This window comes from Adiantum capillus-veneris, chromosome 3, assembly GCF_014529385.1.
Source record: "Adiantum capillus-veneris isolate H3 chromosome 3, ASM1452938v2, whole genome shotgun sequence".
NCBI classification, from domain to species: Eukaryota; Viridiplantae; Streptophyta; class Polypodiopsida; order Polypodiales; family Pteridaceae; genus Adiantum; species Adiantum capillus-veneris.
In genome coordinates this window covers 84,651,112-84,723,200 of record NC_140933.1, presented here as the reverse complement: position 1 = coordinate 84,723,200, position 72,089 = coordinate 84,651,112, and the positions used below count along the sequence as shown (strand labels likewise).

Here is a 72,089-nt window from a genome sequence, read left to right as displayed (position 1 = left end):
GATCAGGTCTATGACATTGTTGGCTTCTCAACAATAGACTCCAAGCCTAGGGTTATCCGTGGGTATGCGTTTCAAAGGTTTGGTATCTATCAAGTCATATCCTTCTAATTCGAGTACATGAGGTTCTTCTTTCACAGCCTTATTAGGAATTAAGGTATCAACCTCCAATCCCCATTTGTCTACTAAATCAGGATCCTGTATCTTGAGGTATTGCACTCTGTTATGGTCCATATAGAAGTTGTCATGTTTGTTGGCTCTAATCTCTTCTTCAAACTTGACAATATGGTCATTAATCTTTACTACAATCACCTCCTTAGGATCCAGATAAATTTGGGCTTCATACTTGTTGGTTTTGAGGAAGGTCAAGATATGCTTGAACTTGAGAGAGGTCCCACCTCCTAATTGAGTTGAAAAGGAAGAAATTTTGGAGCTTGAGTCGGTATAAGTGTCGGGCACTTCTTTTGTAATAGTTTCTAGTGGTCTCCATTGGTTTACACTCTTCTCTGTGGGACGCTTTGAGTTCATATATGGACTCACACAACTTAATTGAACAAATACTTCAAACTTGGAAAGTTGTCCTTGGCTTTAGAGACAGTGCTTCACTCCTTGTCTCGCCTTTTTCTCTCAAATTTGTAATTCCCTGCATACAAGCACTTCAAACCGTATGTGATTCCACAATTGTCAATCTAAATTCACAAAATATCTAAAAATCCCTTTTAAGCACTGGACACATCCAATTTTTCCCAGCTATATGAGAATTTTCTTTGGCTATCTTAGGCGCGCCTAAGATGGCTGCACCTTTTAGTGAGGGTAATTTCAATTTTTATCACATAGATGGAGTCCCCATAGCTTGACAAATATTTTCAGGTGTCAAAACAACAAACTTTTCTTTTTGGTGAGAAATCTTTGGTGTGCTTAAGATAAATATTCACTTTTTCAACTTGTTTTTATCCAATGTGACTTGGATTGGCCTCTACTCATGATTTCAAGCTTGTACAATGAGTTTCACAAAGTTTGAACAATTTACAAGTGTTTTGTTACCCTTTTTGATCTCGTGGTCTGGTTTTCCAGTTTTCTTGGTGTTTTTACCTTTGGATAGCTTCAAATTTGATATAACTCGCTTATGAGCTATATTATGGTTTAAATAAACCCTGTAGGTTGAAAACTTGACAAAATATCCCTTCTGGATAGCTTTCTATCTTCGGTGCACCTAATGAAAAATCTAAGCACATCAAGCTCTACAAGCCTTCCTGAAGTATTAGTCGACCTGTGCTCGCCAAAGCTCGGAAAAATATGAGAATGTGAGCAGAGGGATGCGGCAATATTAGCAAGAGGACATGACCTTCTCTAATAAGAAGTATTGGAATTATGGTTACAGGGACACACACACAAATTGGAGAAGTCAACATTACCAGGAGTACATGACCTGCTCCGATACCAATTATTGGAATTATGGTTACAGGGACACACACGTAGCTTAGTGCACAAATAGAAAAATAAGATAGCCATAGAGTGATGGGCGTATATAAAATGCACTCGGGGAAATACTCCTAGTAAGGGAAAAAGTGAGCTGACAGTCCTTAGTGTATTCGCACACATTGCTACCACATATATGTTAACAAACGATGATTTAATTGCATTTTTAGCAGGTCAATTTTAAAAATAAAAAGTTAACTTGGAATAGTTATTAAGAAAATTGAAGTAGATGAAGCATGTGAAATGCTTCTCAATAGTGTATATACACAAAAAAGCTTCTTTGACCAAGTAATCATCATCTTAAAAAAGTACTTGACATGGATGTAACAAAAAATGAAGCAACCTTATGAAAACGAGAGAAGGAGCTCAAATAACAAGTACAACCATAAGTGGTACACAAATATGAACAAGTATTCTATAGATTTGTTCACCAAGACATGGGGCTGTATGTTTGATTTGCAAGAAAAGTGGACATGATGCCAGCAATTATGGGAATCGAGGCAAGATGTTAGCCCTCACGGACACCCTACCACCTTTGACAGACGCATATTATCTTTTTGATTGAGTCATGGACCGGGCTTGTTGGTCCAATAGGTGTGTAGGTGATCGCTAATGAAACGTGCACCACTTATCTTATTTTTACAGTAGTTTTGCAACGACCGGCCACTGTGGGCGCCCATGTGTGAATGGGCCAAACTCTTATAAAAGGTCCATTTGACCTAAAAATCTTCATTCTCTGAGGTGTAAGCTAAGAAGTGCTCTTGCTCCACCTCTTTCTCCTTCTCCTTCGTGTATGTGTGTGTATGCTAGAGAGAGAGAGAGAGAGAGAGAGAGAGCATTGCGGTGACATCGGCGGCGACAAGGCGGTAGAGCGCGGCATCGGTGGCAGTTTCTTCTTCTCGCAGCATAGGATCCTTCACGACGGATGCATTGAGAGGTGAGTGACACACCATTGTTCTTTGAGCTTGCTAGGATTCTCTAGTTGTGTGTTTGCAGCCTTTTGAGGCTTGCACACAGTGCACAGGCAAGTTCCCAGCCTTCGACACGTACGACAAAGTGTACATTTTTGGTGCCGCTGCTAGGGATAGCCTTGCATTAAGCTTGAGGAGCACTCAGTGCTACCTCTGGAAGCTTTTCTTCCATTTGTTTTCTGTTTTTTGCTGAGTTCTGTGAGAACTGTTAAGTGACTGTAAAGGGCAGATTAGCAGGTTTTTGCCAGATTTTGTTAGTAACTTTAAGCTCTATTATTGCTGCATTGTACTGGTTTTTGTTAGTTTTGCAAGATCTGTATTGTGTAGGTGTTAGTAGAGTTGTTAGTGAGTGTAGATAGTGAGAAGTAGAGTAGACAGTGAGTAGTAGAGTTGACTGAGTGTGAGTGTGCAATTCTGTGTTAGACAATTAATTAGCTGTTAATTAGTTGCAAGGAGGTTAGATAGAGCTCCTGGGAGCTGCTGTGAGCGCGTGGGAGCTCACCGTTCCACGCAATCACATTATCCTCAGAAAAAGTTTTTTTGAAAAGATAATAATAAAAATTATATTATATATATATATAACGCTCAAGATATTTGGGACTAAAAGGAAATTTAGAAATTAAATTTAAAAAAATATTATTCTAAAAGGAAGGGATCGGGATCTTTCCCCAAGCCCAAGCCCAATCCTTAGTCCTCAGTCTTATGATATACTACTCACACTATCTTATATATAAATACTAGGATCTCAAGTGAAGGGAGGGTATGTGGGACAAGTTCCTCAAGTCCTCCAGCATCCCCTTCACACTTACCCTTTGGACTTACTAATTCTAGCCCTCTCCCCACCTAGGAAAAGACTAGTTTTAGGATTCTGAGAGCTGTACGTAACCAAATCGGGGGTTGTAAAGCACGGCGCGTCCCCCTAGCCAAGACACTCGTTTTGAGCTATCACACGCCATATTATGTGGCTTGGTTAAAAAAAGAGACCAAAAATACCCCAAAAAAAGTTGTAAACACCTAAAAAACTTAGTGAGCGGCCTTCACGGGCACTCACCAATACCTCTAGAGTGTTGAGGTCACATGCACCTCCGCTCTAGTCATGTGCTAGAGGAGAAGCACATTGAGAGTATCTCCGTTTACGTGGGCACTCATATTCCTCTACCTTAGGCTCTAGGCCCTCAGCGGGAACCCACGGTAGTACCACTCACGACCCACATATTGCGTCTAGTGACTCTTCCTCTGACTACGACGTCATGGAGGGTTACCCGATGCCTAATCCTGATATCTCAAGCCAAGACATACATGCCATGGGTCCACGGTCTGGGCCGAGTGTGCTTAGCCGCTTTAAGGAAACCTTTAGTAGAGCCACTCGCTCTCCAAACATGGGACTAATGATGTAAATGAGGGGGGTGGGGAAATAAATTTGCCACCCATGACCAACGTAGACCCCATGCTCCTGGAGAGTGTGCACAGAAATACTCCCTTCACTGCACCCCTTGACTCTTCAGAGCTATTCCCCTCTAAGGTTATATTACCTGATGGTAGAAGCCTTGCCGAAGTGCAAGAGGTTGACCAATGAGAGATCGACATCTACCCACAACCGGCATCTTCACCATTAGATCAACCTCATTTCTTGACCTAAAGCAAAAAAGATAGAGCGGCCACTTAGGCTCTATCATCAGCACTTTCATTTCACTGCAAAGCGACCTCCCAGATACACGATTTTGAATAATGCCGTGGCTTCCACATTCACTCAGGCATCAAAGAAAGAGGGAATGAATGAAGTAAACCATGCCCAATATGTTTACACAACTCTCACCTTTGTGAAAAATCCAGAGAATGTCACTTTCTTGGGAACTCCATAAGTACTAACATGGATATCCTATCATGCTATTGGCTAGGTAGAGCACCTACCACCTACCCCGGGGCAAAATTTATGGCTACTAAACAAGAATGATGATGAGGAAGAAGTACAGACCAGGGCCCCACCAATGGCCACAAGACTGACGACAAGATTAGTCAATTTCCCAAGCCAAGAAACCACCACTGCAACAAAGGCCGCTGAAAGCGACAAAGAGGAAGAAGAAAAGGAGGAGGAGGACACTCCTCTTGGAAAGAAGAAGAGAGAAAAATGAAAAGCTAAAGTAGAGGATGAAGAGCCCAAAAAGCGGCCAAGGCCTATAGCACCAGTAGAGAAACAAGCCCAAAAAGCAGCACGAGTAGAAGAGAGACAACAGCTTTTGAGCTTGAGAGAGGACTTAAAGGGAACTTTGAGGAGAAAGGGAAACTATCCCCCAAGAGGCTCAAAGTTTGAACAAAAAACCCCATGTACAATATGAAAGATGATCCTATGGTAGGTTTAGAATATCCAAATCAATAAGAAGAACATCAACTAGAGCAAGCCAAGGCATAAGAAAAAGAGAATACACCGCCTAGAGAGAACTCACCAATAGAACAAGAAAACATTGATGAAGGGGTTCCACACTTCGCTCCTCCAAGAGAGTAACCACAACCAGAGGAAGGTACTCTACATGTTGGAAATATAGTAGAAATATAGTAGAAACACGGACTAAACCGCCCTAGGAGTCAAATCAGCCAAATGAACCACTCACAATCGAGGATCCTGACAAATCAGTGGATCAACCTGAAGCGAGCCACTCAAGAAACCTAGAAAGTCTGGAGAACATAAATGAATATGCTCAGTATGCGCATGATGTGGTGGACAAAGAGAGACAAGATCTATGCTCGCCACCAACAAATCCACAATTTGAATCAATAATTGCGACACTCAAATAACAGGCTTGACATGGCAAACACTTGTAATGAGGCATACAAAGAAGCCATGGAATTTAAATAAAAGGAACAGGCCAAATTAATTGTAAATTTTGTAGCAGACTTGGAAGCTTTATAAACAAAGAATCAACAGCAAGAGAAACAGTTTAACAAAGCAAACACCTCTTTACAAGAGCCAACTTCCACAATACAATGGCTATAGATCCAGCTAAATATTGCAAATACTCAATTGGCACAGTCAAAAGCTCATTGCCAAGAGAAAAACACATTGCTGAATCAGCTCAAGGACAACCCCACGGTGGCCACACTACAGGGAACAAATGAGGCATATAAAGCACTAGAACAAAAAAATTAAGACCTCGAAATGGAGCTAAAGCTAGAGCAAATGCAAAGAAGGGAACTCTCCCTCAATTTTATGCAGCGGGAGTAGGGATAGCAAAAAGAAATTGAGCAACTCAAATATGAATTGAGCAAAGCACAAGAGGCTGCCATAAGGCATATGTAACAGGAGAAGAACAAGTTAAGTCCACAATGGGAGATAAAGATGCCCTATAGTTCATGGATTTTGAAGCAGATACCACTCAAGAGGGAAATCTCCCGGAGCTAGAGATTCCTCATGAAGAAACTAGACCCTCATCTCGACCAAAAAGCCTAACTGTCAAGGAGGAAGCAGCATTAAAGAAGCAAGTGGAAGAAGAAACAGAGACCATTTGGAAAGAATCAATATAGTGGGAAGAGCGGATCTTGTACTCGATCAATGTCAACCTTCTCACACCAGCCAACATCAAAATGAAGCATGGCATCAGCAGGCTCTCCCCTTCCCACTCATAAAGTTTGAAGTGCTCCAAATAAAGGACAGATTTCTCAATGACTTCAGGCCAACCCAACAATGCCACATCCAAAATGGTGGGAGATCTGGCTAAACCGGCACCCCAAGTATCTCATCTTGTATACAAATGCGCCATCAAATATCAAACAAGATCCTATGAAGGGCTTGGTACCGAGAGTCAAAAGTTGGTATCAACATTCCATCATCCAACAAAAGAGACCCACCTAGCTCAACTACCCCAGGTTCCCACCACCACAGAATAACCCACCCACAGAGACGTATATGGTGGATACACTATTCTCAACCATTCAGCTATTCAGAGACTTGACATGCATCATGCTGCTTAAGATTTCTAAAATGCTCTTAACCTACTTGTAGACTTTCACCGCAGAGAAAACAGATGCAACATGGATGTCATTCCTCAAAGGTAACAAGGGATTGTGCTATGGTCTATCTAGCTAACTTTTAGAGGAAGTGCTCCATGGATTCTATGCTCGCGTGATGTTTCTACCATCCTATTACATGAAAACTTTTGAAGAGGTGGTCTATACGGGCTTCTTCACTTACAGATCCAAAATTTTTGGCCCTGTCATCACCAACCTGAGATCAAGGTTTGTTATCTACTCAGCAGTCGAGCAAAGGAACAAAATCACAATGCAGCTCATGTCGATAGAGGATAAAGAACTCCTTCTCAAGGGCCAACAAGGTCTTGAGCAGCATGCAAAAAGGACTAAAGCGAGGAAGCTCGAACACTGCTTAGCACCCTAAGTAGCTGTGTCACGGACAAGTGTCACGGACAACACAAGCAAGGGGGGGGAAAGGGGGGGGGGATGTTAGTTGCTCAGCTAACAAAGCAACAAAAAGAGCATCAAAGGGACACCACTCTCATTTTTTACCCCATTTGATTGTATTAAACCCCATTGTATTAATGAGAAACCCCACAAAATCCAAATCCATTGTATTATTATTGATTGCCATTGAGTCTAAAGGGGTGGAGAGCTTCCAAGTTTGTAGCTTTATGCAGTTCTATTAAGCCCAAATAGTTAGGAATCCATTCTTTGAACATTGGCTAAGGTATAAAAGCCAATTTTTTGTAACTATTGACCAAAGTTTTGTGGATAATGAAGTGAGAGTATGTTGTAGAAACGTACTATGAGTCTATTGCTGCTTCAGCTTTTTGTGTCTCTCTCGTACGATGTTGCATTGCTATTCCGAGCATACCAACGTGTTCGCGGGTGAAAGCTCTTTCATTTAACATAAGTTTCTCATGATAAAGGTGTGTTTTTAGTTGTGACCATCTAAGAGTTTTTCTCACTCCCTATGCACAATACACGCACCAAAACTGGTTTTTGACCTTAGGATTGGATACAGTACTTGTAGAGGAAGCCGTAGAGTGCTTCGGATGCCAAAATTGTCTGACCTAAAATAGGATTTTTATTTTTTTCATGATTTTGTTCGAGTGTCAAAAATGACATTTGAGTACATGAGAGTGTTAAGGATGCTCTACTCATGCTAGGCAATAAGTTTCTTTGCATTTGGAGTCTCATAGCTATACAAAATTTTCCGGATAAGGTTGTGGTAAGAAAAGAAGCTTTTGATGTCTGACACACATTTGCGAGCGCGTTAGGTAGAGACCACTTAGACTTGGGTTTTTTGAGAGATTAGCTATCTCTTGTAGCCTCCATGCACTAGTCGCATCAACTACATCCCACGGATTGACAATTTTTATGTATGTGGTTCTCGCTTTGCTAGCATCGATATGATGAGGCTTGGCAGTCGTCCGACATCTCTCTACTGGGTTAGTGGTTGCGGAAGCTTACTCCCTAATCATCTATGATTAGTGTTAGGCTATGGAGAGTGAAGCCTTAGCTTAACCATGGTGTTAGGGTTAGGGTTAGAGAGATGGTGATTAGGATTAGGTTATGCCAAATTCAAGAGCATAGACAGAGAGTATAGACACAATTGATAAGAGTCAAAGTGCAATTGTTTGATTATAAAACAGTCTCTATATAGGCTTGGTGCTTTACAATCATTGGCTAGATGGGCTTCATCCTCTTGATATTGGATCATGTCATCATCTATCCTTTCCTAGATGGCTAGAGGGCTTTCCCATAGTGGTGCCACAAGTTGGGCTTACCCTAACATACGCCCCCTTAACCCAAACTTGGGGTTTACAAAACTTTCTTGTGCTCATGTGTAGATGGGCATCATCTCAGTGAGTGTCAAATGTAGCACCCAAAACGCAAAGGTGTCCTCCCCAAAGACTTGTCGACTATGCAAAAGACCAAAATCACAACATCCTCCTCATAGAATTGTCAATTGGGTGTAGGATCAAAGTGTGCATCTCCCCTAGATATTTGTAGGCAACTAGTTGTTGGTAGGTAAAAATACAAATGTGGTGCTTTCAAATGGTTTTTTGTATTTGCCTCCAATGTCAGAGGGTCAAATGTGTTGTTGATGCCATCTTCAAATCTGCAAAGTTGTTTGTCAAAGTTGTCATCAAATTTTGCTTTGTCTTCATCTTGTTGTTGTTGTTGTTGTTGTTTGTCGTCTTTATCTTCATGTCGTTGTCGTCTTCTATCTTAATTGGTCCATTGTGTTGAGGATTCATCCATCTTGGTCAACAGTGTAATACACACATACATATCCTTTTGTGTGCTTGTGTGTGTGTTCGTGTTTGTGGGCGGTCTTATCACGAAGGACTCCTTCGGGTAGTGTCTAAACCCGTGTAAAGTGCTTCTGGACACAAATGTTACATACATATGAAAGTGTGCTTTTTGGATTTTAAACATATCTACAAATTGTTGCAAGTATGATTCTTTGTCCAAAGCCAAAAAATAAATTCCCAAATGTGAGCTTTACAAGTGATGTGGATCTTGCTTCTGCCCTGTGGGAAAATACCCTTAACTAAATGAGCATTGTGGGGATGGCCTCTATGGCTTGGAGGCTTTGGATTGTAAAAGCTTTTAGAGTTCTCATTTGTAGAAAGAGGGTATTGCAAGGCCGAGTAGGCTGGGTAGACTTCAAGTAGATTGGGTAGCTCATTGGCAGGCGGGGACAATGCCTCTGGCAGTGGCGATCGGTCGATCAGTAGAGACAAAAAAACAAACGACAGTCGTTCCATTTTAGGCAGTAAAGAGCCACCGATCAAGATTGGGTTGCTTTGGTGCAGTTGGCTACGGCCATTTGCAGACTCAAAAGATTTGTACATCATGCTTGAACGCATTTCTCACATCCATCCAAGCTGCACATATACCAAAATTAGGATAGGAGGGATAGAACCCCAAAATTAGGAAGGTTATAAAGGCTATTGTGCAGAGCAAACACACACACACACCCAATTTTGGGAAAATGATTAGTGGCTTTAAATAAAACCAAAATGAGTGATTAAGGGCTTATTAAAGGCTATTGTGCAGAGCAAAATCACACACACACACACCCAATTTTGGGAAAATGATTAGCGGCTTTAAATAAAACCAAAATGAGTGATTCTAGGCTTATTAAAAAGCTGCTATAGAGGGCTATACAAACACACAACTTGCAAGTTTAAATTGGCCAATTAATTTGGCATGCAAGGCTCAATTAAATTTATGGAACATTTGATAAATTTCTCTAGGCAACAACTTCGCACACGCATAAGTTGCACAAGCAAATAGAAATGCAACTAGAGTAATGCTAATGCAAAAATGGGATGAAAAATGAGCACAAAGAAGCACAATAACTGAATATGCACACACACGCAATTATTAGGGTGTTGCTGATTAAAAAAGCTCACTAATCAAGAAGGGTAGTGGCTCATTGGTATTGCCAAGAACGTGCCCAAACTTAATTCGTGATGCTAGTGATTAGGGAGGGGATTAGGCTGACATGATGGTGCATGTTCTTGTTTCAAAGGGCATGTGGAATGTTGTGCAAAACATTGATGTACGTCTACCTTTTGTGGATACAAGTTCCATTGAGGATGTTGCAGGTTCTAGTAGATCTATTGTTGCTAGAGTTGTTTTGCATACAATTGAGCAATCTCATTGGGATATTAGAGTTGCACAAGCTTATGGATTGATTGCATTATCTATGAAGCACACTATTGCTCCGCACTTTCGCTCATCAAAATCAACAAAACAAGAACTCTCATGCGGTCCAAATTTTTGTTCCATTCCAGGCCCCATATCCATGATCATCATTGCATTATGCATTGATTGCATTATCTATGAAGCACACTACCAGTCCTCACTTTCACTCAGCAAAATCAACAAAACAAGATCTCTCATGCGGTCCAGATTTTTGTTCCATTTTTAGGCCCCATATCCATTATCATTGTATCGTGACTTATTCACCTCTCTCAAGGTTGTATCTCATGGGGATATGGTAACTTGTGACAACAATGCTTCTTTTCAAATCAAGGGAGTTGAGAAGATTGTGCTAGTTGAGAAAAATGGCAGCTCTTTCACGCTTATTGATGCACTGTATGTATCAGCTATCAAAAAGAATCTTTTGTCTACATCTACACTTGCAGGACTTGGGCTTGTTATTAAATTTGTGGATGATAGATGTACAAATCATGACCTCAGTTTTGGTAATGAAATTGTTATATTTGGCATTTTGTGTCAAGGGTTGTATAGGCTCACTTTGTATGACAAAGTGTGGGTGGAATTTGCAAATACAATTGTGGATTCAAAGGCTATTTTAGATGCAAAACTTTTGCATGCCCATTTTGGGCATCTAAATTTTGCCAGTTTGATGCATTTGAAAAATCTAATATGGTTTCTTTTTTGCCGCCTCTTGAAGCACCTTCTAAGCATGTTTGTAAAGGTTGTATTTTGGGTAAGATGTAGCATTCAAAGTTTCTAAAGCATGGCTCAATAAGGGCTACATGGAGGCTACAAAATTTGCATAGTGATGTTTCTCAACCTATGCAAACTCCATCCTTGGGGTAATTACTTCGTGACTTTTATTGATGATTACTCCATGCATGCATGGGTGTATCCTTTTAAAGTTAAGATGGAAGTGTTCATGTGATTCCATCTAGTTTTGGTTATGGTTGAATTTCTCTAAATGTACTATGGGCACCCCCCATTCAGATCAATGGGGAGCATAAATGGTTAAAGATTTTATTACATTTTTGGTTAGTCATGGGATAAAATGCCAATATATAGTGCCTATATGCCTTAGTAAAATGGTGTTGTTGAAAGAAAAAATAGGTCCTTATAGAGATAGCACGATGTATAGTCAAGAGTCAAGCTTTACCACATTCATTTTGGCTTGAGGTTGGCATGTGTGCTACATATGTACACACATGCCTTATAGTCTAAGACTCCTTATGAAGCATGGCATGATAAGAAACCATATATTGATCACATGCACATCTTTGGTTGCCTAGAATATGCTTTGGTACCACAAAAAGAGTGCAAAAATTTGATGATAAGGTTGTCAAATGCATTTTTGTTGGTTGTAGTCTTGGAAGCAAGGGTTACAAGTTGTGCCATTGACAAACAGTGTATCTTGGTTTCATGAGATGTTGTAATTGTGGAGAAACCCTTGTTATCATGTACCAAAGACAATAATGTAAGCTCACATAACATTTATGACACTCTATTATCTCTTTTTAATAATGGAATCTTGAATGTAAGTTCCATTGAGGCAAATGTATAGTCTATGGGGTTTTCAAAAATGTCACAAATCGGCCTATTACTCATGCAAATCCACATGATGTACTTGATGTGGAAAGGGATGAGAATGAAGAGTCTAGGGGTATGCCTAAATGGCTGGTGCATAGTTTGTGTGAAGTACGATGGATGCAACTATATCTAGTCTTACTTGTTGAGGTTCTTGCCATGCATCAAATTGTTATGCTTTGGTTCAAAGGTGATGTATATCTCATCATGATTTTGTATGTTGATGATTTCCTAATTACTAGTGTAAATTAGAAAAAAAATTGTTGGATTCAAGGCTAAATTGAATGCTACTTTCAAGATGAAAGACTCGGGTCCGGCTTTTGCTTCATTACTTGGGAATACAATTTAAGCAATGTGATGGAGGTATTGCTTTGTGTCAAGCAAGATACATAGATACATCACTATGTAAAGATACGTCACTATGTAAATTTGGACTTGAGGACTTCAAACCTATTGCTACTCTAATAAAAACACACTTGATATTGAGTCTTTATGATGATGGAGATTATGAAAATGTGACTCTCTCTAAGGCTACTATTGGATGCCTTATTTATGTATGCAATACTAGACAAGATATTCAGTTTACAGTCTCACATGTCATTAGACTCATGCATAGCCTAGGGTCTAAGCATTGGCAAGCTGTCAAAAAAATCTTTTGATACTTGAGTGGCACTTCACATCTTGGGTTGTTTTATCCCAACGGGGGACATTGCCACCAAATTTGCATGCTTTTTTGGACTCAAATTGGGATGGTTGTTATGACACAAGAGGGTCCCACATAGGATAACCTTGCATATCTAGTCACAAAGGCATCACCTCTTCATGAGAAGTTCGAAGCTTTCTACAAAGCTTTGGGCTTGCTTCCCTTTGTGGATTGATCACATCCTTATGGCATGGCACTTTCCTATACACTATGTGCCAACTCTCATTCATCAAGTCACTCTCGAGGGGGATTTGATACCATATATGTGGTAGTGATGTGTGTGAACACAGTTAGGACTGATGGGGCAATTTTTCCTCACGAGGATTTTTCTTCCCCCATGCATTGTATATACACACATCATTGTAGGGTATTTTATCTTTCTACTTGTGCACTAAGCAACATACTCTTTGTTGTGTGCCTTGAGACTCTTCATCTTCTCCAAAATGTGTGTGTGTCCTTGCAACCCTAATTTCAACATTGTTTTGGACTCTCAATTTGTACAATTGAATACTGAGTTGACTTTTGATTTTTTAGCTTGTTAGCCATTTAGTGCTCCTTGCCCTCCATCACATTGCCCTTATCGCCATTGAACATATGGTACACTGCATTCCAATTTGCTTGCACTTCATCTGCCATGAACCCAAAGAAGTTTACATGTTCACACCCATGTTTGGCCAATGTGTCATTGAGGAATTCCCAAAAGAGGCACTATGAGTCCATGTCCTCTTCCTGCATTTTGCCTATGGATATAGTGATCATGTCTTGCATGCTATCCCACAAAGGAATGAAAATCAAATTCTTGCGGAATAATGCGATATGTAACACATAGTATGTGAAAACAAACACACCTTGGATCATATACATGACATGCCATTGTTACCCAATCTGTGACCCATTTAGTGTGATCAAACTGCACCCAAGCGCTATGCAGATCTCCTGTTCCATTTCGCCTCATGCGATTCACTAGGTCGATGTCAGATGATGGCCATTGTTGACATTTTGAAAACAAAGCACTTCTCACCTTCCTTACCCTACCTCAAAAATTGTCTACCTTGGAAGAAGTAATAATTGCAATCTCATTTCAACTTGAGAAGTGCGTCGATACCAAATGGTTCTTTGGTTGGCCCACTTCGCATCAAAGAAATAGATGGTCAAAACCTAATAGATAAATCTAATGAAGGGAGCATTACAAACATATTAATTTTGCAAAATATGAATTATATTTTGAAAAAAAAAACTACTATACTATATGAAAAGGGGTTGTTATTAGTTATCTTGCAACAAGGGACCCATCTCCTCTACCAAGGCATATAGTTGTTGCTCATTGATTTTTTGTCATACACCATTGGCTTGAAGAATAGTCCCGGACACGATTTCCTTTGCCACACATAATTGGACTTTCTTAGCGCCTGCTTGATGATCAACAACAAGGACTTCTCACCATTTCTTTGGTTTTCTCCTTGAGAGATTTTGATGTGCCATCAGGAACATCGTGGAAGTGTGTTCCTCGATGAATTAATAACCTATTGCATCTCACAAAACATTCACAAGTCCAATGCATAGTGCAACATTGGAACAAAAGTGACATATTGCTTTGCTTGATGAAGGGGCATACACCTCGTCGGGTGTTGATGCCCTCAACAAACTACTGTAAAAGTTTGTTGATGCCCTCAACAAACTACTGTAAAAGTGTGCACAACTAAAATACACATAGTTTACAAGTTTGGGACATACCGTATTGATGCACTTCAAAGATCCAATGCATTGGCTTTGTCGTGCAACTCCGGAGAAGACTATGTTGGAGGTTTGTGGCTTTGTCCAAAAATGAGGGTCGTATTGATGTTCCATGGAGTCCATTGCATGCACTTTTTCCTTAGTCGATGTAAACTCAAAAATGATGTCACCGTTGTAACATTTGGGAATCAATGTAAACTTCACAATAAGATCAATGTCAGATATGATCTTTGTTAAGATGTTCTTCTTTGATGTGGACCTTAAAATATCCATCAAACTATTTCCATCTACTGCGAGTGGTGAAGCTTGTAAATAATCTTGGTCTGACATGTGTTTCCCATCGAGGGTGCTCAAATCAATAAATTTTGTTGTGCTTGGTTCAAATGCTAATAGGCTCTTTGGAGATGATGTCGATGATGGCATTACGGCGTTAACTTTGTAAACAATAGGCACGCACTCCTGCAAAACGTATACGCCATCTCCATCATGATTGATCGTACGTTCCAAAGACACATATATTTGCTCTCTGCTCTGTCAATAAAAGCATCTAAAGAAATAAATTTGTAAGGAGAAGCTTGATCAAACAAAAATTTCAAGTACAATAACTTTTTCATTTAAAAATGGAAAATATTGAACGAAAGCAGAGAAGTTGAGAGTACAAACCATAAGAGAGATAATGTTTAGCAAGAACTTGCTTGAGAGATAAAAAGTACTATAGCATAAGATCCTCTTTAATTAAAAAATATTAAGCTTACATAGCAAGTAAAAATAAGTACATGTTAAGATTAATCAAATATATTTATTCTTTAAAAATTATTTTTTTATAAGTTTAATATTTTAAACTTTTTAAAAAAAAATCAACTCTCTCCCCTCTCAACACGTTTCAAGGTCTCCATTTCATTTCAATATTCTCTCTCTCTCTCTCTCTCTCTCTCTCTCTCTCTCTCTCTACATCACAATCCCTCCTTCCCTTCACAACCTTCTCTCTCTACACCCCCTCTCTATCTCTCCATCCCTCCTCGCCTCTCCTTTCTCTCTCTCTACCCCAGTGCTATCTTGAGGCTATCTTTATCTCTTCCTACCTTTCCATCTCCATCTCCATCTCTCTCTCCCTCCCTTCCCTCTCCCTCTTCTCTCCACCCTCTCTACAAACTCCTATCTCCATCTCTCTCTCTCTCTCTCTCTCTCTCTCTCTCTCTCTCTCTCTCTCTCTCTCTCCAACCCCTCCTCTCTCTCTTACCCCTCCACCCCCCTCTCTCCCTTCACCTCTACCTTTCTCTCTTCTTCCTCTCTCCACACCCTCTATATATCTCTCTCTCCCCACCCCTTTTAGTTCTCTCTCCCTCCTATGTGTTGACATAGCTTTAGACATGAAGCCTCGACTTCCCAATCAAGGAAGTAACAGAGGCTTGTTGTCCCTTGAAAGTTGTGTTAGTCGTTACAACATCTCCCATCTCGAAATCTTGAATGCCCAACTTGGTGGCCAACTCCATTGATATGAAGTTGTGAGTAGAGCCAGGTTCAAACAAGATGAAGGGATCATGCTCCCTTACTTTTCCCCAAGCATAGGAGAGAGGTGATCCTTTGCAATGAGCATCCTCTTTTGGAGCTTCGATAGTGGAAGCTCTAGGAGTCTCATTGTGAGCATTTCTTTTGGGGCAAGAACGATAACCATGTCCTTGCTCCCCACACTTAAAATATTTTTTATCCTTGCGAAAAGTTTCAAGCTCTTCAGGAGAGAGTTTATTTTTACCTTTGTAAATTCCTTTGTCCTTGGACCGATTGTTGTTGTTGTTCTTGGAATGGCCTTGGGAAGAATTTTGGGCATTAATTTTTCCCTTTGCATCACTTTTGTCTTTATTTTCCATGGGCTTGACATTCCGTCTAGCCCCTTGTTGGAAACTGATGCACGAAACAACCATGGTATGGTGGATTACTTCACTGATAGAACTAGGTCATTGAGACTTGACATACTCAGCCATCTCCTGCACAGAATTGTTGCTTTTGCTCGGCAAGGTCTATCTTTTGAAAGACAGTAGCCTTGAGATGTAAATTCCAAAACTTGTGCACATATTTGTGAATAGACTCATGAGAGAGAAGCCTCAAAATCGGCCATTCAGTGAGCACTTTGTCCTTTGCATCGCTTGCAAGGAATTGCTTCATGATGGAAACTCGTAGAGTTTTCCATGTCTTTGGTGCTTCGTTGTTGCCACGAAGGCTAGCCCACCATTGAAGAGCCGATGTTTGGAAGTGCATAGCTACATGGCGTAGCTTGGAGGACTCCGTGAAGCCCTCATCTCCAAAGGCCGCATCAAATTGTTGGATGAAGTCCAATACTTTGTCGGTAGCACCAAAGGTGCCATCATAGGTGAGAAAAGAGATACTCTTTCCTCCCTCTTTGAACTTCTTTAGCTTTTGTGACCTTCGCCATGCAGGGTAAGATTTGCAATGTCCTCCCCTCTTGTATTCTCTAGGAGAATAGCCATAGCTTTCATCGGTAGAGGAGGAAGGTGAAGAAGAAGGAGAAGAGGGTGACCTCTTTCTTGCCCTTTTCTTCCTTTGTTTCCTCTCTTCCGTTTTGGAGTGATGAGGAGAAGAACTATGGGTTAACCGTTTCCTCTTGAGAGAAGTTGGCGATCGTTTAGTCCGCCTTCTTCGTGGAGCCACATCTTCGGAGGAATTTAGGGATTCATTAGTTTCTTGATCTTTGGATTCCTCCTCTCGTATGGGAAAGAGTCTTCTTTTGGGGGTCTCATCAAGAGGCCTCTCGTATGGGAAAGAGTCTTCTTTTGGGGGTCTCATCAAGAGGCCTCCTAAGCTCTCTCTTCTCTTGGAGAGAAAAGGAAATCCCATAAGCACAAAGTTTTTGAGTAACTTCAGCTTGCAAAGCGGGGTTACCCATAGCTTGTTGCAACTTAGAAACAAGATAATTAACAAACATGGGGGCATCATCATTAGCACCTTCATGTGCAAAATCAAAGTTGTCAATGTTCATTCTACTCTCTTGGTTATTGTCAGTCATGTTAATTTAACTTATGTGTTTACTTAGTGTATGCTTTGGCAATTCAAAACCTTAGTTGCTACTCCTCTTAGCCTTTGAAAATAGGCACTTAAGTATCTACACCCACGGTTCGAATTGGTTAATTATAGAGAGTAGTGGAGTGGGTCTAACATAGCAAAGTTGCCGAAGGATAGCTCCTTTGGGACTTATTATGGCTCAATAATGGTAAATCCATAGGCAAGTCTAAGAAGACTCCATTATTAAGACCAAAGCTCCCGAGGTGTGCACCATATCCCACATAGTGGACTTTACAAAACAAATAATAGATCCCATTCCCACTTATCCTAATACAATTAACAAAATCAACCATTAATAGACTACTTAAGGACCTCTCTTTTTAAGCAAGAAAAGAGAAACCAAATGCTCTGATACCAATGTAATGGAAATGGCCTATGAACTTTGAGAATAGCGGAATTAAGAGAATTAGAGTGAGCATTTTTGTGAGATTACTTTGAGAATATGGAGGGTGAACTTAATTGATGGTAGCAACATAAACATAGTACGTAATTAACTTGGCATGAACAATACTTTTGCAAGAGAGAGAGTATTAGAGAACATGACAATAGATGAGTACCGGATTTACTTGGAGTTGGTCCCCCCTCCAAAAGGAGTTTGTATTATAGATTCTCCCATCAAGAGAGATTTTGTTACAATACAATCTTTGTGTTCCTTGTGACCTTGGTGATGCTATGAAGATGGAAAGCTTAATGCATCATGAGCTTAACATAAACTTTGCAAAAAGCATTAACTATCCCAAGCCTCGGTCCCAAGGCCTCAAACACCTTCGAAGGTGGAGAGAGCTAGCAGGGAATGAGGGCAAGGAAGAGGAAGAAGATACATTCCATAGGAGAAAAAAATAGTTCCTCACTTATCATCACTCTTCTTGCTTAGCATAGCATAATAACATAGTAATGAAGATGAAGAAGATGTCAAGCTTAAGTATTGAAGCATGGCTCTTGGTTGGATTTGCATTCCATAGTCACGAGTGTTGGTGTAGACTCTCCACTTCTCAACAAACTTGGAGAAGGAGATGAAGCTCTTGCATTTTGCACTCCACACAATGAGAGAATGTGTGTGTGTGTGTGTGTGTGTGTGTGTGTGTGTGTGTGTGTGTGGGAGAGTATACACCCCCTTTCATGCTGGTCCACACCTCTCTCTCTCTCTCTCTCTCTCTCTCTCTCTCTCGTATTATTTTATTATTTCCTTTAGACATGTGTCCTCTTTTTCCTCTTTGAGAGAAAGAACTTAATTATTTATTTTTATGCATCTAAATTCTCATTGGACCCCTTTAAAACCTATGCAATAGCATTCAAACATATCATGAAGGCCACATGTGGAGGATCATTTGAACATGTGTCTTTTATGCTTATTAAGTCATTTGGTTGAATAGAATACTTCAAGGACTTATTAAATCAAGCATGGCATGTTCATGTCTCTTGAGAGTTATGTTTGGATTGCATACTTCAAGAACTTTAATCATTTAAGCATGTGAGAAACACCTCAAGCTTTTGGGTAAAGTTCCCACTAAAACTTAGCAAGCCAACAAGCACCTCATGCTTGGGTAGGATTCCCACCTCAAGGTCAAGCCTAAGGTCAAAGGACTTTTGAACACTAACTTTTGGAGGTCCTTAATGAAGCTAACCCTACGGTCTTTAAGCTCCATTAGGTAGCATTGCTCTTTGACAGACCATCTCTCATTTGGACCCCTTTACCATTGGCCCCATGTCTATATTCTAACCCTTGCTCTCGTTTATTATCCCACATTAAATGATCAGTTCAATAAGAGAAAATCATTTGGGTTGGTTAGATATTAGATTTTATGACATTTAAATAGAGTTCTCTTTGAAAATCGAGTAAAAACTCAAAAAATCTCACCAAAACTGCATGAAAACAAATACTCAAGTGTTTTAATAAATAGATCCACAAATGGTATACATACATTGCTAAAAGCCTGGTAAACTGGTTCAGTCTTGAACAAGTGGCTCTATGGACAACTGCACCTATCCAAAAATACATGTAAACCTGTGAATTTGCGACTTCCGAGCTATAGGAGCTCAAGCTGTAAATGCATACATAGCATGACCGCACAAAACCGTGTTGAAACCACTCGCTAGAATGCCCCACACTTTTGCTGCATAGTCTGCCACCTGTGAGGAACATACAAACCATGAGCAAAGCACCTGAAAACTGGCACACGACCTCATTGATCAAAAACCAAACACATAACACAATTGTCCAAGGGCGGAGCTCGCTCAAGGAAAAACCGCTCCAAAATGGTCCGTCGGAGCCGTATGTGTCGGTATGTGTGGTCGAAGCTAGAAAATGGAGAAGCATCGAAGCTGAAACGCCGTCGAAAGGGCGGGGGGGGGGGGGGGGGGGGGGGGGGGGGGGGGGGGGTCGCCACTGCTGCCCAAGAGCCACTCTGGATGGAGGCTAGAGGAGAGCCGAAGCTGCCCTCGCTTGATCTATCTCCTGCTAAGTCAAAATCAAGAAGTCGGCCGGGGGGGGGGGGGGGTTCTAATGCAAAACCGTCAGAGCAAAAACCGCTCCGAAATGTGCGTGGGAGGATAGACGATGGTGAGGCTACACCCGAGGAGAGCCAAACATTCTCGCTAAGTCAAAGCAGAGAAAAAATGATTGATGCAGCCTTCCATCGTTGGACCAAAGTGCTCGCTGATGTCATAGTTGTCAATGCCGAACCGATGCGAAGTCGAGAAGAATGCCAAAAATCAAAAATCCGGTAGTTGATGTTGTAGAAGAAGAAGAAGAAGAAGAGAGCTTTAACATCATAGAGAACGTGCTTGCCAATGCCAGGACCAGATTGAGAGTCGATCCGCTCTCTCTCTCTCTCACCTCTATGTATGCCGAGGTCGCCAAAAGCCGATGTCAAAGTCGAGAGCGATCAACGTCGATTCCCAAGGGAAGTGTGTGCATGTGTGTGTGTGTGTGTGTGTGTGTGTGTGTCGTGCACAAATGTGATCTCCTTGCTTGTAGATCTCCCACTCTCAATGCCAAGAGGAGGCACACACTATCTCTCTCTCACCTCTCTATATGCCAAGATCGCCGAAAGTCGATGTCGAAGTCGAGAGCGATCAATGTCAATGCCAAAGGAAAGTGTGTGTGTGAGTGTGTGTGTGTGCGTGTACACAAACGTGTTCTCCTTGCTTGGAGATTTCCAGATACACTCTTTCAATCTCACTAGTGTGTGTATGATCACACACACATTCACAACCTTCCTTATGAGATTCATCCAGATCCAACCCGCTGGTTGATTTGTTGAAGCCTTTTTACTTTGCTTTCCTACAAGGTTCAACTGCAAAAAGGAAAAGGGCTTCCAACCTGTATGCAAAGAACCCCTTTTGCTTTCCATTTCTTGAATTTCAAAGTTTACCTTCAATCCTTAAGCCGCTGCTTTTTAAGGCACACACCTTTTTCTTTCAAGCTTCATTTGCCTTCATTTATGCAAGGACCACATAGTTCTCATTTCCCAATTCTTTCTTGAACTCAAGAGAAGATACACAGGCCGGGAGCTCCAAGCTCTGAAATCTCTTGTGCCAAGCTTCAATCTGCCTTCAATCCGTGATTGCTCAAGCTTCCATGGCCGAGCTATGTTACCTTTGCGTCTCGTCGGGAGGCCATCGCACACGCATAGATTATCACGGCTCTGATATCAATTGAAAGTGTGTTATGTGTGGATGTGTGCGTGCGCAATGTGGTGCAAGAGAGGGAAAAGGAGAAGACGCGTGATGTGTGGGTGGAGTAGACCTCCAAGTAATGTGTGAGGAGCTTCTTATTCAATATATATCTACATGAATAAGGAAGTACAAGGCAGTAGTGGACAGCCAGCTGCCCAAGTGCGTTGTGTGTGGATGCATGTGTGAGCAGTGTGGTGCGAAAGAGGGAAAAGGAGAAGATGTGTGATGTGTGGGTGGAGTAGATCTCCAAGTAATGTGTGAGGAGCTCCTTATTCAGTGTATATCTACATGAATAAGGAAGTGCAAGGCACTGGATGGCCGCCCGCCCGCCGACCACAGATAAGCTACTTCCGGATGTGGGTAAAGGCATTCACCTTTAACCCCAACAACATGAGGCAGCATTATTAAGGTTTGCGACTTGCTAAATTTATTGCAATTAGGACTACAACTTATACATATACATGCACCTGCATGGAAGTAGGTGAACTACTCTTGAAAGAGGATTTCTAGCTTCCAAATTTCTATTGTGTCGAGGTTCTCCAAGGAAAGAGCATACTTGAGGTGGGTAGGAAATTTTGATAAGAAAAAGTCAAAGAGTCCTTCCCTATAAGCCATTGCATGTCACCGACCATGGCGACAAAGAGTAGTATCACAATGAATGTGTAAAGGTTTGTTGTCTATATTGTTACTATACTTAGCTGTACGTAAGTACTGAGTGGAGCAAAGTCTAAATGGTCTACATAACTTTCTATAGATTGTATTTTAAACCTTTAGAGATGTTGCTGAACATTTTATGGTCTTTTTTTAAGCATTGCTCTATTCTTTAAGAGGTGAAAGCAAGATTAGACACTCAATATAACTATGTCTATTTGCAAGGCAAGTTCTAGAGGTGTGGATGTAGGTCACTATCTTATGCATTCCCAAATATTTTTTGCAATTTTAGTAGTTTTTGCGATGGTCAAAAGGATACTACATGTAGGTTTAGCATGTGTAGATTTTTTATTCGCAATTGCGATCAGTTGATATTATAATCCATTGGTGGTGGTAGCTTTCTTGTACAACTTTTTTCTATGTAAGCTTATTTAGTTATACGCTTGATTCTGCCTTGAGCTGCATGGGCAATTGTCATTGAACATATGAGACAGGTGCGAGTAAGTAGGATATTGGAAAGGTTAAAAAGATCAAGGTGCATGAGGACACATGGAAGACAGTGAGAAAATTTTGGATAAAATATGTGGATGTGCTACAAAGCATTGCCACTCGATACAAAGGCCGGTCTATGATCTATGTGTGAGTGACAACACTCGATACCACACCCACATATTTTATTCAAAATTTTCTCTCTGTCTTCCATGTGTCCTCATGCACGTTCATCTTTTTATCCTTTCCAGTATCCTGCTGACTCACACCTATCACTTGTCCCATGACAATTTTCCACTTGCCTTGGATGAAATTAGATAATCAACAACCACCGAAATGCAGCTCAGAACAGACTCGAGCTTATGACTAACTAAGCATTACATAGAAAAAAGTTGTACAAGGAAAATGTCACCACCAATGGACCACAATATCAATTGATCGCAATTATGAACAAGAATTGTACACATGCTAAACCTATATGAAGTATCCTTTTGAGTATCTCCAAAAACTAGAATTGCAAAAATTATTTGGGGCTACATAAGATATTCACCTACATCCATGCCTCTAGAACCTACCTTGCAAATGGACATAGTTGTAACTCACATCAGCTACACAACTCTCAATACAAAAAGGTGAGCACCAATGCTTTGTTTGTTTCAATTACAAGAAAATATTGGCTCTCTAAGCTCGCTTGCACCTCCTAAAGAATAGAGTTGTGCTTGAAAAAAGACTATAAAATGTTATGTAAGTTCCGTAGACCATTTAGACTTTGTTCCACCCAGTATGTACAACTTAGTAACAATATAGACAACCTGCCTTTAAAAATTGCATACATTGGTGCTAGCCTTTATAGCCAATGTCGGTGACATGCAATGGCCTGTAGGGAAGGACTCTCTTGCTTTTCCTTCTCGAACTTGCCTACCTATCTAAAGTATGCTCTTTCCTTAGACAACCTCCACAACAGAAATTTGAAAGCTAGAAATCTTATTTCAAGAGCATTTCACCTATGTCCATGTAGGTGTATGTGTATGTATATGTTGTAGTCCTAATCTCAATTACTTTAGCAAATCGCAAACCTTAGCAATGCTGCCTCATATGTTTGTCACTACTCATTTGGCTCTACTTGAAGCAACACGAAGGTTTACCTTGTTGCCCATTGTAGTCTCCTTCCATTGCTATCTGCCTTCCTCAGGACAGCTTGTTGTTGGCATCAGTATAAATGGAAACCTCTCTCTCTCTCTCTCTCTCTCTCTCTCTCTCTCTCTCTCTCCAAGACTTCTTTTTCACAATCTATGAAAAATCATAGTGGATCTAGACTCCATAATCCCCTTATTTATCTATTGATTTTTCTCCTCTCCCTCTGTCCAGACACCGCTTGAGTTCATGCCTTCAATTGATACTTTCTTCCTTAGGTTAAGATGCTAACCGTTAACGTATCGTCTTTGTAAATAGAGAGAGAGAGAGATTATTAACCTCTTCTAGGGGGGTTGAGGTTGGCTTACGAGATAGAATGATGTACACATGTGTCCTTCGGATATCTAGTTAAAAAGGAACGGAAGTGTTGAATAAACTTACAACACGATGAAGTCTTACGATGGTTGACTCAAAACTCGTAGAGAAGAGCGAGCAATGCACGTGTGCGTACACACTATCATTGTCTTTCAACACTCACTTCTTGTAAAAACGTTCATCCTTAAACTTGGCTTTGGACTAGCATTATATGGGATTTCCTTTCCCACGTTATTTGCTTGAAAATTATGATCAAAACCTTATTAAGCCTAAAAGTTCCTTATATGGGTATAACTCCATATTAACTACCCTCTAGGCTAAGTTGGCTTTTCAAGTTTTCGGATGAAATTTATTGAATGATTTACTTAGCCTGCAAATTTGCAAAACATTTGGTATTCTCTAGTATAAAAAAATCCTTAAATCTAGTTGAATTCCTTAGCCTCAACTTGGTGGTGACATTAGCTTGTCAATGGCTCTCACTATATAAAAACTATGCCTCATACTTCTGTGGGAACCTCCCTATGCCTATGATCCCTTTGACTTCCCTCACCTTCGGGATGAATGTGGATCTGGTGGAAACCACCCACGCCTTGGCTTGGGAGTTGGATTTTTGAGAGGTTGGAATAGGCGGGTACCTACTACTATGGTGTATCTCTTAACTATAGTTGTGTGCACCTCTTGACCATTGCCTTAGTGACTTCAATCATAGCACATCCCATGTCAATTCTCTTTCCTCTTTGTGGCTATGAGGCGATGCAACTCATAGGTAAACTTTGATCCTACACCCCTTTCTTTGAGTCCTCTCTTTCTATGATTAATGTTCATAATCCTTACGGGGTGTTGGGTTGTCAAGGCACCATAATGCTAGGCACTGGTCTTTTGCAATAGCTCTCTGTTGGAAAAATTTTGGAGCGTGTACCTGCCTACTCTTTTAAGAGTTAATTTTAATGTTTTTCTTTTAAATTTGGTATTGATTGGTTCGTTGTGGTCTTCTGATCTTATAGTACCTTTGTCTATAGATATTTTCCTATTGACGTTTCCCCAAGTTTTGATACAAAGGCCGGTCTGTGATGTATAAGGGGCAACTCTCGGTATCACAACCCCATATAATATCTAAAATTTCCTCTTTGCCTTCTATGTATCCTCATACACCGTTATCTTTTTATCCGTTTCAACATCTTATAGACTCACACCTATGACTTCTCCCATGAAAATTGCCCACTTGCCTTGGATGAAAGCAGATAATCGACAACTTGTAATGGAGCTCAACGCAAACTTAAGCCTATCACTAAATAAGCATTACATACCAAAAAATTGTACAAGAAAACTACCACCACCAATGGACCACGATATCAATTGATTGCAATTGCAACCAAGAATACACATGTTAAACCTACATGTAGTATTCTTTCGATGATCGCCAAAAACTAAAAATACAAAGGTCTTTAAGACTGCATAAGAGAGTTACCTACATCCATGCCTCTAGATCATACCTTGCAAATAGACATAGTTGTAACTTACATCAACTACACAGCTCTCAATACAAAAAGGTGAGCACCAATGCTTTATTTATTTTAATTACAAGAAAGAAAACGTTCTCTCTAAGCTTCTTAAATAATAAAGCAACGCTTGAAAAAAGACTCAAATTATCTGCATTCATCTCTAAAATTTTAAAGGGCAACTTTAGGTAGTTCCGCAAACCATTCACCCACTACATACAACTTAAGTACACTGACAATAAAGACAACAAATCTTTAAAAATTGCATACATTCATAAGAGCCCTCATGAAGCAAATGACTACCTACCTCCCTGGGAGAACCTCAAGGAAACACAACATAGGATAATACAAAGAGTGTGATAGGGCTTGCCCTACAATGACTTCGTGAAACTAACACCCTCAACCTGTATAGCCCATAAGTTCTCTTTCAAATGGCACAAGAATTTATTCATTATTGCCAATGCTATGCAATCCTTGCCAAGTCCACTGAAGGCTTCCAAAAGGAGACACTAAGAACTGACACCTTCAAACACACGACAATTTGACCCCATAATATTAAGACATAATAGTATTCAGCCATGATCATCCAGTATACACATGAACCAACACCGTCACTGTGAGGACTATTGGTATACCTCTAGTACAGAAACATGAACTAGTAAAGCAGCAAAGCAGACAATTTTATTTTATTAAGGACGCAATTGATTGCTTCGAAGCACTATCCATGTCATAACTCTAGATATATAAATTCACAAAATGCCCCAAAAAAATCTATTAAACCTAAATTACAGGCCATCCCCACAACAACATAGCCAACATAATATTGACTAAGTACGACACAGCTACCTATCAATGCAGTGCTTTGAAATCAATAGAAGACGCGTGCTTATTAGAGATACAGATATGACCCGTGAGTCCATCTAACTCTTAATCTTCACTTCAAACTCTTTTGAAAAGTGCTCTAAGCATGGGGGAATCTGGGATTGAAAAGAGAGAGAACAATTAAGGTTACAAAAGCACCAGATATGAGTCTCTGGACACAAAAAACTTCCTGCCCACACTCAACAAGCAGCAAGTCGATTAAAACACCTCCAAGAAACTTTCCAATTACATGACTTTGCCCTTTGGGGGCGATTTCCAATAAAACCTCTGACTTTGCACCTCCGAAGGCCTCTGCGGTACTTCGAGATCTTATCACTTCAGAGCATCTACTGGGATAATACAGTTGTCTCATAAACCTTTCTCCAGAAATATCCCAGAGATGCCCAAAACCCTCTATGCATTCTGTGTCTGAGGTAGGTAGTATGGGGCAGTAGGTTGTGCAGCCGGAGGAGCACCTGCTGGGGCAGATGACGCTGATGCAGAAGATGTTGATGTAGATGGCTGTGCTGCTGCTGGGGGTGGTGGATGATACTGTTGAAAGCCTTGCTGAGAAGGCTGAGAATATGGTGGTGGAGGCCAATACTGTTGCTGGGGATATGGCGCCATTGGCATTTGCTGCATGTATTGAGGGTGTCCGTACGCAGGATGCGGGACACCAGGAGGACCGTACTGTGGCCGCTGAGTGGATTGTGGCTCACCTTGACTTGACGGATTACCAGAATCTGGAGCCAGCCCCACAGCTCCCATTCTTTGCGGATCCATTGAGGGGTAAAAAGGACGCTCTGTTGGTGGTAAAGGAGCAGGAATATTGAAATAATTCAAAGATGTCTGCTCTGGGTTGGTTTGCCCTTGTTGATTCTGGTGAGAAATAACAGATCGTGGAAGCATACCCGAATGCGTCACAAGCCCAAGGTTCTGCTTTGCAGCATCATCAAGACCTTGTCCCTCTAAATCGGATCTTGGCATTTGAGGTCTACCCCACATCAACTTCAGCCTCAAGCCCTTGATGACAAGCTTGTTTGCAAGATTTTCAGCTGCTTTCTCAGCCCCATCCCTGCTTGTGTATGAAACGAAAGCACAGGCTCTTTGAGCTACCAACCTGATAGATTCAATCTCTCCGTAAGCATAGAAAAAATCTTTAAGATCATCTTCTGTCACCCTTTGGTCAAGGCCACCCACATAAAGGGTCCTAATGCTCTCGTCTTCTGGAGGTATAAGAGACGGCATCTCCCCAGCTTTTCTTAACAGCTTAGAAGCAACTGGATCATTCACTCTGCATCCACAACAAACTTGCGCTTAATTTATTGCCACGACGTTTTACACAATTTAATGACCCCAAACACAATCTCTCCCTTCCAAGGCACACACAATAGACCAGACACTTACCCATAATATCGATCTTTAATGTTCTGCTGAGACAACTCTCCAGTAATAGGCATCTCATGTCTGTAAGGGCACTCTGCACCTCGAGTACACTCCCCACGCACATAAAAACTACACACGTGTGCACGGTTTCTCTTATAATAAGGAGTAGTTCTCTGAAGCTTAAGAATAGTATCATTTGGACGAGCTTTTCCATAAGACGACTCGTAGTCAAGCCCAGCCCTTGCCTGCAGAACATTGAAAAAACTCCCACAATCAGACAAACAGCAAGACTTAAGAGCCAACAGACAGTGTCACAAACAACGTTGTCTAGACGGTGAGTATACTCTTGCAGTGTTAATAATGGTGCCAGCCAGAAAGCAATATGTCAATGACGAAATAGAAAACCTTGTGCAGACAGTGTGTATACTTCTGCACAGTGTTTACCATGGTGCCAGATAAGCAAACGAGAAAGTAATATGCCAATAATGACATAAGAAAACATTTTTCTCCCACACTGTGCTTTTTTACATGGTTAAAGAAATGCAGACCACAATGAACCTTTCTTTTAACTGACTGTTGTAATATTTTTTGAGTATGCAACCAACGGCCCATGGAGACATCACCATCAATCACTGCTGCAATACATAATGGTATATATACCTCATGAATCCAGGGAAAAGCACAGATTCTCCCATCAAGGACAGTGCCCGCTGTAGATTAGTTTTAGTTGTCCACACAACAATGTAATCATAAGTGTCAAAACTAGCAGCAGAAGATGCACCGGATGGCTGAAAACAGCAGCAACAGGTGTGTGTATGCCTCTCCTCTATGAGAGGCAGCGGATCCATCTCACGGTAAAAGAACCTCCCGAAAACAGTATGAACAGCCAGTATCCCTATAAACAACAAGGTCCACGCCTTGAAGGGGTTGCTTAGAACCTTTAAGGGAGGAAGAAGAGAGAAAACGTAGTGTCTAAGAAAACGTAGTATGAACCCAGCAAGTGTGGCTGGTCATCTATAAGCAAGCCAAGACTTCTATTGTAGACAACGACCTCTATTGGCAGAGTCCTATGATGAGCGCGCGGCGGTGTGTGCAAGTGATAGAGCACGCGAAGATGTGCAGGCCTTGAGGCTTGAAGCAGAGGCACTGTGCTGCAGAAGGGAAGCGCTAGCAGAATGAAGAGGGAGAGAGAGAGAGAGAGAGCTCAAGTTTTTGGGGAAAATTCAATAAGTGAGTTTTGGGTTTTCTCACTTTTATTATAAGTGACCTTTAAAAAATATGTCCAGGTTCAATATGAACCTGGACAAAGTATAAAAATGTACAAAAAAGGGTTATTTAGGCCTTTAACCCAACAACCTCCCACGCCTTTAAGTTAACCAACTCCCACCAGCTGTATGCAATGCTCATGTTGAGCCTTAGCAAGACTCTTGGTGAGAACATCTGCAGGGTTATCCTGTGTATAGATCTTAGTCAAGCTGACTAGACCATCCTCCAATACCTGTCGTATGAAGTGGTACCGCACATCTGTGTTTGGTACGCGCATGAAACATGGCATTTTTGGCTAAATAGACAACAGTCTGGCTATCACAACCCAACACGGGTGTATGAGCAGGCATGCCAAGTTCTTTTGCAAGTCTGCCCAACCAAATGGCCTCTTTTGAAGCCTCTGTGGCTGAAATATATTCAGCCTTAGTAGTACTCAATGCCACAATTTTCTGTAACCTAGAACACCAAGAGACTGCACCACCAGCAATGGCAAATACATATCCACTGGTAGATTTCCTGGTATCCGTGTCACCTGCCATGTCTGCATCACAATATCCATGCAACTTCAAGTCACTTTTGCCATAACAGATACACTTTGATTGTGTACCTTTCAAATATCTCAGAATGCATTTGACAGCTTCCCAATGCACTTTGCCAGGATTCGATATGTATCGACTAACAACTCCCACTGCATAAGCAATGTCGGGACGAGTGGCAACCATAGCATACATAAGAGAACCACAAGCTGATGCATAAGGGATTCCCTTCATTGCTTTCAATGCCACCTCATCCTTTGGGCAATCTGCTTTGCTAAGCTTAGTGTACGGAGGTAAAGGTACTCCAAGAGGCTTAGCATCAGCCATATTAAACCTGTCAAGTACTTTTGCAATGTACCTTTCTTGAGATAAAAACAGCAATTTCAGCTTTCTATCTCTTTTAATACGCATGCCCAAAATATGCTCTGCATCACCCAAATCCTTCATAGCAAATATTGAATTTAGCTTACGTTTCAGAGCATCAAGACTAGTCTTATGTTTCCCGGCAAGTAGCATGTCATCAACATAGAGAACAAGTATGATGGGACTACCATCTTCATCCCTTTTCGTATACAACAATGATCTGCATGGCTGCGTTTAAAGCCTTGAGACAGCATAAAAGTGTCAAACTTCTTATACCACTGCCATGATGATTGTCTCAAACCATACAGAGCCCTTTTCAGTTTGCATACAAGTTCCTCACGTGTAAGAACTACAAAACCTTCAGGTTGTTTCATGTATATGTCCTCTTCAATGTCACCATGCAAAAACGATGTCTTTACATCCATTTGATTCAATTCCAAATCAAGCACCGCAACGAGAGCAAAAAGGACACCTAAAGTTGTAAGCTTTACAACGGGAGAAAAGATTTCTTGAAAATCAATTCCTTCTTTCTGTGCATATCCTTTTGCAACCAATCTTGCATTGTACTTGTGTTTTTCATCCACAATCTTAATCTTGTATACTCATTTGTTAGGAAGAGCCTTTCTCCCTTTAGGCAATGGCACAAGATCCCAAGTATCATTTGCATACAAGGATTTCATTTCCTCTTGCATTGCAAGCTCCCACTTACTGCTTGACTCACATGTCTTTGCCTCTTTATACATAAGAGGCTCTCCCTCATCTGTCAACATAATGTAATACAAAGAGGGATCATATCTACTCACAGTCCGTCTTGGACGAGTAGACCGCCTCACCCAATGATCCACATTATCCGGTAATGGGTCTAAATTAGGTGGCATAATAAAATCATCAACAATGGGCTGCTGTACATCATTTTCAGCATTGTTTCGTGGCTGCAAATGCCCTTCAGGAGCCTCAATTTGTTGCCCAACATCATCTGGCTCAAACACCACTGGATCATCTACATTTTCAGCCATATGTGGTGCATCCTGAGGGTCAAAAATAGGCCTAACAGGTGGCTGGTCATGCTGAAATTTGACCCTTTTATGGTCATGCTTTGAGGCACAATTGTTTTGAAGCAGCCTTGCCTCATTAAAAACAAAATCCCGGCTGCGTACAACCCTTTTGAGCTGAGGTAACCAAATCCTGTAACCCATTTCGCCTTCTTCACCATATCCCATGAAAAGGCCTTTAATGGATTTGGCATCTAGTTTACTTCTCAACTCGGGTCTGACATGCACAAAAGCCTCACAACCAAAAATGCGTAAGTGATCATCTGAAGCAGGCTTGCCAGACCAAACCTCTTCAGAGATGTCACCTTTCAAAGACATGTGAGGGGATCGATTGCATATATGCACTGCAATTTTCAATGCTTCTCCCCAAAATCCATGAGAGAAATTAGCTGTGGACAGCATGCATCTCACCCTCTCACAAAGTGTCCTATTGAATCTTTCAGCCACACCATTAGAAGAGGGGCTGTATGGCACAGTAAGCTCCCTCTTAATGCCCAAATTTTCACAAAATTTGTTAAATTCAGCACTTGTGAACTCCCCCCCATTGTCCGTACGCAAGCATTTTAGCTTTCTACTTGTTTGGGTGGTCACAAATGCATGAAATCTCTTAAACGCAACGAAGGCTTCATCCTTAGATTTAAGCAAATAGACCCAAATTTTTCTAGAATGATCATCAACAAGGAGACAAAATAGCATGCACCTCCCATAGACTTAGTAGGCATGCTACATACATCAGAATGTACAAGATCAAGCACACAAGATTTACGAGAGACACCAGAGTAATAAGAAAGCTTTACTTGCTTGCCATATTGACATTCATTACAGAAGTCAAGCTTTGTGCCTTTAACATCAAGCTTGTTCAAAGTACAAAGTTTAGAAAGACCCTTTTGGCTCATATGGCCAAGCCTTTTGTACCACAACTCCATGTGAGAGTTAATTTCAGCCAATGCAATAAACTTGCCCAGCACGGCCTTTCCATGCATGCAATAAAGTGTCCCTTTCTTTGTGCCCTTTACAATCAGCCTTGAGCCTTTAGTCATTTTCCATGATCCTCTCTCAAACAAGATGCTGTAACCATGCATATCCATCTGACCAACAGAAAGCAGACTCTTCTTGATTCCCAGCACATATCTAACATCATGCAAGACAAGCTCATTTGTGCCATCTATGGAGAGATGCACAGTGCCAATACCCTTAATGGAACATGCATGATTGTTTCCAAGGTATACATGGCCACGCTTGTCTACATCAAAAGTAGAGAAACACTTCTTGATAGGAGTCACATGAAATGAAGCACTGTAATCAACAATCCAAGTCTGGGATAATGTATCATTGACAGTCAACAAAGCATCAATAAGATCACTCTTGGTGATCTACATGTCCCGTGAATGAACATTAAGAGAGGCATCAATGTCATAAGCATCATCATCTGACAAAGTGGCACACAAGATGTCCTCTACATCTGACAGCTCCTCAATCACAACACTAGAAGCCAAATTGGCCTTCTCTTTGTCCTTTGAGCTATCCTGTGCATCTGTCTTGACTTCCTTCTTCTCTTTCTTTTAGTCTCCGCCATTCTTTTTCCGTTCTAACTCGGCTTTGTAGTACCTGCAATCGGGTTTCTTGTGACCTTTCCTGCCACACTGATAGCAAGTCACATCACCCTTGCCTTTGCTGCCATTTCCCCTTTCCTTACTCTTACTCTTACTCCTTTGTGCATAGGCATTCTTCTTTTCTGTCCTGCCTCTAACCATGTTGGCAGAGCTGCCTCCCTCTCCACTTGCTTTCCTCCTGATTTCCTCATTCAAGATAGAACCCCTAACACCATCAAAGTTCAAATTGAGGTTATTGGACAATGAAACCACCAATGTTTCCCATGACTCAGGTAAGGTCATAAGCAAGAAGATAGCTTTCAACTTATCATCAAAAGGAGGCAAGCCAGAATCCTGTAACTGCGACAAAGTACCTGCAACGAACAACGACAAGTGCTCTGCAACGCTCTTGGACTCATCTAGTTGCATGCCAACAACTTTTCGCATCAAATGCACTTGGTTGACAGGCGTTGTATTCTCATACATTCCCTTTAACTTCTTCCACACATCAAAAGCACTTGTGAGACCTTTCACATCAATGACTGTCTCATCGGTCATAGTCATTTTAATGTATGTAACAACCTTCCTATTCAGGCTAACCCATGCTTCATCCGTCATATTCTGTGGCTTTACCTGTTCAAGTGCCCCTTCACAATCCTTAAAAAATAGGATTCCTTGGATCCTGTCTTTCCAAAGATCAAAACCTGTTCCATCGAACCTCCTAATCTCGAAGAGATGCTTCACATCCGAAGAAGATGAGGCCATAGTTGCACGAATAAGAGGGCTAATACGCTGAATTTTTGGGCAAAATGCACAAAAACCGGAGTATAGCCTCACTGAGGAGTGCACTACATCTCCAAATGGTCACAGGAGCAATTTGGGGCAAAATAGGTCGATTTAGGCACAAAAAACAATTTCTGAAATTTATGCGCAGGAAATTTCAGCGAGCGAATTTATGCTCAAAAACAACAATTTTAGTTATTTTTAACCTCACAGAACATACATAAGGCTAATGCACAGCCTTTAGAAGCATGTAAGAGCAAAAGCCCCAATTTGTAGCATCAAATTGTATGAAATTGAGCCACAAATGGTCATACATAGCAAAACTTTGTCAAATGTGCGTAGATTGCTTCAATTTGCACTTCCCCCAATGTAGTCGCATCATAAAAACAGTTACAAAAACCTGCGTAAATCTTAAATTTGCTGAAAACGCCTATTTTAGGACCTGTTTTTCGGCAATTTCAATGTTTTCGGATAGCGGGGACTTAGCAAAAGTGTTCCCACACCTTAATACATCATTTGCAAAACCTGTATTTTGCTGTCATAACTTGTAATTTGCTAGTTTTGACCTAATTTCAGCCTGTTTTAGGTCAATTTGACTTGCCAGGAGCTCTCTAGTGTCCGGGGACGAGTCCTTTGGCGATGAAATTGCAAAATCTCGCATAAAAGTTGAACTCCTTGGCTGAAAATCAGCGTTTGCACGTTTGGGAGTAAACCCTAATTGGGCTCTGATACCAGTTGATGAGCGCGCGGCGGTGTGTGCAAGTGATAGAGCACGCGAAGATGTGCAAGCCTTGAGGCTTGAAGCAGAGACATTGTGATGCAGAAGGGAAGCACTAACAGAACGAAGAGTGAGAGAGAGAGCTCACGTTTTTGAGGAAAACTCAATAAGTGAGTTTTGGGTTTTCCCACTTTTATTATAAGTGACCTTTAAAAAATGTGTCCAGGTTCATTGAACCTGAACAAAGTATAAAAATGTACAAAAAGGGGTTATTTAGGCCTTTAACCCAACATCCTAGTGTTAGCCCGTGAGGCCAGGCATGTGCAAGGACACCTCGAGGAGGTGAGGCTGGGTGGTATGGGACATTTGGTCTAGCAAGTGTATGTCTCCACCATCGGACGCTGCCTGACTAAGGGGGTGTTGCTCAATGGTGGCTATGGTCAGGTGTTTCATCCAACATGTGTCCATAGGTGGTCCACGTATCTAGGAGATCCATTGAGTATGGTCTCAACACACATTCATAATGTGTGCTGATGCTGGTTTTTTATCTGAATTTTATAGAAAATAGAAAATTCATTAAAAACAGCAACTCTGAAAAATTAGAGTTCTCAGCTGGAAATTCAACCATCAGATTATGATTTCACAGCAATTTTGATCTGATCTCATGGATAATTAATAATTATTCATCAAAGCATTTTATAATTACATGCTATGGCCATTACACATACTTTTGTTTATTCTTTATATTTTGATCACCTACCATAGTAGTGGTATAACTTTTGTTGGCAATCGATAAGAGAATCAGCCAGAGAGACTTTGGGGTAGCAGGAGAGAGAGCCCACTTGCTACTCTATGCAATGAGAGTGAAGGAGAAGAGGAGAGTGGCGCAGAAGAAGCACACGCAGAGAAAAAATACGTGAGAGAAAGAGAGAACTCGTAGAAGTTTGGGCAAAGTCACAATAGTCATTTTGGGCTTGACCTTTGAGTATATGAGTAAGTGACTAGGGGGCCATTCACACTTGGGCCCCCTCACTTATAAGTCTTTTAACTTATAAGTTAATAAGTACAAGGCACTTAGGCCTTTATTCCCTAACAACCTCCCACCTAAAGGCAATGTACCTTGGGAGATCAAAGAATCAGCTAACTATGATACATCAGTTGATCATGCACTTACTCATCCAACACCCATCATCTGACGGCAATATGCAAACCGCTCTGCTGGAAGACTCTTGGTCAAAAGATCTGCAGGATTGTCATCTGTGTGCACCTTGTCAAGTGTAATGCTCTTGTCATCAAGCACACTCCTGATAAAATGATACTTCACCTCTATGTGCTTTGTCTTGGCATGAAAAACAGGATTCCTTGCAAGCATAATAGCACTCTGACTATCACAGTGTAGCACAGGAACCGGTGACTTAATGCCAAGCTCTTCTACCAAACGCATGAGCCACAAAGCTTCTTTGCATGCCTCAGTGGCAGCCACATACTCAGCCTCAGTGGTAGACAAAGCAACACATTTTTGCAGTCTAGAAATCCAAGAAACTGCACCTCCTGTGAATGTAAACACATATCCAGAGGTAGACTTCCTGCAATCTGGATGTCCAGCAAAATCTGCATCTGTAAAGCCATGCACAGATGTCTCACTCTTCCCAAAACAAATGCACAAGTCTTTAGTGCCTTTCAAGTATCTCAAGATACACTTCACTGCTTCCCAATGCTTTTTGCCAGGATTGCTCATGTACCTGCTTACCACTCCCACCGCAAATGCAATGTCCGGACTGTAGCAACCATAGCATACATCAAACTGCCAACGGCTGATGCATAAGGAATCTTGGCCATTTCAGCCCGCATATCATCTGTGTTTGGGCAGTCATGTGCAGTCAGTTTTACATATGGAGGCAGCGGAGTACCAAGTGCCTTTCCCCCATCCATATGAAAACGATGTAGCACCTTATTAACATAATCTCGTTGAGATAGATACAGACGCCTGTTGGGTCTATCTCGAGAGATACGCATGCCCAAAATATGATTAGCATCACCAAGATCCTTCATGTCAAAGCGATTCTTTAAGCTTTGCTGTAATGCATCCAACTCCGTGACATTTTTACCCGCAATAAACATGTCATCAACATACAAAATCAGCAATAGAAGAGATCCATCACTTGCCGTTTTGATATACAAACAGTGATCAGAATTACTTCTTTTGTATCCTTGAGACCTCATGAATGTATCAAACTTGTGATACCATGCACGGGGAGACTGTTTCAAACCATACAAGCTCTTCAAGAGTCTACATACTTTCTTCTCTTGCCCCTTTGACACAAAACCTTCTGGCTGCATCATATAGATCATCTCAAGCAAATCGCCATGCAAAAACGCTGTTTTGACATCCATTTGCTTTAACTCCATATCTTCAGAAGCAACCAGGCCTAAAACAAGACGTAATGTGGCAAGCTTTACAACAGGAGAAAAAATCTCATCAAAATCAACACCATGCTTTTGCTTGTACCCTTTAGCAACCAAACGTGCCTTGTACTTAGAAGAAGCATCAGATGTGACCTTGGTCTTGTAAACCCATTTACATGGCAGAGCCTTATGCCCTTTAGGCAAATCAACCAAGTCCCATGTATGGTTTTTCTCCAAAGACTGCATTTCCGAAACCATTGCTTTGAACCATTTCTTACTGTCTTCCCGTTGCATAGCCTCTTTATAGCAAGACGGCTCACCACAATCAGTAAGCATGACATAGTCCAAAGACGGTTCATATCTATCGGGGGGCCTTGTCACCCGAGTAGACCTACGCACCCAATGATCCATAACAGGTGGATTTTCAGCCTGTAAACCATCAAAAACAGCAGGCTGTTCAGTCGGTTGCATCGCAACAACGGGCGGTCTAGGAGCATCAACCTGTTCCCCTACCGGTGGTGCATCAATGGCAACTTGTTGGGGCTGATTTTCAGCAGCTAATGGCTGATTTTCAGCATCATTTTCAGCATGTAAAGGCTGCTGAACATTGGGCCTTCTTGGCTGTCCATATGTAACATCTTCACGAAAAACAACCCGGCGCACTTCCTCGACCTTTGTGGGCTGTTTGTGCATGCAATTCTCATTGAAGATGACATCATTGCTGCGTATGATTTTCCGTAATGCGGGATCCCATAATCTATACCCCATTTCACCATCCTCACCATATCCTAGGAAAATGCATTTATGAGACTTTGGTTCTAGTTTGGTGCGCAGTTCACTCCGGATGTGAACATAGGCCTCACAACCAAACACTCTTAAATGTGCATATGAGGGTGGCTTGCCAGACCACACCTCCTCAGGCACCTTTCCACCCAAAGCCTTGCTAGGTGAGCGATTAATCAAGTGAATAGCTGTTTGCACAGCTTCTGCCCAAAAACCATGAGGTAATGCAGCATGTGACAGCATACTCCGAACTTTCTCTTGGATAGTCCGGTTCAACCTCTCTGCAACTCCATTCTGAGAGGGATTAAAAGGAGCCGTGAGCTCTCTTTTAATACCTTTAGTAGCACAAAAGTCAATAAATGCTTTTGATACATACTCCCCCCCATTGTCTGAGCGCAAAGACCTAAGCTTCTTGTCAGTTTGATTCTCAACAAACGCAAGAAACTTCTTGAAAGTATCCAAAACATCGCTTTTAGCACGTATTGGATACACCCACACCTTACGTGTAGCATCATCGATAAACGAGACAAAATATTTCTTTCCCCCTAAGGACAACTGTGGCATTTCACATACATCGGAATGCACTAAGTCCAACCTGTCAGACTTCAAAGAAAGAGACCTTTTGTGCGGTGTTTGACTGTGCTTACCATAAATACAGTGCTCACAATGAGAAAAATCAGCATACCTCAAACACGGCAAATAACCACAACAAGACAGAGTTTCCATTCCTCTTTTACTCATGTGTCCCAACCGGCCATGCCACAAAGAAACACTTGGCTGCTCGGTTACGGCGACAACATGGTCACGCACACTAGATACATGCAAAGGATACAAAGTGTCTGATTTACAACCCTTGGCTACAATCCGGGCCCCTTTACAAATTTTCCACTTGCTATCACCAAAAGTGGTGTGATAGCCTGCATCATCTAGCTGCCCTGTACTAATCAAACTCTTCTTGAGTTGTGGCACATGGCGCACTTTGTGCAAAACAAAAGTCATACCATCAGCAAAGGAAAACTGGACACTGCCAATACCTGCAATGTCACATGCATAGTTGTCTCCCAAATAAACAGTGCCCTGCACCTCACCTGAGTACTGTGTAAACCAATCCCTATGAGGTGTTACATGAAAGGAGGCACCTGAATCAAGAATCCAAGTATGCATGTCCACATCAGAACCCATAGCAAGGGTATGTGCATCCACAGAAGAGGCATTGAGTACATCAGTGCTGCTGTCACTGTCACAACTACTAGCAACATTGATTTCCTCAATCAACACAGTGCTCTTCTTGGCATGTCCCTTGTCCTTTGCATCAGTTTCAGCACCCTTGTTCTTCTCTTTCTTCCACTCATAGCATTCCCGTTTATAATGCCCTTTCTTTCCACAATGATGACACACAACATCTTTCCTACGAGATTTGCTGCGTGCCCTGTCCTTACTGTCAGATTTCTCCCTCTGTTGAGACCTGCCTCTCAAGTGCAATGCATTAGAAGACCCACCTGTGGTGTTCTTCCTGTTCATCTCTTCCATCAAGAGAGAACTCTCTACATCTGCATACTTAAGTGACGCACTTGAGTTACTAAGAGCTGTCCGGAATACATCCCAACTCTCGGGCAATGTGCATAGCAGAAAAGTAGCTTTGAACTCCTCATCAATCGTGAATTTCAGCTCTGTCAGTTGGCTGAAAATAGAATTGAATTCATTGAGGTGCACTGACATGTGCGTGCCCTCCTTCATGCGGAGATCCATAAGCTTCTTAAGCCAATACACTTTACTGGCAGCACTCTGCTGTGCATACAACTCGTCTAAACGCTTCCACATGCCCCATGCTGTCTGCTCATTCTCTACATTGAAGAGTAAATTGTCAGACACCGAAAGCATGATCGTGGAGCGAGCCAACTCGTCCACTTCTTCCCATTCTTCAACCTCCATATCATCCGGTTTCACACCCTGTAACTTAATAGGTTTCGCCTGTTTCTTCTGCAACATCACATTATAACATTGCTTCTTCCATATAGCAAAGTTATGGGCCCCTTCAAGCTTGCGAATGTGCAACAAATTGCCACTTTCACTGCTAGAAGCCATTCTGAGTGATTGCAAGCACTGAAACCCTGTTTTGCCGACCTAAACACGCCCAAATGTGCGCAATCGGGCAAAAACAGCTTGCTGTTACAGAAAAACAGCGAGCAAATTTCACGCGAAATCACCCCAAAAACGGCGTACATTCACTGCCAAACCCTTACCAAAGGTTTCCACAAGGTGTATACATCATTTGCTTGCTGAAATTCCCTGTTTTAGGGCAAAAAACAGACCTGTAAACACCTGTTTTGCTGAATTTTCAGAACCTCGTTGGTGGAAACACCTGTAAGATTGACCTGTGAGACTTGCCCTAATGAAATTGCATCAAATTGACCCCGAAATTGGTCAATTTCAGCAGAAATAGGCTGCTGTTCGCCAGTTTTTGAAACCCTAATTTTGGGGAAACTGTCACCGGAGGTCGATTCTACACGGTGAGAGGATCCCTTCGCGACAGAGTTGATCGAAAACGGTTGAATATCCTTCCCGCAGCGAGCAAGAACAGAATTCTGATCTGTGTTGCGAAAATGGCTCTCTTGGAAACCCTAAAGCTCTGATACCATGTGTGGGGTAGCAGGAGAGAGAGCCCACTTGCTACTCTATGCAATGAGAGTGAAGGAGAAGAGGAGAGTGGCGCAGAAGAAGCACACGCAGAGAAAAAATACGTGAGAGAGAGAGAGAACTCGTAGAAGTTTGGGAAAAGTCACAATAGTCATTTTGGGCTTGACCTTTGAGCATATGAGTAAGTGACTAGGGGGCCATTCACACTTGGGCCCCCTCACTTATAAGTCTTTTAACTTATAAGTTAATAAGTACAAGGCACTTAGGTCTTTATTCCCTAACAGAGACTACCATGGCATGGTGTGTGTGTGTGTGCGTGTGCACGCACGTTCGTGTTATTCTTTGTACACAATGTGCGTACATGCGTGTGCGCACGCGTGTGTGTGTGTGGGAGGTGTGTCTGTGTGTGTGTGTGTGTGAGAGAGAGAGAGAGAGAGAGAGAGAGAGAGTATTGATGCGATTTGCTACTTGCGCTTGCAACCCTAGCACGACGACCTCTATACGCAGTCCTGCTGCACGTTCAATTGCTTCGCGCACTGTCGTGCAAACCCTAGCGCAAGCAGACCTTGTGTAAGGTGCAACGGAAGTGAATGTTGAACTTTGCTCAAGATAAGTGCTCCGAACTGTGCTCAAGGGTTCCTTTTACTTACGGAAGGGAGAGCCTTCCGTTCCTTTAGTGAGAGAGTGCAATGGACACAAACAAAGTGGTGAACACTGAGAATGAAGATGCTGAGACTGAGAGATAGAGAGAGAAGAATACGACACTAGGATGGTGTCAAACCCTCCTCCGAAGGCCCCACTCTCTATGGCGAGAGCAGTCTACTATTGATTGCACAAATCTCTACAATGCTTGGACTTGTCGACGATGTCGACAACGATGAGGACGACGATGAGACGGGCTGAAATATGAAAATGCTAAGGGCTGAAATCTACAAATCTTTATTTGTTGAATTCTGACTCTATGTTGATGACGATGTCAATGACAACGATGCGATGACGACGCGCTGAAAACACAGATGCTGAAATCTGTGTTTTCCGGGCTGATCTGAGCATGCGGCAAAGATTTGCTGCGGGAAGGTGACATCTGCGAGGTTTGGGGGTCGTACTGCGGGATCTGACTACTGAAAACTGAAAACGCTAGTGCTTATGAGTGTCTTGTCGCGAAGAATCTGCAAAACGCTGGGAGGTTCTGCAAATCCAAAAACGCTAGGCTGATTTGGAGTTCTGCTGTGGAATTCTCCTAATGCTAGTGAGTCTGTGGTGTCTTGTTGTGGATCTGTTGTGCCTTGCTGTGGATCTACTGATCTGCAAAGCAAAAACGCAAGGGGCTGATCTTGTCCAAAAACGCTAGGCCTTGCCAGAGCAAAAACGCTAGGTTTGCTGATGGAGTGAGTCTTGCTGAGAAGTTGCCTGTTGACCAAAAGTGCTCCTGCTGCCTCTTCTGCAAGAAAGTGCTAACGCTAGATTTCTATATACAAACTTAGCAAATTTGCCCTACCCAGTTTCCAACAAAAGTCGCTTAAAAATAATAAGTGAAAAATGTCAAAAATAGGGAAAATAGGTCTATGCACTATAAAAATGCTACTGATGGTTTCTGAGTGAAATCTGATGGTCATGTTGTGTGCAACCAGAGGATATGCATCTATTCTAAGTGTCTGGACATGCACGGCCTACGAACACTCACAAAAGTGCCAGATCACTTCCTATTCTAAACTGACTTGACTGAACTGAACCCTGGTCATGTTGTAGCTTGTCCATGGACACATAGGGTTAGATGTGTCACGTGACATCCCCTCCTTTTCAAAGTGAGGTACTGGTACCGAACTATATGGCGTCGAGAAAGATCGCCAACAACATCCGGAATCCTGGAAAGGACTCTTCGCCGGCCCACTCTGATATGCGGGTCGTGCGATACTTCAACTTCATAAAGGTCTGCAAATTCTTCTTCTTTAGGCCGCACCGAAAGCGACACAAAGTCTTTTGTGGCTCCTTCAATGCTTGAACTTCGTCGAGAGTCATGCGTCTACCTTCTTTAAGAATCTCCGCGGATGAAAATTCATGAAACCACTTCCAACACAAAAACATGAACATACCCATTCCATGTAAAGTGATTGAAAAATACTATTCTTTCGAAAAAACTGTGCATGCAATGTAGATGAACAAAGTGACGGAGTGCCAAACCGGTCATCAAACACACGCAAACAATGGGGTCGAATCTTGACTTTCTAATCTAAATCAATCAATTGTGGCAAAACACAATGGAAATGTCTATGCTGCATGCTTATCATCATGCAAATCCTGTGTGTCATGCTTTGGAGAAGACGAGACTGAGAGAGTCTCCTTCGCCTGTTCCTTTTCAAACTGCGCCTGCACAATAGAAAAAAGTCTCAACAACTCTTTCATGTGTTGGGCGCTCTCTGCTTCACACGCTAACCGTCTTTCTTCGCACTTGCGATCCAATTCGGCTAGGCTTTCTTTGTACTTTTTGTCTGCTTGCTCGCACTCACGCGCTATGGCTGTCATTCTTTCTTCGTATTTACGCTCTATGGCTGCCATACTGTCGTCGCTTTCTAGCTCCCTGTCCATCATCATCTTGCGAAAGCCTCCATAGGATCTGGTGCAATCTTTGGCGTAGACAGAGAAGGGTCGGAAAAACCTTCTGGTGAGAAAAACTCTTTTTCGCCACTCCCATGCTCACCACCTCCAAGCGAAGTATCCATTCCGCTTCGAGCGATGACCATCCACTGAAGTCTTGGGTTCTTAAGTTCACGAGGAACTTGGGTTCTTGTGGGTCTTGGGTTCTTGGGTTCTTGGGGATCTTGAGTTCTTGAGGTTCTTCTTTCGCTTACAATCTGTGTTAGAGAAGGATCTTCTCTTCACCAGAGTTCTGTTCTTTTCCGCGGGCGCTTGGCGGCCTTGCGCTCACACCAAGGTTGCTTTTTCCCACCTCACGTCGATTGGCCGGCCGCTAAGTGCACGGTCCGCTCTCAATGAGTGAAAAGAGACACAAGGAGAGGCTGGACAAGCCCTTCTTTCTAGGGTTTCCTGTCACTCTTCAAAAACACGATTAGAAATCAACACGTCCAAGAGATCTTGGGTTACGTGCGACCGCAACAAGCAAAAAAAAATTATGTGGTTCTTGTGGTTCTTTCCTTGAGTGATACAGAACACTACCAAAGCTCTAATACCAATCTAAGGTGCAGCGGAAGTGAATGTTGAACTTTGCTCAAGATGAGTGCTCCGAACTGTGCTCAAGGGTTCCTTTTACTTACGGAAGAGAGAGCCTTCCGTTCCTTTAGTGAGAGAGTGCAATGGACACAAACAAAGTGGTGAACACTGTGAATGAAGGTGCTGAGACTGAGAGATAGAGAGAGAAGAATACGACACCATGATGTTGTCAAACCCTCCTCCGAAGGCCCCACTCTCTATGGCGAGAGCGGTCTACTATTGATTGCACAAATCTCTACAATGCTTGGACTTCCCAACGATGTTGACGACGATGAGGACGACGACGAGACGGGCTGAAATCTGAAAATGCTAAGGGCTGAAATCTGCAAATCTTTATCTGCTGAATTCTGACTCTATGTTGATGACGATGTAGATGACGACAACGCGCTGAAAACCCAGATGCTGAAATCTGTGTTTTCCGGGCTGAAACTGCAAACTGTGGCTGATCTGACCGTGCGGCGAAGATCTCTGCGAGAAGGTGAGATCTACGAGGTTTGGGGGTCGTACTGCGGGATCTGACTGCTGAAAACTGAAAACGCTAGTGCTTATGAGTGTCTTGTCGCGAAGAATCTGCAAAACGCTAGGAGGTTCTGCAAATCCAAAAACGCTAGGCTGATTTGGAGTTCTGCTGTGGAATTGTGCCAACGCTAGTGAGTCTGTGGTGTCTTGTTGTGGATCTGTTGTGCCTTGCTATGGATCTGTTGATCTGCAAAGCAAAAACGCCAGGGACTGATCTTGTCCAAAAAATGCCAAGCCTTGCCAGAGCAAAAACGCTAGATTTGTTGATGGAGTGAGTCTTACTGAGAAGTTGCCTGTTGATCCAAAAAGTGCTAGCGCTAGGTTTCTATATACAAACTTAGCAAATTTGCCCTACCCAGTTTCCAACAAAAGTCACTTAAAAATAATAAGTGAAGAATGTCAAAAATAGGGAAAATAGGTCTAGGAAGTGTAAAAATGCTACTGATGGTTTCTGAGTGGAATCTGATGGTCATGTTGCGTGCAACCAAAGGATATGCATCTATTATAAGTGTCTGGACATGCACGGCCTGCGAACAGACTCACAAAAGTGCCAGATCACTTCCTATTCTAGACTGACCTGACTGAACAGAACCCTTGTTATGTTGTAGCTTGTCCACGGACACATAGGGTTGGATGTGTCACATGACACCTTGATATGAGCATGTGTATTTGCAGCCTCTGCGCGCCCTCAGCTTTGGGAGACCTACACAAACTGCCTGCCTTGAGTCCCTGATAAGCTCTCAGCGCAACAGTCTTCCTCTGCACAGTCAGCCTTTGTTCTCTGTACAGCTCGCATTCTGTTTTTGTTCGTCTGTTCAGGTTTGGTCTTCACGTGTGGGACAGAGAGTAATTGTTAATCTCTCCAACTTGGACGCAAATTATTTTCAATAAGCAGGCTTGTGTACAGAAGAGGTTTTTTTGATACAGTGTTGTGGATAGTGTACAAAAATCTGTTTCTCTGGCTTTGAGTAGTAAGCAGTACATAAACGCTAAGTTCTCAGCATATGTCCGATTTTGGTGAGCCCTTTATTAGCTCATACAAACCCACAAAACAGATGGCGCCTGAGACTTCCGAAATGGGTGAAATCCGAGCCTGTTTGAGGATTTTGAAGGTGCACGGAATGCTTGGGACGGGCAGGAACCCGCTACTGAAGTGCTCATTCCTGTTCAAGCATTGATGGACCCAGTGGTGCAATATGCTTTAAATGCAGTTATTATGTTCTTCCCATGCAGGATGTCCACTACGCAAGACGTGGATCAATCGGTAGACTTCCTCCTTAAACGCCTGGCGGTTCGAGGCGTTTACTTTGGTGCCAGAGGATTCTATGAAGTTTTGCTAGTTGACACTGATGCTCGTAATATGTTGCTTGAGTTGTCTCCTTTGTTTTTTGGTACTCAGATGACGCATGTATTGTCGTGGACACTTACCACAGACTATCAAAGCTTAATCCGTCATAAGTGTCCGGTATGGGTGGAAATCTTTGATTTTCCGCATACTTGGCGCCACTTTCTTCCTATGCTCGCCTCTCATTTGGGAAAAGTAATTTATCCTCCCAAGCTTGATGCCAATACAAATCGCTTCTATGTGCTCTAGGACACGGATGTTCCCACCCTTGACGGTATTACTATCAATTCGAGGGACCCACTCATTGGGAAACGCCCTTTCAAGCTCATATGGCGAAAATTTGCAAATTCATGCTTTCAATGTGGCAAATTTGGACTTATGCAACCTGAATGTACTGAGCCTATTTTGCAACCCCCTCCTTCAGTTGTCCCTCAGCTTGCGGTTTCTAATGAGAGAGAAGTCTCTAATCCCAGATTTGCTACTATTACGGCTTCTGTGTTGCTTGATACCTTACCTGTGGATAAAGGCAAAGTTAAACCTGTTGCTTCCCCAAATCCTCTGGGTAAAGGAAAGTCTGTATCTACTCTTCTCGCAATTATGTACCTCTTGAAGTAAAACCTGCGGGGCAAAAACCGCTTCCTTGTAATGACAATCGCACTCTTGCGGATAAATGGAATAAAGTGGTGCACTCTTACAGGGATGCAGTGGTTCATGGGACTTCTCAAGTACCTGCAATCTTTGTTGCCTCTAGGACAGGCATGCCAAATACTGTGGTTGAGTCACGAGCTACTGATGTTGATGTGCTTATGGGCACGTCAACTTAGCTCCTTCCTTACTTTGCCTCTGTACATATCTCTTGAATACATAGTTGTGTGAAATGCATTTCATATAATGTGCGTGGGTTATGCAACCCTGATAAGTGGAGATTAACCTGGCCATGTAAGGAAGACATTGTGGTTTTGCAAGAACATAATCAGCATGAATATGTTGGACAATGCTCGTAATTTGCGGAATATTGGATAGCTTATGCTGGTTTGTTTGGATTTTCGGGTGTTCTGATTATGGTTAGGCATGAGTTACACCCAGTTCTTGCGCATAATGATCCGGCGGGTCGTTGGATTGTGGTCCAATGCACGATCAATGGCCAGATCTATGAATTTGATGGTGTTTATGTGTATACGACTTCGAGACAACTAGTTGTTTTGTGGCGCGAGTTATCTTCTTATCCATGGCTTTCGAATGCGCTGCTTTGTGGTGATTTTAACAATGCACCGGCTTTATCTGACAATACCACAGGACATTCATACATGCTAAGCACAGAGTTGCAGGCTTGGACAGACCTCGTTGCATGTAAACGGATGTCGGACTTATGGACCCTCTTGCATCCTAATGTTTCAGGGTATACATTTCAACACAATGCCTTTTCTGCATATCATGCAAGATTAGATCGGTGGTATGTCTTCGGCATACAACAATTTGAGGAGTTTGTATGCGAAATGAGCATAGACCATTCTTTGCTTTCATCCGATCATGCTCCCGTCATGATGCTACTGCGCTTTGGCCAACTACATTATGATCAACCTCTTTCTAAGAAACGTATGTTGCACATCAACAATGCATATCTTTCGCACAAAGCATTTCGTGAGATGATCTACGATGTCATTCCCCCTTTGGTTGCCCAAATGTATCTTGATCCTGATGTTGCTTGGTCCGCTTCGTTATGCGTGTGCAGAGTGTTATTCAGGAGTATAGCAAGCAATACATGTTTCAATTACGTGGTGTTGAGGATGCCAGCATGTGCATCAACATCTCCAACTCTTACACATTTGTTATCAGAAAGTGAATCCACGGCCCTTTGTCGAGCCCGGGTGTGTCTGCAGCATAATGACAAACAAAAATTAGATAAATGGCAGACTCGTGCTCGACATCGAGCATTTGTGGACAAGGGATGTGCCTCAAAACAGTTTTTTAAGCACTTGCATCATTCAAGGGCTTCTCAAACTATTAAGTGGGTTATGTTCCAACCAGGAGCCTTGACAGCCTCAAAACGTGAGCTTGCGGATGCCATGGTGTCTCATTTTAGGACTGTTTTTGCCGCTCCCCCCGCGGAATTCGCTGAAGTTATTCATGCACGCCATCTTTTGTTATCTACAGTGCATTCAATTGTCTTGCCGCAAGATGCTTTGGCCATGGAGGTGGATTTTCCAGAAAATGATTACACTCGGCATTGCTTGCTCTCGGAAGATGGCATTCACGTGGTTGGAATGGACTCACTGTGCAATTTTTTCTCTTTCTGGGAGCCTCTGAAAGAACCTTTACTTTATATGATGAACACAGCATGGGCGAATCAAGATTTGCCAATGTCTTGGAAAGAGGGTTTGTTGAAATTGTTGTCTAAACAAGCGCTTTGTGAGCAGTTCTCGCATTGGCGGGCAATTTCTCTTATGCCAGTTATATATAAAATCTTGGCGAAAATCATTGTGAATCGTATCAAAGAACCTCTTATGGCCGGTATCCATTCTGCGCAATATGGCTTCATTCCTCGCCGCCACTAATGTATTAATTGGAATGGAATATGCCAAGTATACCCAACAGGATGTTCTCGTTATGCAGGTAGACATTGAAAAGGCTTTTGATACAGTTCAATGCATTGCCGCTACAATGGGGGCCCTTGGTTTTGGCCCAAAGATGGTCAATGCTGTATATTTCTTGTATGCTCACAGTACATCTTCAAGCCTCCTTGATGGAGAGCTGACAGAACCTTGGCCTCTCGGATGCTCTATTAGATAGGGTTGCCCACTCAGCGCATTGTTGTATGCCATTGCAACTCACCCTTTGTTATTGTAATTGGATCGCTCGACTTCGCTTGGTCGTCTTCATGGGCTGAAAATACCCAATGGGAAAGACTTCATAGGCCAAGCCTATGCTGATGACTCGTTGTTCATGCCCCGCAATAACCAAGACGATGTGCGTGAAATTATGCAGCCATTGAATACATTTGGCCTGGCAGCAGGCCTTAAGGTTAATTTTCGGAAATCTAAACTCTTGCCTCTTGCTGTTTGTTTCTTTTGTGGCCTGGCGAGATTCTCGATCCGCATGTGGTGGTCAGGCACTTAGGATATCCCATCGGTTGGCAGGTCACTATTACTCAGTAAATTGATTGGGTCATGCAACGATTGAATGTTAAATTGCACTATTGGAAACTGTCTACATGGCCGCTATATGTTTGACTTCGTATTGTGCAAAGTATCATGATGGCGTATGTTCAATTTTACTTGTCGTTGCTACACTGGTCTCGCTCTCACCTCTCGTTGCTTATGTCTAGCATTGTATCTCACTTGTTGCGCACTAGTTCTCATAAAAAAGGCCTCCGTTTGTTAGCAATGGAGAAACTTGGCACTCCAAAGCGTCTTGGGGGGCCATTGGCAAGGAAGGCTATGTTATTGCCTACTCTTGCACTGCAGTCTCAGCCATGGACAATTATGGCTACGACGGCGAGTAGAGGAAAAGCGCAAGCGAGAGAGGACGCCAAGGTGAGGTCGAACGGCCACAACCCCCTGCCTTGAGCAAAACAATACAAAAGCCTTGTCGCCATGGCAATGGGCAAAGTGGGAAGGTATTGCTCGACCATTTGTCCAAGGTGGCCTCGAAACCGTTGGTCCAAGGTGGCCTCGGACAATTATGGCTACGACGACGAGTGGAGGAAAAGCACAAACGAGAGAGGACACCAAGGCGAGGTCGAACGGCGACAACCCCCTGCCTTGAACAAAACAATACAAAAGCCTCGTCGCCATCGCAATGGGCAAAGTGGGAAGGTATTGCTCGACCGTTGGTCCAAGGTGGCCTCGGGAATCTACCATCTTGTTTATAGGTACTGGTTTTGCCTTAGGTTTCTCTTGTGTCATTTTACCCATTTGATCCTCTAAGAGGATGTCTTGAAGAGGAATTTTCAATCCCATCTTCTCAAGATTTTTTCCCACTTCTCCCCATAGATGTGGTCTCATTTTCAACAACTCTAAGAGAGTAATCGTGCACTATATAGGAGTAGACATCAATTTCTGCAAGCTTTTCATATCCATCATTTTTTGTGTGGATTTCCACTAAGATGTTACCAATCTAAATTGGTCATTGGCAGACTTCCCTTTGGGAGATTGTGTTTGGCAAGATGGTCGGTAATATTATGGTTGCTCGATCACCTCTAGCTTGCTCTCCGCTTGGAAAGTCGTTACAGATCATCTCTCTTGGTATGGCAGGCACCAACAAGCAGATGGTAATTCGTTGCGTTTGGAAAGCATTCACTGGTGTAGGGTGTTCTCTTTTACCTTGGTTGATAGGTCGCCTCGTCAAGCCTACTTCCTTTCTGGTCGTCGCATATGCACGGTGGAGATGTGGTGGATTCATTTATGGACACATCAACAAGGTGATCAAGGAGATAGGTGCAGAGCATGTTGTACAAGTTATAACTGACAATGCCAGCAATTGTGTGGCTATGGGACGCTTGTTGGAAGTTGAGTATCTTGCCATTGTTTGGACACCTTATACATCTCATTCCTTGGACCTACTCATTGAGGATATTGGCAAGATATTTTGGGTGAGTGAACTCTTTGCCACTGCTAGGAGTATGGTCAAGTTTGTCACGAGAAGCCCTAAGGTATTGAGCATGTTTCGGGCCAATAGTACTCCAAAATTCCAGGCTTTTCGACGCAATGTGTTCAATGAGACTTGGTGGATTGAGGCCGAGGCAATGGTGATATCCTTAACTCCTATCTACACGGTCTTACGCATCACCGACATGGAGGGGTGCACATTAGGCCTTCTCTACGAGTACATGGATAAAATTGGGGAGGCTATCCAAAGGAATGCCTACATGCCACGTGGAAAGTAAGTTTCAAACCCTTTGTACCTCCGGAAGATTTATCATAGTCTGCTGAATTTTTTATGGGGTGCTTTATGTATGTTAATTTATATATATGCAATGGTTTCAATGGCTGTCAAGGTTGAGGAATTGCGGGAGGTGCGATTATCACGTTGGAATTGGTTTCATAAACCAATCCATGCAGTTGCCCATGTCTTACACCCTTTATGGCGTGATCAAGCACTATGAATCGGACGAACTAGATCAAGGGTTTCAGAAGTATGTGCAAAAGTATGCAAAAGGTGATGTAGCAATGATCAGGAGGATTGAAGATGATTTGCTGGCCTTTCGGAATGAAAGCAACCATTTTCGTCGAGCCACTGCAAAGCTGCGAGACACACAACTGCAGTCTGTCTCATGGTGGGAAAAAAAATGGAATTGTACACCTACTTTGATAACTGTAACAAACTGCTGACGTGTCGACCTACTGAAGAACGGAGCTACCGACCGAGGGGCCTAAACCCTAAGAAGAACAAGTAACAGAAGAAGTGTCACAAAGTGATGACGTGGTAGCCCAAGAGCAAAAACCCTAACTGTTGAAACCCTAATTATGGAAACCCTAACCCTAAAACCTGCAAACCTTAATTCTGGAAACCCTAACTCTAAAACTGCAAAGACCCTAACCCTAACCCTAAGGGTAGCAGGGAGATTTCCAAAAATTGCGCTGGCTGATGACGTGGCTGGCTGTACGGATTTCCGTGATTTACGCTGGCAGCTTTTTTGGCTTTGCTTTTGCACCAGTTGCTTTTAAGTTTGAAGGCTTTTCACTGTAATTGCTTTTTAGGCCAAGGGCCTTTAAATATGAGGTTAGGGCTCATTCTCTGGCATGCTTCTTGGAGAAGGTGCAGAGTCTGGAGTACCGGCTTGTACTGTCTTGATGCAATATAAAAAGAAATACCGAAAGAGGCGCCAAGGTTTGGGGCCAATACTCTCTGGGGTGGAATTCCGCCACTCCGTGTTGCGTGTCGTCTCTCTCTTTCAGTTCAGTTGTTATTGAAGTGCTAGAAGTCTGTTCAGTCTATTCTTTTCTATTGGCACGTGGTACCCGCCTTGTGATAGTAACAACTCTTTCTTAATCTCCTCGTATTTAGCTCTTTCCAAAATAAGTCTTAAACTCAACTTTCTAAATTCTCTCCTTCTCGTAATATGTATAATGTATTTTGCAGAAACGCCTTGCCATTCGAGTACTCTCACAAGATTGTGTTGTTGGTCCTTGTGAGAGGAATTGGAGCACTTGGGCCCTCTAAGAAGAGGAATAAGCTTACTACCCTACAGCTTGAGCGATTGGTGTATTGCAATGCCAACTTAAAGCTCGCTGAAAGGCTTTCTGATTCCCCCGAGCCTACACAGGTCAATATCGACAAAATCGACATCGAAAAGGTGCAGGATATTCCAGACATCCCTCAGGAGGAGCATGATTTATATGCCTTGCTCTATGAGGAGGCAATCGTCACAAAGTGATGACGTGGCTGCCCGCTCTGCAAAACCCTAACCCTAACCCTAAAAATCTGAAACCCTAATCTTGCAAAAACCCTAATTCTGTCCTAACCCTAATTCTGGCATGGCTGCGGAAATGGTTGACGTGGTTGGCCGTACGAGTGCTAACGTGGCAGCCCGCAAAACGCGGCGGAAATTGCGGACAGCTGCGGCAATTGCTTTTTTTTGGCATGCTTTTCAGGCTATGCAATTTTGATGGAGAGAAGTTTCTTTTGCTTTAATTTACCTAGAGAGAGAGAGAGAGAGAGAGGCCTCTTTGCTTTATTTTAGCAAGAGAGAGAAAGAGAAACTGCTTTATTTTTTCAAATCCTTTGAGCTTTTGATTTTCAGCTTTTGGGGCACTGCTTTTGGCATCCCTTGTACCTTTAAATTTGTGAGCAGGCCTCTCACAACTCAGAGCATCTGGACGCAAAGACCGAGTGTGAGCGCCTGCCCGCACTCTTGTACTTTGAGCTCAGATTAATATAAAAAGAAATACCGAAAGGGGCGCCAATCTTTGGGGCCAATATCTCTCGGCACGGAACTCCGTAGGGCCAGTGTCGAATTAAATTGTGAATTGTAAATTGTTTTAAAGTGGTTATTTGGTGCTGTCGCGATAGATTTTTGACTTGGAGTGTCCAAGTCTGTTACAGTGGTATCAGAGCACGGCCGATTTCTCTTCTACGGGAAATCCGATCCCAAATTTTTTTTCCGCGACACCTATGGCTTCAGGCAAAGATCAGTCGACTCCCTCTGCATCCAGAGATGCCGGAAGGGATCACAACGAAGATTCCGGCAAGGAGTATGGCCTGCCTCGGCCTACTCAGGTAGAGCGTCGAGAGATGGAGCGTCAACGATTGATCGGCGACGCAACAAAGATGATGCTTAATTTTGCCAAGGACCCGAAAATGGTAAAATTTATGAGCAAGACCTCCTTGGAGGAGGTGCACACGCAGTGGCAGAAGACCACAGAACCACCCCAAAAACCCGCTCTGACGAAACCTCCTACTTCCAAGAAGTTTTCAAAGAAGGAACTAGAAGAGGTGGTTGATGCGCGAATTGCACAGCTTTTTGACGCGCAGAATAAAGCTAAAAAGCACGGCAAAAAGCAAAAGAAAGGCGCTGACTTCCTATGTTATTTGGGTCATCGGTCGACATTTGAAAAGGCAAAGAAACAGAAGAAGCGTGTTTGATTTGAAGGAGTACCCAGTTCTTCTTCTTCTGATAGTTCTTCTAGCTCATTGACTCGAGCCAAGAAGACTAGAAAGGCAAAAAGTGAAGCAAAAAGCAATGCTTCGAAAAGGGCAAGAAAAAGGCAAAGAAGTCTAAATCTCGCCCAGTGAGTCACAATTCTACAAAGGACTCGTCTACAGACACTTCCGACTCTGATGACAACAACTTTTATGCAAAGAAGAAGAATTTTTACAAAGCCAACCAATATGACTTTCTGGAAGATAAAAGCAAGAAAGTCCGAGAGTTTAAGGAAGGTGGACAATCAATTAAATTTGACACGTTTTCGGGATATACAGATGCTTCGAAGGCTTTGTCTTTTGTACAGCATTTTGACATCGCTTTCGCGGGAGGACGCTACTCAGAGCACTCTAAGATTCGGAGAGCTGCCTCTTACTTTAGGGGAATGCTCGAACTTGGTGGTCCACGCTTCTTTTAAACAAGACTGCACCAGTTAAATGGCTGAACTTTAAGAACATACCGGAGGTAATGACGCGAACACATTTCGTGGCCCAAAATAGCAATTCCTTAAATTTTAGGAAATGATTCCGTTGGGCTCCCTGTGGTCATCTAACCATCTATCCTCATTGAGACCGCATCCAAAAGTGCAATGTGGCCCAGCTGTCGAATACTTTCTGTTGGTAGTCACACCTTGACTTTAGGCCTTTATTGAGTTCACTTCCTAGTATCCACCAACTTGCTAAGTGCGACGGGGGGACCTATATTGTCTTGCTCTCAGCCTAGACATCCTCTTACCATACAAATTCCAATGTGAAACTACCGTTCACATTGGCCATACAATGTCTGACCGTTTGCTACTTCAAGAAGAGTGTCTCAAAAATAAAACAAAACCCATTGGAAAGAAACCAACAACTAAAGTTAGCAGTTGCCATGTCCTCGTGACATAGTTAACAACTGCCACGTCCCCGTGAAAAATCCTCGTGCTTTAGCAAGATTGATCTGAAGAGTGGATATCATCAGATCCGAATCGCACCGGGAGACGTCTACAAGACGGCCTTTCGGACTACTTTTGGGTTATTTGAGTTTTTGGTGATGCCCAGGGCTAGAAAAATACATTTCTCCTAACCAAAGAAAATAAGGGCAAACTTCAAATTCTACCGGTTTTTAGGTCAAAATTTGAAGCTTTTGCCGGTATTTACACTAAAAATTGTGTAAATTTGCATTTAAAATACACTGTACCCCGGTTTTTCTCTAACACTGGCGATGCCTTTTGGCTTAACCAATACTCCTGCGACATTTAACCGGATGATGGACAGGATTTTTCGAGAGTACAGGCTATTTGTTGGCACTTTCTTTGACGATATCATCGTTTTCTCCAAGAATTGAGACAGAACATAGAGATCATCTGCTTCAGGTCTTTCAGGCATTACGAGATCACAAGTTAGTGATTAATGCAAAGAAAAGTGAATTTTTCCCACCAGAGATACACTCTTTGGGACACATTGTGTCAGCCGTAGGAGTGCAAATGGATCCGGCCAAGATAGAGACTATCCATGATTGGCCCAATTTGAAGAATGTCCATGAAGTAGAAGCTTCTTGGGACTGTGTTCGTACTACAGGCGGTTCATTCGAAAGTTTGCAGAGGTTGCTTCCCCTTTGCATATCTTGACACAGAAAGGAGTCCCTTTCTCGTGGGAACCCACAGAGGTGACTGCCTTTCCGACATTGAAAGAGAAATTGACTACGGGACCAGTTTTGACTTTGTCGGACTTGCAGAAGTCATTTAAAGTATATTGTGATGCTTGTGGTCGTAGTCTGGGTGCAGTCTTAATGCAAGCAGGTCATTCAATGCTTACGAGAGCCGATTGCTCACAAGGCCGGAAATGACAGCACAGATTTATGAGAAAGAGCTTTTGGCGTTATCCATGCTCTTACTCAGTGGCGGCACTACCTACTCGGAGCGGATTTTACTGTCTTTACAAACCATCAGAGTTTACGTTACTTCTTGTCACAGAAGCATCTATCGGAAAAGCAGATGCGGTGGGCGAACATCTTGTCACAGTTTCACTTCCAGATTGTCCATGTTCAGGGACAGAAGAATGTGGTGGCAGCTGTTTTGTCTCGGAAGTCATTGGTTCTGGCTATTTCCACGATACATCATAGGAGCTTCGAGGATATGGTCGACCGGTATGCCACGGATGCGGATTTTGCAGACGTTTTCACACAGATACAGGATGGGGAGACAATAGCGGGATATTCCAATCGGGATGACTACTTGATGAGGAAAACCATGTTGTGCGTTACACAGCCATTGAGGGAAAAGGTTATGACTGAATGCCACTGTCCACCTTTTACGTGTCACCGCGGCATTGCTACCACCATGAAAGGAATAGAGAGATACTTCTTTTGGCCAAGACTCAAAAAGGATGTGGAAGTGTTTGTGCACAGTTGCTTGGTATGCCAGAAGATCAAGTTTGACAAGCATAAAGCACAAGGATTGTTACAGTCTTTGCCCATACCCACCCGTCCCTGGGAAAGTATTGCAATGGATTTCATTTTTGATCTCCCGAGAACACAGAGTTGTCACGATGGTATCTGGACTAATATTGACAGATTTAGCAAACAAGCTCATTTCATTCCAGTGAAGAAAACAGTCAAGCCGCATCACTTAGCGAGACTATTTCTGGCACAGATTTTCAGATTACATGGCATGCCTGAGACGATTGTCTCCGACAGGGACCCCAGTTTTACCAGTTTGTTTTGGAAGGCAATTTGGGAGAACATTGGCATGCGGTTGCAATTCTCGTCATCGTTCCACCCGGAGACTGACAAGCAATCTGAGATTGCTAATTCAGTGGTTTTAGATTCATTGAAGTCTTATATCTCGGATCAGAAGACTCAATGGGAAAAGTATCTACTTTTGGTGGAATTTGCCTACAATAACACGATACACTCTTCGACGAGGAAGGCGCCATTTGAGATTGTTGAAGGTGCTATGAAGGTTCCACCCTTCCTAAGCACGAAAGATAAGATTTTTGAAGCAGATGAATACACGCACGACTTAGACACGGCTTTTGCCAAAGTCCATGAGGCTTTGCAGAAATCTCAAGAACGACAGAAGAAGACAGCGGATCGCCATCGTCACGATTTGAAATTGAAGGAGGATGATTGGGTGCTCTTACGTTTTGAGAAGGAAAAAAGGAAAGGAGAGGCTTTTTTCAAAGCTTAGTATGAGATACTACAGACCTTTCCAGATCTTCAAAAAGATCAACGATGTCTCCTTCCGACTGAAACTGCCTGACACTTGGAGGATTCACAATGCATTTCATGTAAGTCTCTTGAAACCTTTTAAAGGTGATGTGCCTGATAATGGGGAGCTCGATGAGCAACCCGAAGTGGAAGAAAACGAGATCCTTGTTCCTGAACAGACTTTGGCACATAAGGACACAAAGAATAAAGGTCAAGTCAGTTGGTTAAGTTCAAGAACTATCTTGCATTGGATGCGAAGTGGATGGAGGAGGAGGACCTAGCAGATACTCCTCAAATTGTGAAACTTTACCTCGAAGCTTTTGGTTTAGCATAGTCTATTCCAAATAAAACCCAGAATTCAGCTTGGCCGGAGATCTAGTGCAGTGGGATGCACAAGAGGGGAGTTACTCTGCTCCTTCGTCAACAGATGCCTTGATTTTTGTATACTAGAGTCACTGATGTCTCTTTGAGCTTCAGGGATACTGAGAGCTGACAGTATTCTGCTGTATGACTTTATGAAATGGAATTCCGGAATATGAAACTGATTTGTTCTTGACTTGTTTGTAAGTGCAGGAACTGATAGACGAAATGACTGCAGCATTTTGATCTAATTGATCTCGAATAGACATGGTTGCAATAGGGGTTAGTCAATCGGGCATTGATGAGGTCCCGACTGGATCTAGATGCGATTGCTAGCTACATTGCCGATAAATCATGGTCTAAGATCCGAATGAATGTTAAATGTCATGTGATGTCCTGTGATGTGGAGTGATGTCCTGTGATGTCGAGTGATGTGACTGTCGATTGATGCATGTGCTAAATGTGTGTTCCTAGTACGTAGGTACTAACAATCAGTGCCTGCTAAGACGGTTTATGGCCTCTGTCTGTTTTGCAGGCGTAATCGAGGGCAATTACAATGCTTTCAAGAGAGGGATATGTCACAAAGTGATGACATGGCTGCCCACTCTACAGAAACCCTAACCCTAACCCTAGCCCTAAAAATCTGAAACCATAATCTTGCGAAAACCCTAATTCTGCCCTAACCCTAATCCTAATTCTGGTATGGCTGCGGAAATGGTTGATGTGGCAGGCCGTACAAGTGCTGACGTGGCAGCCCGCAAAACTGGCGCAAATTGCAGACAGCTGCGGCAGTTGCTTTTTTTTGGCATGCTTTTCAGGCTACGCAATTTTGATGGAGAGAAGTTTCTTTTGCTTTAATTTACCTAGCAAGAGAGAGAGAAAAGCCTCTTTGCTTTATTTTAGCAAGAGAGAGAGAGAAACTGCTTCATTTTTGCAAAGCTTTTGAGCTTTTGATTTTCAGCTTGTGGGGCACTGCTTTTGGCATCCCTTGTACCTTTAAATTTGTGAGCAGGCCATCTGGACACGAAGACCAAGTGTGAGCGCCTGCCCGCACTCTTGTACTTTGAACTCAGTTTAATATAAAAAGAATACCGAAAGGGGCGCCAGTCTTTGGGGCCAATGTCTCTCGGCACGGAACTCCGTCGGGCCAATGTCAAATTAAATTGTGAATTGTGAACTGTGAACTGTTTTGAAGTGTTTATTTGGTGCTGTCACGGTAGATTCTCGACTTGGAGTGTCCAAGTCTGTTACAGCAGTTACTCCAATTCATGATACGAGGGGGCAGGTGAAACCGGCCCGTAGGGCGGTAGACGTTAGCTTTCACCCGATTCTTTAATGCTTGACTATACAACACAAATCAATGACTTAAAAGGAACCTGTAACTGAGACTGGAATTACACTTCAAAACAAAAGCACGACCAGGAAGCTAAAATGCTCCCAAGCAGACAGCGACACCTGTAGGCCCCAAAGGTTGGCGCCCCTTTCGGTATTTCTTTATTCTTTAACAGAGGGAATAAAAGCTGTGATTTCCTACAAGCTGCCCCGCACAATCTGGGCTGAATTCCATCTATTCTAGCCCGATTTAGGCAACATAGCTATACTAGGACGCTTCACAGTCAGTATCCCCACGCAATAGATAACTTTCCTGACGCATACGAACACTTTGCAAAACCTGGCGAGAACCTGCAGCTCGCTGAATTCTCTGTTTTCTGCCCCAAAAATGTGCCAAATCACCTCTACAGCGGCCCCTTCGCGTCCCCGAACCTCCTGGGGGTATTAGGGACCGTTTAGGGCCGAAACCCTAAACCTGCAAAAATACACAGCAGGCTGTAATTCCCTGTTTCGGGCTCCGTTTCGCGTGCCGGCCGCATCCGTAGCAAGTCCTATGAATCGGACGAGATTTCTATGAATCAAATTGCCCTATGAATCGGACGAGATTTCTAACGTGAAACCTCTCCGAATTCACCTGTACCTGCGGGAGGTTAGCCACTAGCTAATCCAGTATCTGTACACAAGTGTACATTGGACAATGAGAAGCCCACTTGAGAGGCATAACATAACTGCTCGTAGGGGAGAGAGAGAGCAGTGCGTAGCGTGCAGGGCATCACTCCTGGCACCGCACTGCACATAAGAGGGAAAGGAAGCACTCCATAGCTCTTAACCTATGACAGAGAGCTTGCAAATGAGCCTCCCAGGTATAAATTCAGTGCCACTTCTTCTTGCATGAGGAAAGTGCACAGAAACGTGCCACTTGGCGCGTTTACAAGCCATTTCCCGTTTCGGGATTGCCGCCTAAAAATCTCCCGACGGGTTGCGTGGTTGACTTCGAGGCAGAGTAATAAATGTTCCCCTTGTCGTACCGGTCCTGAAACCTGCACTAAAAATTAGGGTTAAATTCCTGCCATAAGGTCGTAGCCGACCACAGTATGACCCACGAACTCTTGAATAGTCAAAACAAGCCTCGACAAGCAATGTTGACAAGCAATGTTCCTGTGGCGGTGATGGGAGTCCAAAGACATAGCAATCATACTGGACCTCCAAGGTTATCAATCAAGAAGAGACATCTACTGAGAGATGAGAAATTTCAAGGTATAATCAGCTAGGGTTTCCATGGCAAGCATTTAAAAATACCCCACTCTGCCAGAGGTTGCACTCCGAAGGAAGATGTCAGAAACTATATAACTTCGGGCAAAAACTTTCTTGAAAGCTTGCTAAGTCCTTGGAGTGTGCGGCTTGGTAGCTAATAGCTATAGACATCAACATCTGCATGGCACTGCTTTTGAGAAAAACAGTGACTCGAAACAAATCTTGGATTCTTCTCTTGCAAGTAATCTTTTTCGCTTATGCCCTGTAAGACATGAGCGGTGAAGACGGGAGCACGCCTGATGCGCGATGTAGAAAGGTGGGAGTGGCTAATAAGTCCGAGGTCGGGACATGAAGATACTTCAAACAAAATTCCATTAGTCTCTAGTTTGCTTTGTCTGCTCTTTGGTAGGACCGATATGCTTTCAAAAAAGCACACGACTTGATGCTCTAATACCACTGTCACAAGACGGGCACCACATGCCAATAGAAAAGAACTGAGAGAGAGAAAGAGACCACACGACACAAAGTGACGTAATTCCACCCCAGAGAGTATTGGCTCCAAACCTTGGGGCCCCTTTCGGTATTTCTTTATATTACTTGAACTCTGTACAAGCCAATACTCCAAACTCTGCACCTTCCCCAGGAAGCATGCTAGAGAATGAGCCCATGACCTCATATTTTAAAGACCCTAGGTCCCAAAAGCAGTTTACATGAAAAGCCTTCAAACTCAAAAGCTTCTGGTCCAAAAGCAATGCCAAAAAGCTATCAGCGCAAATCACGGAATTTCGTACAACTGCCACATCAACAGTCAACGCAAAACGCGAAAATCCGTACAGTCTGCCACGTCATCATGTCAACGCAATTTTCGGATTTTCTATATAGCTGCCACGTCATCAGCTGCTACGCAAGTCTTTCTTTGTGTGTGTGGGTCCTGCTTTATTTTTATCCTTTGTCACTTGGGCCCCATCGGACGGGGTCCCATAAGTTGGTAGGACTTCTTCTTCTTCTGTTGTTGCTTGCTCTCCTTATGGTTTAGGCCCCTCTGCCATGATCTGAAGGTTGGCTCTGTTCTTCACTCACTCGACACATTAGCAGTTTGAGACAACTTGTCTGTCGAAAAAAAATTGCCCAAATCTTCATTCCCGCGCAAGATTTTTCTTTGCCTTCCCACTGAGAGGTGTCATTTCTGTCAGATTTTTCACTAGAATCCATGTGTAATATGGGATTCTTTATGGCTCTATGCCATGTAAGACAAAGCGATGAAGACGAGGGCGCGCCCGATGCGCGATGTATGAAGGGTGGGAGTGGCTAATAAGACAGAGCGATGAAGACGGGAGCGCCCGATGCACGATGTATGAAGGGTGGGAGAGGCTAATAAGTCCGGGGTCACGCCACGAAGATTCTTTCACAAACGTCTACGTGTGCTGTAAAAAGGATCGGATACTCCGTAGAAGAAGAATCTTTCTGTGCTCTGATACCACTGTAACAAACTTGGACAGCCCAAGTCTAGATTCTACCGCGACACGGCAGAGATTCACTTTAAAACGGTTCACAAAAGTCGACACGGCCCGGCGTAGTTCCGTGCCAAGAGGTATTTACTATTGGGCCCAAAGACTGTGCCCTTTTCAGTATTTCTTTTTATATTAATATGTGTGCAAAGTACAAGGGAGTCTGCAAGAACTCACACTCAGACTCTGCGTCCAGATGCTCTGAGTAATGAGGGCCCAACAGACATATTTATTCTTACAAGGGATGCCCAAAAGCAGAGCCACAAAATCTCAAACTCAAAAGCTTCAACTCAAAAGCATTATGCCCAAAAGCTGGCCAACGTAATTTGCGGAGATCCGTATGGATTGCCACGTCATCAGGTCAGCACGTTTTACGAAAAACTGCCACGTCAGCAATCAGCGCAAGTTGCGAGGTCCGTACAGCCTACCACGTGTCAATCTGTCAGCGCACCACGTCAACAGGGGGGGTGTGTGTATTCGGGGGCCTGCCACGTCACCAGTTCGTGACAAAAGTTGTTTAAAAGGTTTTGCCAACATACATCATAGAACTATCATGAATACTATAAATCATAGTTACCTGGAACGCGGAACGAGAACGGCGACGGGATCCCCCGCGGAATGGGGGAACGGTGAGGGTTCCGGAACGGGAGGCATAAAAGCACCCAAATAATGCAATTTTAAGCTCTGTGTATTTGAATAATAGTAGTGTCAAAGTCCTTTGACTCTAATACTTACAAAAAACTTGATTTGAAGACCATTCAACCTTACTATGGCCAACGTGTGTCGTATAGACTTGAGAGCTTGAGGGGAGAGGGACGCGGAGAGAGAGAGAGAGAGAGAGAGAGAGGGTACTCGAAAGAGCTTGAGTGAGAGGGGGAGAGGGAGAGAGCCTTGTCGACTCTAGAGTCTACAGTCTAGACTAACGAGGCTAGAGCTTGAGACTCAAGACTCGAGAGTCGAGAGGGTAGAGCTTGAGCTTTGACCCTTGCAAGCTTGTGTGCACTGTGAAGGTAAGGGGTGGGGGGAAGGGCATTTAATAAGGGGGAGCCTCACAAGATAAAGCTCATAAATCTGAAAATCTCTCATTCCTAGCCGTTCCAGACCGTTCCGGGCTGGCCGTTCCGGTACCAAATCCCTGTTCGAAACGTTCCGGGCCGTGAAAACCCTCCGGAATGCCATTCCGACATTCCCAGCCCATAGAGGGGCGTTCCCCGATAACTCTACTATAAGTTACATAAATAACTTGAGAGGTATGAACTGGACTTAAAGGACGATCTACCATAAGATGTTTTTTCCTTGAACGCCTCAAACAATTGAGGGCTTTTATCGAATAGCGTACTAACTAAGACATTCTTGAAAGAAGCCCAACGAATAGGGCCCATCACCAAAAACATGCAAATTCTTCAAATTAGACTTAGCTAAAAACTTAAAACTTTCTCGATACAAATTATCACTACTTCTAGCTACTGAAAAGAAAGAAGGGCCCAAAAGACGTACCTGAGAGTCGGCAACATTGTCGATTGAAGCTGAAGAAAAAGTAGAAGTATTTTTCATTTTTGTAGTAAGGTCAGTGTTTTAGATCAACGCCCGCCTCAAGGCTAAAGATCCTAAGACTAGATTGGTGCTAACCCCACCCTGCATTTGTATAGCAGGGCTGTTGTCAAGCAGTGAGGTCCTTAAATAAGGCTGCTTGCTACACTTAAAAGATCATCGACAATAGCATGCAATCGAGTGCCCATTATCCCGTGCTAGAATCACCACTCAACCTCTCCTCTCACAAGAGATATTTCATGAAACCACACAAGAAGACCTTGATCCAAAGGACCCAAATTAAGATGTTATTTTTATTTTTTATGAGTTTTAAGAGAAACAATTATTTATTGAAAACATGCATTCTACAAAGTTATATTTTATAACTTTCTCACAACCAAAAATAATTTTATTTTATTTTTAAAACATAAAAGACACAAACAAACAAACAAACACATATGCAAAATTAAAAGCAAAAAACAACAAATAAATAAATCAAGACATAAAAAAATAAAAGACAAATATCACTCACATAACAAAAAAAGACCAAAAAAGACCCATTTCTTTTTTTTTAAAGTTTATTTAAAACGAGAAATAAAAGTAGCACATACATAAAATCACATTGACACATGAATATAAGCTCGGTAGCTGTTGGGGTATGCACACCCTCCCAAAATATCTCCATGAAGCTCAACAGCAGATCACCACTCGGACGAAAATCAAAAAGATTTGCATGTCCGCTAGATGACTGAAAAGCATACCTTCATAAGTTCAAAACAGTCTGAACTCACTAATTATAAGAGGGAATAAAACCAAGGGACTCAAGAAAAGAAAAGAGAATAAAAAAATAGTAAATCACTTTATTTGCTATGAAATAAAACTAGATAAAATAGAACATTATTAACGTAAAAATGTTTTAGAAGAGCGACGTAAAATAAGTTGACACACCTTACTTGGCTAAAACTTAAAACAAGTACTCAACTTTAAACAAAAAAGAAAAGACATCTTAAAACCTTAATCCTAGAAATCAAGCTTCACACAACAACTTCTAAAGGAACGTATTCTTAAATTTTAATGTAAGCTAAATACGAAATCAAAAAATGAATACTACTCCAAACCTATGAAGAAGAGGCTGCAAATAACCAAATAAGTACAAAGTTGACAAAATGTGACCTCAAGCTCGCTGCTTGTCCAAACAGGAAGAATAAGATTTATCACCTTTATCATGCATAGCTTGGACAGCAGCTACAACATCCGTACTCACGTCATCGATGGGACATGCTTCTGCTACAGTCTAGCATGAATCTTAGCGCTTAGGACTGAGCCTGGCACCTTTGTGAGCCTCTAGGAGGACGTGCATGCCCAGGCTTGTCACACTTGCATACCCTCTCTTGCACAGGACAGCATTTTATCATGCATGCATTTTACTGCGTGAACCACCTCTTATAGGTCATTTATTAATAAGTGACTTTTCATTTATTGTAACAAACTGCTGAAGGGTCAAAGCCTAAAGAATGGAGCCAACTTACAGATGCCGACCGAGGGGCCTAAACCCTAAGAAGAACAAGTAACAGAAAAAGTCCTCCCAACTTATGGGGACCCCGTCCGATGGGGCTCCAAGTGACAAAGGATTAAAATAAAGTAGGACCCGCACACACGAAAAAAACTAATGATGTGGCAGATTTCCGAAATTGGGGTGACATGATGATGTGGCAGGCTGGTTTTGCGTTGGCTGATGACGTGGCAGGTTGTACAGATTTCTGTAAACTACGCTGGCAGCTTTTAACATTGCTTTTTGGACCAAAAGCTTTTGAGTTATAAAGGCTTTTTACTGTAACTGCTTTTCAGGCCAAGGGCCTTTAAATATGAGGTTAGGGCTCATTCTCTGGCATGCTTCCTGGAGAAGGTGCAGAGTCTCGAGTACCGGCTTGTACTGTGCTGATGCAATATAAAGAAATACCGAAAGGGGCGCCAAGGTTTGGGGCCAATACTCTCTGGGGTGGAATTCCACCACTCCATGTCACGTGTTGTCTCTCTCTTTTAGTTCAGTTGTTATTGAAGTGCTAAAAATCTGTTCAATCTGTCCTTTTCTATTGGCAGTGCCTGTCTTCTGACATTTGGAATGTAGGTAGGGCAAATGGCTAAAGGAACTGTAAAAGGAAGCAGGGGGTGCCAATAAAGAACAGAAGAAGCAAAGCCACAAGGAGGCAGGCACCCGATCGACAGCACCTCAAGAGCTCTAGCATTTTCTCAAGATAAGCCCAGCGTTTCCAAATATAGATCAGATCCGCATTTTCAGATTTCAGCCTTGACATCGTCATCGTTGTCGACATCGTCATTGTCGTCGTCCACATAGACCCCAGCAGTAGTTCGTCGTCGACCTTATCAAGCATTGCAGAATAAGGTTTTGACAGAGTGCCACTGTCCACCTTTTTCGAGCCACTGTGCCATAGACACCACTTTGAAAGGTGTGGAACCATTTTTCTATTGGCCGAGGCTCAAAAAGGATGTGGATGAGCTTGATCATGACTCCGGAGATCAAGGGCAGACTCGGCCATACTGAAGCCCAGCACTAAAAGAAGCATTAAATCGAAAAAATTAGCACAAAAATGAGGTAGTTGATAGGGCATACGCACCACAAAAGATAGAAAGAATTAGCACAATATCAATTGGTCGTAACTCGGACGAAAACTTCACAACGTGAAGTATTCATGTCCGCTATACGACTAAAAAATATACCTGGATGAATCCAGGATAAGCCCAGATTCACCCTTAGAGGAAAGTGCAAGGTATAGACCCATGGTACCCACAAGACAATATAACCATCAGCTACATCATGCATAGTATTGACTAAATACCACGACAACCCCACTAACGTCGTCAATGCCCAATAGTGGGTGTAGAACTAGGTACTAACATATGCTCCCAAACACAACACACATCACACGCACACACACATGAGCATACATCAACACAAAGTTCAACATACTGAGTTTTTGTCATGACTCCGGAGATCAAGGGCAGACTGAGCCATAATGAAGCCTAGCACTAAAAGAAGCATTAAATCGAAAAAATTAGCACAAAAATGAGGTAGTTGATAGGGCATACGCACCACAAAAGATAGAAAGAATTAGCACAATATCAATTGGTCGTAACTCGGACGAAAACTTCATAATGTGAAGTCTGCATGTCCGCTATACGACTAAAAAATATACCTGGATGAATCCAGGATAAGCCCAGATTCACCCTCAAAGAAAAGTGTAAGGTATAGACCCATGGTAGTCACCCACAAGACAATATAACCATCAGCTCCATCATGCATTGTATTGACTAAACACCACGACATCCCCACTAACGTCGTGGTGTTAGTTGGCAATCGCTAATTAGCAATCAACCATAGTCATCTTACAACTCCATATGCTAGTTAAGAACAATCTCTGCAAGTTAACATATGCGAGTTACCACTGATCATCATTGTAAAAAGAGTTCTTGAGTTCAATCAAGATCATCGTTCTATATCTCTGCTAACGGAACAACAAAGATAAACCACCATTGCAATCACGATCTTGATGACTAGATCTAAACAGTAGCGCTATTAACCAGGTGTTTATACACGGACAGACCCATTGCGGCTATTATGTTGATAGAAGCCAAGACCAATTGCAGGGCTTCATGGTCGACTAAATCCATGACCAGTCTACCTGTAAACAATCATTACGTCTAGGCATTGACATGCCGAATGTTCAGTGGCAGAATCAGTGCTTCACTCAGGCTCGCCTTATAGAGAAACTAGCACAGCACAATCCAAAACTTCAGCTAGAATATCAACGAAAACTTCTAAAGCTATACTAAGAATGGCATCATTCATATCTCAATGTAAATAACAGGGTTGTGCGTATCAAAGTGTTGAGAGCCTTTTTACATGCACCCAACCCTCTTCGAACCAGAAAACTCTCTCACAATCAACAGCAGAAACTAGAATAGAATAGAATGACACTGCCCTACAAAAGAAACAATGCATCGAAATTACCTTGCGATCTTGCTCTTCAGCAAAATATTCACGGTTGACATCACTCTTTGGTATAACATCGTTGGTATTTATTCCTAATGCAGAATCCCGCACTTGAACTGGCAAGCCATACTCGAGGTCGAGCAAGCACACTTGGCAAACGTTTTTCAATTTGCTGCAAGTTTGGCAAACCTCTGTTTTCTTATAACGGGCATCTCTACCAGGTCTCCATCTAAACACTGTGAATGGGCGGGTGCATATTTTACATTCTTTGTCAAAATTCGCCTTGGTCTGCAAAAAACCACCGATATGATCAAAGACAGAGTGTGTGTGTGTGTGTGTGTGTGTGTGTGTGTGTGTGTGCGCGCGCACAAGCAAGCACACACTTGTGCGCATCAATAAAAGCTTGTGCTCAGATATATGACGCCTCCGTCTCCCCTTGAGCTGAGGAAGTACAACAACAGAGAAAAGCGAAAAAAGAAACCCTGATAAATCCAGCAGGAAACAGCGCGCACCATGCGGACGTAGGGATTATCACCGAGACACGATTCGCAAATAATAGGGAAGTCGGATCGCTCCCATCCATCCGCTTCCTCGTCGCGCAGGAGCCTGTGCGCCATTTCTCCACGCAGAGAGAGAGAGAGAGAGAGTCCAGACCGACTGCGAGAGCGAATAACACGATAGGCTAAACGCTGGTCGATCGATTCCCGTTCTCGTTACCTTGGGGCAGATTCGCACGTTCGGGGTTGAACCCGCCCCCCCTCAGCACTAAAGGGCACGGGGCATTAAATGAAGCCCCAGAGGTGGGATCTACAGCTGAGAAGCTCGGGCACAAAAGCAGAGGCGCGCAGGGCCGTAGGATGCACCAGAAGTAAACTAGGACGTCGAAAAATAAACTTGGACATGGGCACACCTGTCCACGTTGACTTATCATGCGTTTGTTGCCCACCATGGTCAACATATGCGCATGGGGGGTTGGATAAGCCATGCGCCTTGCCCGACGCCCACCCGGGTTCAAATCGCGCGAGCAGCACCCCACGCCCCATTTTTTTGAGCCCTCAAATCTCCTTGAGATTCGTGCGCGCACCCTCAGTCGTAGATCCCATCTCTTTGCTCCCGTGCCCTTTAGTGTTGAGGCCCGCCCCTTCGAAAGGGTGCTCGATTTCACGTTAACGCGGAGTCCCACACGGCTTTGATCTCCATCATCACGGTGAATCGGGGGCAAAAACAACACCTTGAGTTCAACCCTAGTTCATCGACCGTGCGGAGTGCGGGTCAAGCTACCGCGTGTCGATGACCATGGAAGTTCACTTTAGTTTACCCACCCCTAGTTAGTTTACCCACCCTTCGTTCACTCTCTTACCATATACATGTGGTAGTGATGTGTGTGAACACACTTAGGACCGCCGAGGCATTTTTTCCCTCTTTAGGAGGTTTTTTCTCCCCCGTGCATTGTATATACGCCCATCACTCTAGGGCTATCTATCTTTCCATTGCACATTAAGTAATATACTCTTTGTTGTGTGCCTTGAGCTTCCTTCGTCTTCTCCGAGCTGTGTGTGTTTTCCTGCAACGCTAATTCCAATTCAGTTTGCAGTCTCGCAGGTCAGTAGATTTATGCATAGCCCATGGTCTAAGCATTGGCAGGCTGTCAAGAGGATTTTTCGCTACTTAAGTGGCACTTTACATCTTGGCTTGGTTTATCCCAAGGGGGGATCATTGCCGCCAGACTTACATGCTTTTTCATACTCAAATTGGGCTGGTTGTTTTGACATGCGAGTGTCCACAAGTGGTTTTTGTTTCATGCTTGGCAGTTCATATATATCATGGTTGAGCGAGAAGCAACTTACTATGGCCACTTCGAGTTGTGAGGCTGAGTACAGGGCAGTCTTCATAGCTATAGTTGAGTGTGTATGGCTCAAATGCCTTATGGCTGATTTGGGTGTTGGACAGGACACTGCCAACACTATCCACACTGACAGTCAGAGCGCATTGGCAGTTGTAAGGAATTCAGTTTTTCATGTTCGCACAAAGCACATTGAGGTGCATTACCACTATGTCAGGGAGAGGCTCTCAACAGGAGAGATCAGGTTGGCTTATGTGCCAACACAGGACAACCTTGCAGATCTTTTCACAAAGGCATTGTCTCATGAGAAGTTTGAAGCTTTTCAAAAAGCTTTGGGCTTACTCCCCTTTCTGGACTAATCATGTCCTCAGGGCATGGCACTTCCCTTTACTCATGTGCCAACTCTCGTTCACCGCATCACTCCAAGGGGGATTTGTTACCATATATATGTGGTAGTGATGTGTGTGAACACACTTAGGACCGTCGGGGCATTTAACCCTCTTTAGAAGGTTTTTTCCCCCCGTGCATTGTATATACGCCCATCACTCTAGGGCTATCTATCTTTCCATTGCACACTAAGTAATATACTCTCTGTTGTGTGCCTTGAGCTTCCTTCGTCTTCTCCAAGCTGTGTGTGTTTTCCTGCAACCCTAATTCCAACACACTCTAGTTTCAACTGAATGATGGATCGAATCTTCACCCTCGTCAATAAAATCACAGGAATCTCATTTAACGATATATTGGGTTTCTCTCGCACAAAGGAAGAACATAAACAATATTTGCAAATTGTCTTCAAAGAATTCTAGAAGCATAAACTGCAAGTCAATGCTAGGAAAAGTGAATTTTTTAACACTAGTTCTGTAATTGGACACTTAAGTGTCCTGTTTTTCTACCAAGTTTATTTGTCAAGCTAGAAAGAAGTTTTTAACACCTTGCTTCTACCATAGATTAGTTACGAGGGAAAGAAAACACTGGATTTTTCTCCATATCAAACTACAATCTGTATGGAGAGAATTCTGGTAAGTTCTAAAACATAAATCTTATTGAAATTTCAAGTTGTTTTGCCAAAAAAATCATAAAATGATTATATCTTTTTGTAGAGATGGACTTTTTTATGTTTATAAAAGCCAGGTGTTAGCACTTAGTGTTACAAAACAATGGAATGCACTTCAAAGATAACTTTTCAAGTCACATGCAAGCTATATACATAATTTCTTACTTGAGCACGTATTGAATAAGAGCATAATTTTGGTCTTCCAAAGGTCCCCTCATGAAATTGGTACTATTCTAGTGCAATTTGACAACTGCAAATGACTTTATATGTTTAAACCAAGAAAATATGTATTTTTTGGGCTCCCTAACTCAATTAAATCTCGTTATTCTTTATCGTGCAAAAACTCTTGAAAATCTTGAGTTCTCCATAATAACATTGAAACCAAGGTTTTAGGCACCCCAATTATGTATGTACCACGTACTTTGATACATTTAGTTGATTTACATGGAAAGTTTGATAGTATTTGAGGTTTTGAATGCTTATGTGTCAAGAATGAAAATATGAAAGTTTTCTCTTATGCAGTTTTGAATATTTAAAATGATCCAATTGTTGCATACAAAAGCCCTTCTACTTGCCACCTTGAGTGCTCATGGAAAGAGCAAGCAATGTATCACTTTCTAAAACTCACAAATACATCAAAAACATATTTTTCTTTGTATACAACGACATGCATGAAATGACCATATCAAAGACATGGAACTTTCCATTATTTTATATACTCCAAAGTCAATTTTTTTGCACATGAAACTTTCAATTATCTATAGGAAAATTGTAGAAGAGTCACCTAAAATTTTCTACAAGGTCGCTTCATTTTTTCTTGAGCTTATAAAGGCGATTCCTTCAAAGCGTCAATCGCAGCCTTATGAGGGTCAACTTGATGAGTATAGTTCTTGATCATGATAAATTTTAAAATGCAAGGTTATATTTTTAAAAGACCCTCTAGCTAACATATTTAAGCATATCAAGAGGGTTCTCTTAAATAAACCGTCTAATGCAAGTAGCACTTAATTTAAATTTGCTAAAAAAGACACTTAAAGTGTCCTATTTTGGTACCAAACTAGTGTTAAAACCAAAATTCACTATTTAGGAGACATAGTCTCCCATAACCAAGTACTAATGGACCCAACAAAGATTCATAATGGCCACAATCTATTTTTTTCATGATTGTTGAAGTTTTCTTGGACTTTGTTTCTATAATAGATGTTTTATTTGCCACTTCGCTCATGTAACTACACCTCTCATGACCTTACAAAGAAAAAGATATCCTTCATATGGGGTATTGAGCAAAAGGACCCTTTTGAATAGCTTAAGCACCTTCTTACCCATGTACCATTTCTCATTGTATGTGATCTATGAAAACCATTTGAAGTATAGTGTGAACCTTCAGGCAATTGCATTGCTTCAGTTCTTAATCAAAAAGGCCATGCGATAGTTTATGAAAGTAGATAACTTCTTGATTCGGAACTTCATGCTTCCATGTATGAGAAGGGCCCATGGTAGTAATACATGCTCTCTCTGTTTGGAAGAATTATCTTCTTGAAGTCAATTTTATAAATCAAAGTAGATCATCAAATCCTTAAATATTTTCTCTTCCACAATGCAAGTTTTCTAAGAAATAGATGCGATGGGCCATTTTCTTTCTATGTTCCAGTTCCAAATCTTACATACTTCTGGAAGTTAAAATGTAGTTATAGACGTTCTTTCTCGATGGCCTCAAGTAAATGCTATAATGAGCGTACATAATCAAGCATTATAATCTCTCTTTGAGATGTATCCTCAAGATGCTTACTTTGGTGAAATATGGTAGCAATTACAAACTAGCAATGAAAATTTTCCTTGCTCTATCAAGGATGGATATCTCTATTTTCATGAGGATCTATGTGTAGCACGTCCACTTGGAACCAAAGTAATGGATGAAGCACATGCTTCTCCTTATGCGGGACATAGCGGTATAATGTCCACAACATAGGCATTAAAGAGATATTTCTACTAGCCAACACTGCATGCCATAAAACTCTTGGCTTACTTCAGCCCCTATGAGTACCCTAAGAATGTGTTGCCATGGGTTTTACAGCCCCACAATTGAGGACACTTGTTTAGAAGCCAGAGGGATGTAATATATTTAGCTAAGACCATAAATAGATAAAAATGATTTTTGCGTACACAATGCTGATTTATGGACTTATTGGTACCAATTCATAAATTAATAAAGATGGGAAAGTTTTTAATTACAATGTGCTATCTGGAAGATCTATTGGTGTCCAAGTAGTATAATAAGTAAAACAATAGTCGGATACAGTGCAGAACGCATTAGGACAAACACATGAATAAGATGATATCTCTAGTTTTGTTAAAAAAGTCATGATTTAATATTGTTACTATGGTCTCTCATAAAAGTGGCCGGTCAGACACGGCATAAATACATCATGATCGAAGCAGGCAGACCGAGTTTGGAGGTTGTGGTGATAACAAAGTCAAATCTGATGTAGTTATATTCTTTTGTAAGCCTAAGGTTTAAAACCTTTTACAATAAGTGACATGTCCGGTGTCAAGCTAGACAAAATTCATGAACATTAAAATGAGAAGGTAGTTTGAGTTTTTGGAAAGAAGGGACATCATAGAATTTGTATGAGCCCTCTCTCTCTCTCTCTCTCTCTCTCTCTCTCTCTCATACATTGTCATCTACTAGTTTCACTCACACCTTACCATAAAAAAAAGGTAGCATTACCTCGTTGGGAGCCTCTAGCAGAGGAAATTACATACAAAGAAGAAGCTCTCTCTCTCTCTCTCTCTCTCTCTCTCTCTCTCTCTCTCTCTCTCTCTCTCTCAAACGGTGGGCAGAAACAACAAATGCTCGTGTGCATTCCTTTGTGGATAGTTGCACTCAAATAAGTGCTCTGTTGGTTGTCCATACAATTTTTCAGCCCTTAAGCAAGCTCCTCAAGACCAAATTTCACTAAGGGCAACCTCATTTCATCAATCCGTGAGTAGGTGTGCGCTTCTACCGCACGTGTCGGAGGCTGGAGACTTGCCAAACACTGTGTGCGAGCCACGAATGGCTACAAGCACACAACCATACTATCCTAGTAAGCTCAAATGGGCCAATGGTGTGCCACTTACCGCTTTACGCTTTGCCGTCATGGAGGATTCTGTCACGAAGAAGAGGGAGCAGCCGCCGCCTCGCAGTAGACGATGCCGCCACAATGCCCGACCCCTCTCTCTCTCTCTCTCTCTCTCTCTCTCTCTCTCTCTCTCTCTCTCGCGCAAGCACACAGACACACACACACACACACACACACAGAGTCATGAGCACACGATGGAGAAGAAGGTAGAGGTAGAGCAAGAGCACTTCTTTAGCATGCACCTCCAGAATGAGGATTTTAGGTCAAAATGGACCTTTTATATGAATCCGACCCATCACACATGGACGCCCACAGTGGCCGATCATAGCAAAAATAATATAAGAATGAGATAAGTGGTGCGCCTCTCATCAGCGATCACCTACGCACCTATAGGATCGACAAGCCCGGTCCATGACTCAAATAAAGTGACAAGGCGTCCATCAAAGGTGATAGGGTGTCCGTAAGTGGTTAACATGCCCCCCTTCCTGATGTAATTCCATCCTTGGAAGCTAGTGAGGTGAAGCTTGTTCGTTGAGGTGGAAGAGCATCTGAGATTGAATGCTTTAGTTTTCTTCAAACACTGCAAAATCAACCAAAAATGGCACAGTACTTGCATTCTCACCGAACATATATAATTAAAAAGCATATGCAGTAAATAGGCACACAGATTGATTGGTAACAGAATATTA

General features: G+C 42.5%; 1 protein-coding gene across 1 annotated transcript; it reads right to left on the bottom strand.

The window, feature by feature from the left end:
- Positions 1-25,994: 25,994 nt before the first annotated feature.
- LOC147461226 (zinc finger CCCH domain-containing protein 40-like) lies at positions 25,995-66,065 on the bottom strand. The gene is made up of 4 exons (XM_086508828.1): positions 65,894-66,065; positions 65,400-65,669; positions 27,348-27,571; positions 25,995-27,234 (listed from the first exon to the last, which is right to left on the bottom strand). Exons 1-4 carry the CDS (start codon positions 65,996-65,998, stop codon positions 26,355-26,357), a joined length of 1,479 nt encoding a protein of 492 aa, XP_086364954.1. The 5' UTR covers positions 65,999-66,065; the 3' UTR covers positions 25,995-26,354.
- Positions 66,066-72,089: the final 6,024 nt, after the last annotated feature.

Excerpts from the sequence above, each read along its gene's own strand:
- LOC147461226 (XM_086508828.1), bottom strand. The coding sequence starts at position 65,998 with ATGGCGCACAGGCTCCTGCGCGACGAGGAAGCGGATGGATGGGAGCGA. Across the intron at positions 65,670-65,893 it reads ATAATCCCTACGTCCGCATG|ACCAAGGCGAATTTTGACAA; the intron begins GTGCGCGCTGTT and ends GGTTTTTTGCAG. Across the intron at positions 27,235-27,347 it reads ATTAAAGATCGATATTATGG|AGTGAATGATCCAGTTGCTT; the intron begins GTAAGTGTCTGG and ends TTGTGGATGCAG.